Source organism: Helianthus annuus, chromosome 14, assembly GCF_002127325.2.
Source record: "Helianthus annuus cultivar XRQ/B chromosome 14, HanXRQr2.0-SUNRISE, whole genome shotgun sequence".
Classification (NCBI taxonomy): domain Eukaryota; kingdom Viridiplantae; phylum Streptophyta; class Magnoliopsida; order Asterales; family Asteraceae; genus Helianthus; species Helianthus annuus.
Window position 1 is genome coordinate 122382826 of NC_035446.2, and position 72089 is coordinate 122454914.

At 38.7% G+C, this 72089-nt stretch overlaps 3 protein-coding genes across 3 annotated transcripts; 1 reads left to right on the forward strand and 2 right to left on the reverse strand.

The window, feature by feature from the left end:
- Positions 1–8403: 8403 nt before the first annotated feature.
- LOC110909244 (mannitol dehydrogenase-like) lies at positions 8404–10159 on the reverse strand. The gene is made up of 5 exons (XM_022154281.2): positions 9982–10159; positions 9789–9902; positions 9137–9650; positions 8881–9034; positions 8404–8793 (listed from the first exon to the last, which is right to left on the reverse strand). The coding sequence occupies exons 1-5, from the start codon at positions 10077–10079 to the stop codon at positions 8591–8593; spliced, it is 1083 nt and encodes a 360-aa protein (XP_022009973.1). The 5' UTR covers positions 10080–10159; the 3' UTR covers positions 8404–8590.
- Positions 10160–33768: 23609 nt separating this feature from the next.
- LOC110907289 lies at positions 33769–58540 on the forward strand. The gene is made up of 2 exons (XM_022152289.1): positions 33769–33983; positions 56962–58540. The coding sequence occupies exons 1-2, from the start codon at positions 33769–33771 to the stop codon at positions 58538–58540; spliced, it is 1794 nt and encodes a 597-aa protein (XP_022007981.1).
- An 8515-nt stretch (positions 58541–67055) lies between these two features.
- Positions 67056–70507, reverse strand: LOC110909241 (mannitol dehydrogenase-like). Its single transcript, XM_022154279.2, has 5 exons — positions 70347–70507; positions 69895–70008; positions 67752–68265; positions 67504–67657; positions 67056–67414 (listed from the first exon to the last, which is right to left on the reverse strand). Exons 1-5 carry the CDS (start codon positions 70442–70444, stop codon positions 67200–67202), a joined length of 1095 nt encoding a protein of 364 aa, XP_022009971.1. The 5' UTR covers positions 70445–70507; the 3' UTR covers positions 67056–67199.
- Positions 70508–72089: the final 1582 nt, after the last annotated feature.

The following is a 72089-nucleotide window of genomic DNA, read 5'->3' on the forward strand; positions in this document are numbered from 1 at the left end:
TACCTTAACGTATCCCCTCGCCATGATTACATCTGATAAGTTGAGCTTAAGTGGACAACAATACCGATAATTGTTATAGGATGCTTATCTTAATGTTAACTAACTGAACAACAAGAGTGTTTTGGCATGACCGTACACTGATATGATTCTCTTACCCTCGAAACTCGCAAAAAGAATGTCTGTATATATTTATTTACTGCTTAACTTTTATTGTTTTTCTTTTAAACAGTTTCGTCGTTTGGTGCATATCAGCACGACATTAGCGGTGATGTCGTTTGATAACACTCAAAAGATTTTAAATTGTTGTCTTTTAATTTCAAAAATACCAAAAAGATTTTATGCGTGTTTTAATATAAACTTTATAAAAGCCAAAAAGATTTTATTTCTACTTTATTTTCGATCGTACGATGTTGGAGCTCTAGTCTTCGTTACCTGAAACCTGAGCGAAAACCGAATTGACTAAGTCTTCATAAACGGTAAAAATTTGCATATTTTGAAAGTTAAAGACTAAAATTGACAAATTTATTAAACTTTCAAACTGTCGGACGGTGTTTGATTACGACATGGTCATTCGTGTGTCATTTGGTTATACTAACTATTCCAAGCAGTTGTTCTCATTACGCGTTTAGATTTCTTGCATGTGCAGATTCTAAAGGCTAGGAGAACATGGTCGATATCAAGCTTTGGAATGAAGACACGACGAGAAGGCGCTCAAAAGATGAAGATGATCGAGTTGCCGCTGGCCATCCTCAACACCACAAGGATCTCACTTCATAAAGATCAAGTTATTCACGAGCATAACTCAAGGGGGAGCTTATGCTAAGGGGGAGTTTCTCAACACACTTCCTACATGATACGGGTAGTTTGTTGATACACTCTCTGCTTTCAAGGCGTGAAGACTTTGAAGATCCTCCGACAATGAAGACTTGAAAGGACATCAGAGTTTTGAGAACTCGAAGACCAAAGACCATCGAAGTTCGAGACGAGTCTACAACTATAGAAGATAAAGACAAAGCTACAGCCAAGGGGGAGTTTGTTGGTGCACTTGTGTCTGTACTTTGTCTGTATTCGGTCACGATGTAAACGATGTCCTGATTAGTGTTGTAAGTTGACCAAGTCAACCATCCTCCGGTTTGACTTGGACAACAGTTGGTAAATGTTGAAAGATGTTCTGTCTCGAAGGATAAGAGATCGAAGGATGATGTGGATCCTTCGATCTCATCGAAAGATATGCTTCGAATGATTAAACCTCGAAAGGTGATCTTTCGAGGTCCCTGCTGATCCTTCGAGTGACTTGTCATCGATAGATGATCCTTCGGAACAGAAGATGACCTTTCGAAAATTTTGATGATCCTTCGAAGTACTGTTTTGATCTGTCGAGGTTCCAACTTTATCTTTCGAAATATGAAGATGATAAGATCATCAAGAACACAGCGACTGTTAGTTTTCCAGATCTGACGAAAACTAACCCAAGACTTGAACAAAAACCCGGTTTTAAACAAGGTAAAGAGCCTTAGCTCTGATACCACTTGTAGGTCCCTTGTCGGAGGATGACGAACCTCAAACCTTGTTATACTAACTCACTAGCGAGTGCGGAATCCAAGCTAGCAAGCAAACCGGGAAGAAGCAAGTATAAACACAACACACAAGGATTCACCGATTAACACAACTTGTATTAATACAAATGAAGGTTTCGGTTACAAGCACAATGTTTACAAATCTAACTTGTAAACTCTCAAAGTGTGTGTGTGAGTTTTGGACAGAATGCTCTCAAAGCTCTCTATCTCTCGAGTGTGTGTGAATCTGTCTAAGTGTCTATCTATCTCATACACTGCATGGGTATTTATACCCAGCCCATGATGTCCAGTCCGAAGGATCCGATAGATGGTCCGAAGGATCATCTATCGATGACAAGTCACTCGAAGGATCAGCAGGGACCTCGAAAGATCACCTTTCGAGGTTTAATCATTCGAAGCATATCTTTCGATGAGATCGAAGGATCCACATCATCCTTCGATCTCTTATCCTTCGAGACAGAACATCTTTCAACATTTACCAACTGTTGTCCAAGTCAAACCGAAGGATGGTTGACTTGGTCAACTTACAACACTAATCAGGACATCGTTTACATCGTGACCGAATACAGACAAAGTACAGACACAAGTGCACCAACACGTAGAGCATTCTATAAAGTAGTCGTGGAATTGTCCAAGCGCTTTCTTAATACTCTTATCCAAATCCAGCTCCATTTCTTCATGAAGCCAACGATCCCATAACTACATTACATTCCAACTCAACGCACATCATTAGTAACCATAAATACTCGAACACTTTGATAACGTTCATGCATATGTCTTAAGCTTTGAACATTCATTCACACATACATTCACACTTACGTACTTATTATCATACATACATACATATATATATATATACACTTATATATATATACATGCGTACCTTCATACATGCCAATGTTCCTTCCTACGCACAATCAATTAATCACGAATATATACACAAGCTTCTTTTACATGTAGGTTTATGCCGGAATGTCACATTCACAACTTTACATAGTATAGACAATCTATGATTCAACCCACGGTGCCCTTTGGATTCCTATACACATATACTTATAAAATTTCCTACACTAACACGAAACAATCCGTTCATTCACTAACCGACAACCGAATCATACAAAACTTGTTCCTAATGGTCCGGGAAATGTTCCCCTTACATAATGACTAAAAATTCTTACCCAAGGTCTTAACCATAACGAATTTCATTACATTACGCAACATATGCACATAAAATTCGACCCGTTTAAACCCACCAATTTACTTTCGGCTTAAATACAACCTTGTTCAATAATGAGGCATTATTGGCTTTGTACTTCTGATTATTACATGTTCTTTCATGATGTTTCGTAAACATAAGTATTAAAATCTATTAAACCTACTAAAAAGTGAATCGAAATTCACTTACCTCGAGTACTCCAATAAGTGTATTTGTCACCTTGCCTTATCTTGACCCGTTATCCTCCTATGCTTGACCTCTCCTTGACATGTTCCTATTATCTCATTCCATTACATCCATTCAATAGTTAGTATACATAATCATACGCATCACTAATCACACTTCTATTCACGTGTCAATCGCTTAACGAGTTCAACATGTATCATAATACTACAATGCTAATCAATCTAACAATTTATCATTCCATCATCACAACAGTCATACATGAGCTTCTAGCATGCATAATTATGTATTTACCTACTAATAAGTATTAAAATCTATTAAACCTACTAAAAAGTGAATCGAAATTCACTTACCTCGAGTACTCCAATAAGTGTATTTGTCACCTTGCCTTATCTTGACCCGTTATCCTCCTATGCTTGACCTCTCCTTGACACGTTCCTATTATCTCATTCCATTACATCCATTCAATAGTTAGTATACATAATCATACGCATCACTAATCACACTTCTATTCACGTGTCAATCGCTTAACGAGTTCAACATGTATCATAATACTACAATGCTAATCAATCTAACAATTTATCATTCCATCATCACAACAGTCATACATGAGCTTCTAGCATGCATAATTATGTATTTAGATCATGTTCTTTATTCTTTCAAAATTCCATACTTAGAATGATAACCTTTTCTAAGTTAGGCAACTTGCTTCATATGTTAAACATTTCATACCATTTCTTAACACCTTGGTTTTTACACATCCATTCTACTATTTTCTATCAACAACCCGTTTCGACCCGTTGGTGCAATTATATGCATAAACTAGTTGGTAAGTGTTTTAGACACTTAAAACAATCAAATAACTTACTAATAATTTATTAAAATCAGTAGTTCATGATTCATACAAGTGTGCATAACAATACAACTATTTTTACTGAATATTTATACTAAAATTTGTGCAGCAACTTTCTGCGCAGCAGCTGTTCACGACACATTTTAACCCATTTATCTTCTGATTCAGTTCTTCATGTTCAAATATGAAATGATCTACACTCAGAGATCTTTCTAAGCATATAAAGATCGTAACAATCGGACATTCCTATGATTTTATATGATTTTTACAAAATCAGCACAGAAGCTGAAATGCTTCCAAACAGCTTGCTGTCAAAACGAATTTACTAACTTTTCATGCTGTTTTGACCCACTAAATCTCATAACCAGCCTCTTATGACCAAATATGAAATGTAATATGCGAAACAACCTTTTCAACGATATATCATATGCCTTAAACCGAGCTACGGTTGATTTTATACAAATTTTTCAAAACAGGTGCGCAACAATAATTACTTCCAATCAGCTTTGTAAATCTTTGGAATTATGAACTAAATCTCGACTTTAAATCATCAATTCATGTTCACAATTTATGCTAAGCATCATAAACATGTTAAAGACCATATGATACAATAATTCTCACAAATTCTTACATAGAACATGAACCACATTGAAACTACATATGCGTGAATGTATGTGTGCATTAGCTAATGATTCAAGCATTTCATCAAACGCTTGGTGTGCATACAACATTATAAACACATTGTACAAGCTCTTAATACATGAATTCAACCAATTCACATAATCATCTTCAACCATGACCAATTTCAACATGAATTCCAACCAACATACATTCAAACTTCAATTTCACATAAATTTCGCTAACATAAAATTATTAGATTCCACCATACAACTAGCACAAATGGGTTTCACTATAATTCTTCATTCTCATCAAATTCAAGCAAGATTCATATTCTACATGATGATACTAGTTCACCCATTGATTCACATAAGCAATCCCAACTTCACAATTTGCCACCCTAGCCATATGCATATTGTTCTAAATCGCCTATTAATCATAATATCATCAACATTTATCTAAATTGCAAGTAGAATTTCACAACTTTTTAACCATCTTTTAACATACAAGTGGGTTTTGCCTAATCCATGCTCATATTCAAAATTTAACATCTCTTGATGTTTTAGCAACCATAGCAACCATTATTCATACCAATTTTTGCATTACATACCCGAATTATACTAGACCCACAAAATCAAACATCACAAAATTGAAAATTTCGACTTACTTGATGTTGGGTATGCTTAGAGGATCATCATTCTTAGTTCATGCATTCAACTAGGCTTCAATTCCCCTTTCAATTTGAAGGTCTGCTCATGAATTAGGGTTTCACCCCTTTCTTTCTCCTCTCTGTTCGATCGTTCCACGCCCAGATATGGGTAGTTGGGTTTTTTTTTTTATTTTATATATAATCTTTCTATTTATTCAAAAACCACCCCTCATGTTTGTAACCTATTCATTATATAACTAGATTTCTTATCCTTATTTATTTTAACCAAACTTTTAACTAGGTTTAATAACCTAGTTATTCTGTTTCTTTTTTTTTAAACGTGCTAACATATTAACAACTAGATAATTTGAATTTTGGGGCGTTACAGATTCAAAAGAGTATTGCCCAGAGACCGATCAAGATTGAAGATGAGAAGACTCGACACTTAAGACTCGTCAACATCTGAGGGGGAGTCTCTTAGTGCATACATCTGTCGACTTCGTCTTGTATCGAGTCTTGTACTAGATTTGTTAGATCAGGGCACGTTGTACGAGAAAATAGGAGATTTAAGGGTTAATTAGATGTGATTTCGCTTGGGAAGGTAATTCCGCTTGAAATGACTTTGGTCACTTTCAAGCGAAATCAGTTATCATGTTATTCCGCTTGAACTGTTTCAAGCAGAATCAGACTTCTATAAATAGCCATCTCGAGCGAAATCATTAGTATCTTTGTGTAATTCCGGTACCGAAGTGCTGCCGAAGTGTCGTTTGATTGTAAACAATTCCTGATCAATATATAAGGCATATTAAAGTGAATTAAGTTGTTTTCCACATCTGTTTCTTAGTTTCCGCCTCTGAAACAGATTAGAACGCCTCTGATTGACTCGTTTCGGGTCCGTACACGATCCTACATGAAGAAAAAATTTATTCAACTTCTTTCTCAAAACAGTACAAGAGAATCAACTAGTCATCACAGATTGACTGGTGGACATAAACAACCAAAAAAGGTTAACAAAGAACAAGCAAACAGACTCACGAATGAACGTGTGAGGGAAAGAAGGCAAGAGCACAAGAGTATTCAAGAAGGAGCTGTGTGTGGCGATGTAAGCCAGGATCCCAAGGAGTCGCTTATATAATGCCGGATCAACACAAACCCTTAAGCCCACCGTAACATGGAGCAGCCCAACTGAGCCCAAAGCCAGCCAAGGAAACGGACCAAACCTCAATCAAAAAGAAGAAACAAAGGCAACGGTTAGAATGTAAAAAAGGAAAACATTTAAAATGAAAATATGTAAAAATATAGAATATTTTTAACATACATTAAATTGATATATGTTAAAAAGAATTTTTATTTAATACATACGCTTTGTGGCTAAATGCAAGAATATTGTTTCAAAATAAATTAATCAAATTTAAAATGATTGAGATTTAAGTGGTCCCAAATAAATGAATTTACCTATATATTAATAAGACAACTAAATGAACAGTAACACACATAGGGTTATGGTACTGGGTACTGGTATCAAATTTACCAAACCGGAAACATTTTCGGTACCGATTTGGTACCGACTTTTGACATTTTCGGTACCGGTTTTTACTCTGAAATACTAGTATCATACTGTTGCCGTACCAAGAATATTCGGTACCGGTACCCACTTTTGGGGATTTTCGGTACCGGGGTTTTCGGTGCCGAGCTCATCCCTAACATCACCTTTGAGCTAATGCCACGTAGCAACGCAAGTAATTGCACCGTTTAGATTGATTTTCATACATGTGGTAAGTAAATTGTATTTCGTTTGAATGAGGTTTTATATACACAACTTCTTTTGTTTTCTTTTTTGTCTTTTTCTATAATGAATGAATTGTAACATGTAAATTTAACTTGGATATTTAAATTATTAATGAGCAAATGGTATCAAATCCTGTAATCAAACCGGTATCGCATCGGTACCAAATTTACTATATCAAATCATTTTCGGTACCAAATTGGTACCCACCTTTTTGCGTTTTCAGAATCGTTACTTTCAGTTCGACACCGGTCTAGCACCATACCCGTATTTACTTATTTTTACCTTCAAATACCATACCGTTTAGTACCGAGCATTTTCGGTGCTGGTACCTAATTTCGATTATTTTCGGGATCTGTACTTTCGGTGCCATTACCGGTACCGAGCTCATCAACATTTTAACGTGGTAGAACGTGTGAGTTCTACTATTATATATTAGATTTTTTAAAATCGTTTTAGGACGGGGTAACTATCGTTACTACATCATTTTTATATATGTTTTGATATTTGGTATCCGATTGCCGTTGTCGGCACTTATTTTGCAGACATTGGATCCCCGCCGCAACGCGGGGTCGGAAAATCAACTAGTCACATTAAAAAACAAACTGAGAAGGGCATCACTTAGAAAAAAAAACACTATTTTTTCTTTTAAACTTATTTCCTTCAACGGTTTTTAAATAGGAATATTTAAAAATATAAAATTACATCATTTTAGCGAGTATTTTATTCTCTTTAATTTGAATAGACTATTGATAATTTTTTTATTAATTTAAAAAATAAAAATTTTCAAGCTAGGTGATTACATATTTTTGTATAACGTTTGGTGATATTTTGTATAACTATACATAATTTTCTACCAATATGTAATTGCGTGATATGCATTTTACTCTCATATATGTATAATGTTGCATGAATTTGTAACGTTACGTGATTATACTCTCATATATGTATAATGTTGCATGAATTTGTAACGTTACGTGATTATGTACAAGCACGTAATTAAGTACTTAACATATTATTTACATAGATGATTATACCTTGTCTTGACGGAGATGTGGTAGATTTTTATGGTTTCTTACACTTCACACTAACTATTTTAATCTCTTGTACATTAAATCCCCTAATCCAACAAAATTACTGCAAACAAGTATATGTGGAATAAAAACAAAGAAGAGTAATATGTATCACCAGAAGAATTAGCATATAGTTTTCTTCACTTTTTCTTCTTCATGCTGTAGTTGAAGGCAGAAGGATCCAAAACGATGAAATATATTCCCACTAATAATCCCCCTCCAGTAGCCGGTCGGATGCAAAGACTGGAATTAAAACAATGAAATAGGTGTCACGTTGAAATAGGTGTCGTACCGGTAGTCGACGGGACGTGTAGAATGCGAACGGTGTCAAGCCGAACTTTTTCCCATACAAAACGGTGTTGAATCGGGTTTTGAGAAACATACATAGCCGAGATGTTTTCACATGGGGTACATATATAATAGCAATAAAATAAAATTTAAATGCATAAAAATGAATAAAATTAAATTTAAATGCATAAAAATGGGATTTTGTTAGTTTGATACATATATTAACAATACCAAAAACAAATGCATACAAACGAAGCCTTAGGACTCTCACTTCCCTATAACATGCTCACAAATACTCAAAACTATAAAGACAAATACAACATTCAGCAAGAACTTCAAGAGTCAACCTATTCAGCCTTGATCGAGTTGGCTACATCGATCACAAATCGGTACCTCACATCCGATTTCAACAGCCTCTCCATGGCTGTGTTCACATAGTCTATCGGTATCAACTCTATATCGGCAGTTATCCCATGCTTTGCTGCAAAGTCAAGCATTTCTTGAGTCTCTTTAATTCCACCAATGTTACTACCCGCAACAAGCTTCCTTCCTGTTAAAGACCAAATGTAACACCATTTTAAATTAATTTCAACAGCTCGCAGAAAGCAAAACAGAATTTAATGGTCAAAATTGTTACCCATGATCAACGAAAATGCTGCTACTTCAAGTGGCTTCTCAGGTGCACCAACAAGAACAAGCTTTCCATGGGGTGTAAGTGCATTAAGCAACGGCGCAATTGGATGATTTGCGGACACTGTGTCGATGATGCCATCGAGTGTGCCTCTAGCAGCCTATTAACATGATCAAACAAAACACAAATTAAAATCCACAACACAGCAAATGAATCAAGAATCATATACCAATTACCAATATTCTTTAATATAGATTCTCACCTGCATTTGAAGTTCATCTTTACTGTTTACGAAGTGGTCAGCTTTAAGTCCCTCAATTGCTTCTTTCTCCTTAGCAGGGGAAGTACTAAAAACAGTAACTTCTGCCCCAAAAGCCTTAGCCATCTTCACAGCAACATGACCGAGCCCACCGAGCCCAACCACGCCCACTTTCGTACCAGGCTTGTCCAATCCAAAGTACTTGAGAGGGCTGTAAGTTGTGATCCCAGCACATAGCAACGGTGCACCAGAATCAAGTGGTAAGTTCTCCGGCCAACGGAGTACAAAATGCTCATCTGAAACCATGTGATCGGAGTATCCACCGTACGTCTGTGTGCCATCAAAGTTGGTGAAACCATAAGTTTGTACCTGCTTATCGCAATACTGTTCATAGTCAGAAGCACAACTTTGACATGATCTACATGATCCCACCAAGCACCCAACCCCAACTTTGTCTCCAATCTTGAAATTCTCCACTTTGCTTCCTACTTCTGTCACCACACCAACAATCTCATGCCTGTGTTGTACATTCGGAATACAATTCTAATCAACAAACGCTAACAATAAATATAAAGCTAAATAAATAATGGACCGACGTGTCACTGTTACAGTGTTAGATCGAAAACATAATTCCATTAAACAAGAGAAACTCTACCCTGGAGTAATCGGGTACTTGGTAAATCCCCATTCGTTTTTGACAACGTGAAGATCGGAATGACAGATTCCGCAGTAAAGAACTTTGAACCTCACATCTTTCTCTCCAGTAGCCCTGTAAACATACAACAAATAAGATAAGCAACATGAACTCGTAACTGTGAATAACATAACTATGAATGATAAAAGAATACCTTCTGGAGAAGGTGAGAGGGGAAAGTAATCCAGACGTGTCGCGGGCCGCATAACCATACGCCTTGATCGGATGCTCGGATTCCGGTGAGGTTGCCATTGTACGTGTAGCTGTGTACGTAGTTGTGTAAGTGTAGGTGTGTAGTTGTGTTGTAGAGGGTTGTGGATTGAAATGGTGGTAAGAGGGTGGGTATAAATAGGCCAAGGAAGGAGGAACCAACTACGTAAGCAATTGCATATGAGTGAATGCTGATGCCGCTTTTTCGGAGCATTCATATTATTCTATGCATTTTGGAGATGTGACAGGACGGTCAACGAATATGGATACTTTTTGTGATTGTAGAGTTGTCTAGACCAAATTTGCTGCTTCTCTCTTTTTCTAGAAATAACATGTGTTTCCTTCTAAATTTTCTAAAAAAGGGAACGATTATTATTGAAAACTTTGTTAAAATGTATTTAGAGTAAATTGTCATTTTAGTCGCTAAGTTTTGTCTAAATTTGTCATTTTAGTCTAAATAGTCTTTTTTTTTTCTTCTGGTTACCTAACTTTTCTCTTTTTTTCCATTTTGATCACATCTTTAACCAGGGGTATTTTGTGGATTTTCATTTTAAATGTTTTCAATTGTCATTTTGATCCAATTCCAAAAAATCAAAAAAATTCCAAAAAATCAAAAAAATTCCAAAAAGTTCTAAAAAATAATAAGAATTCTAAAAAAATCATAAAAATTCTAAAAAACAAACAAAAAATCCGTTTCGGCGCGAACCGTTTCGAACCCGAACTGTTTCGAGCTGAACCGTTTCAACCTGTACCGTTTCGACCCGAACCGTTTCGAGCTGAGCCGTTTCGACGCGAACCGTTTCGACCCGTACCGTTTCGACCCGAACCGTTTCGAGCTGAACCGTTTCAAACGGTACGGGTCGAAACGGTGCAGCTAGAAACGGTTCGGTTCGAAACGGTTCAGCTAGAAACGGTTCGGCTCGAAACGGTACGGGTCGAAACGGTTCAGCTCGAAACGGTACGGGTCGAAACGGTTCAGCTAGAAACGGTTCGGTTCGAAACGGTTCAGTTCGAAACGGTTTAGCTCGAAACGGTACTTGTCGAAATGGTTCAGCAAGAAACGGTTCGGTTCGAAACGGTTCAGCTCGAAACGGTTCAGCTCGAAACGGTACGGGTCGAAACGGTTCAGCTCGAAACGGTACGGGTCGAAACGGTTCGCGTCGAAACGGTTCAACCCGAAACGGTTCGGGTTCGAAACGTTTCGCGCCGAAACAGATTTTTTGTATTTTTTTAGAATTTTTTAGAATTTTTATGATTTTTTAAAATTTTTATTATTTTTTAGAATTTTTTGGAATTTTTTTGATTTTTTGGAATTTTTTTGATTTTTTGGAATTGGATCAAAATGGCAATTGAAAACATTTAAAATGAAAATCCCCAAAATACCCCTGGTTAAAGATGGAGTTTTTGGATGGAGTTAGTGTATGTGATCAAAATGGCAACAAAAGGGAAAAGTCAGAGACCTAGAGGCAAAAAAAAAACTATTTAGATTAAAATGGTAAATTTGGACAAAACTCAGGGACTAAAATGGCAATTTACTCATGTATTTAATTGTCTTAGTATTTATCGTATTATAAAAATAGTTTATTTTTAAAAATCTTTTTCATTATTGTATTATTGTTTTATAAAACTTTGAAATTGTAGAGTATTTCTAAGGGAAGAATTATTTCAAGTTGACTTATATCGAAAATTTTACTTTTTTATGAAGATTTATTTCAAGATAAGACTAATGAATTTAATTGTAATTAGTATTTACTAAAACATTAATGATAGTGTAAAAGGTTTATTTATTTCAATATAAGACTGATGAATTTAACATCTTTTCTTGTCGATTCTTGTAACTTTTTGAACGCCTTTTTTTAGCCTTGACAGGTAATGAAGGAGCTTTCACAAAAACAGACCATGATAGGTAAATACCATCCACAAGAAGAAAGCCTCGTCTATAATATCGCTCGTTAACATAGAATGGACAGATGGGTGCGGTACCATCCGTTACGGTTGGGAACAACGACGACGTGTGCAAAACATTGATGTCGTTGTTTGAACCTGGAACACCAAAATATGAATGGCAAAACCATAAATCATTCTACGTCACCGCTTCAAGTATGATTGTTGGTCTTTTAACGTCACCCCTAACATACGCCCCTCGCAACTCTCTTGGACAATTTCTTCACTCGATATGTGCACAATCGATGCTACCGAGCATCCCTGGAAAATGCCATCTAGCCTCATGTGCGACGTAAATACGTGAGATGTCGTGTCTCGTCGGTTTACGTAAAAACTCTTTACCAACAATTTAATGACCGCGTTACAAAAAAATTGCAGACATTCACGTGAAGTTCTGTCCGACATAGCTAGGTATTCATCAAATTGATCGGGAGGGTTACCTGTCGCTAGTTGGCGAATGGCGGACGTGCATTTTTGTATCGGCGTGAAACTTGGTTTGCCCCTCGCGTCGTAACCTTCTTGAAACCATTCTTTAGTTGCTTCGATGTCTCCAACAATCTTTAAAATAATTCTTTTGGTAAACGAAACCGATCTCTAAACATTTCGTCATTGTAGACCGGATTCTCCACAAAATAAACGTTCATTAACACGTCGTTGGCAAGTATACGATCACGATCCACCATTTTCTTCTTTGGGCGGTTCGAACTTGCTTCAAGTTCGTTATACACCGACAGTAAAAATTCAAGCGTCTCATTGTCGGAAGACGATTGGCTATCGCTATCGCTGTCAATCGGAAACGATAAAGATGTAGGAAAATCCATTTGTGAAATATGTAGAATGTGTGATATGTATTTGTGTTTTGGTGTGGGTGAAATGGTATAAAAATGTGAAGTATATATAGATTGTTTAAAGGTTTTGTTTATTAAACATAACGTTAAAAAATAAACGGTCAAAAACATCAAACGGTCGGATTTTTTGATTTTTCACACGTCATTAATATCACGCGTTTTATGTTTAACGCGTTGAAAATGACGGGTGGCAGCGGTGTGTTCTAATGTTTCACGCATGATGGGGTGGTATAATGGACCACCCCAGGTGCCCTTATTTTTTGAACGGAAACTATTATTGAAAAACGCTCGACCAACAATAAGCTAGACAAGGGCAAACAAAAACAATTATACATCAATGCATATTCAACTAAGCCAAGTCAAATCAACCTTTTTGGATCTAGTTCTAATCCGCAAAAAAAAACTGTAAGCTTTGATCTCTCCACATATGCCATCCACCTTCACCAAACCGGTGTTGAAAACTACATTGTTGCGCGATTTCCAAATGATCCAGCAAGCAACCATTATAATCGATTGAGCCATTCTCTTTCTTTGGTCTGAGCCACTCACAAACTTATGCACCTCAAAAAGATCTTACATCGTAAACGCTAAGATCGGGTTTATGCTGCACCACGTACTAACAATTTGCTAAACAACCGTAGCCACATAGCATTCAGAAAACAAGTGGGTCGCTGACTCAGTCACTAACTTGCACACTGGGCAGACCGACTACCCAATCAAAATACCACGCCTCGTAAGAACTTTAGTAGTGGGCATCCTGTTCCAAATTAATCTCCAACCAAAATGTTAACTTTCTTCGACACCCAAGAATTCCAATTCCAGCTTTTAAAGAGATTTCTAACTTGGTTCCGACTTGGATAAAAGAGATTTCATCGAGGCCACGGTGAATGTGCCAAAATTGCCTTTTTTTCTATCGCCAAGAATCCACCCTGCTCCTAAACCTCAGGTCTTTAACCAGATTTTCAAAGACTACAGTTTGATCAGAGATCTTGCTTTCCACCGTTTGGTTCTTCCATTCCCATATACAATCCATCAAACCGTCCCTTTCCTTCAATCTATCTGCCACCCAACAACGTTTCTTTGATTCTTGTGCGAATAAGGTTGGAAAAGTATCTTTTAAAAGCTGATTTCCAACCCACTTATCCAACCAAAAACGAATCTTGGCTCAGTCACCTAATTTTTCTTCAATAGCTTTGGCAATCAACACAGTGTTTAAACCAAAGCATTATCTAGATTTGCGATCACATACCACGTACCTGTCAAAGCTTTATTTAAGGGCAAAGCTGGCCAAGATCAAGGCGTACAATGAAGAGCTGAAATCAAATTTCTCCATAAGCTACTATCTTCCAACTTATACCGCCACCTGTATTTTCCGAGGAAATCTAAATCAAACACTTTGAGGGAACATAAACCCAATCCTCCATTTTTTAGGAACTATCACTTTATCCCACGCAACCCAACACATCTTTTTCTTATCCCCTGTTTCACCCCATAAAAAACGTCTTTGCCTGGCTTCTAACAATTCAATGACATTGACCGGAGCTTTGTATAGCGAGAAGTAATAAGTTGGAAGATTCTCCAACACCGCTTTCCCATGGAAAGAGAATTCACTTCCCACCCTGCCAAGCGGTTATCAAACATGTCTAAGACAGGATGCCAATTATTGATTCCACTCATTTGAGCGCCCACCTTCAAATCCAAATAAGCAAAAGAAAGGCTTTTGACTTTACAATGTATAATTTGGGCCATAAGATTACACTCTTTCACGGTTGTCCCCGCCCCAATTAAAGGAGATTTGTGGAAATTTATTTTCAACTCGTATAAAAGGTTGAAGCATCTAAGCAACCTAGCAAGAGCAAAAGCGTTAGTCAAGGACCATCCACAAATTATAAGAGCCTCATCTGTGAAGAGGAAATGCGAAATGTGAGGTCCACTGTTAGGTGTCGAAAAATCCCCCAAACAATCTATACTATCTATAATAACAGATTATGAGCTGATGTAAAACTGCCTATGTGTCAATTTCTAAGGTATGCCACATGTAATCGCTGATGTCATAATTCCTTTTTCAGTATTTAGATATGTATGTATAAATCTTTCCAAAAGTCACGAATGATTATTCAAAATCAACCACTGATGATTCAAAATCAAAATTATGGCTCCAAATTCAAAATTCAAAATTATGGCTCTAGATATATAACTTATCATCTTCTTCAATCAATTACCCTCTCTAATCAATTTCTCTCTCAACTCTCTCTCTCTCTCTAAAATTCACAGTCTTTTGAAAGATAAATCATTCGGTTCACAGTAGCAGGCCCCTCTTTTGAAAGATAAATCTTTCTTCTTTGGAAAGAATCTGGAATTATTTCAATTTCTTCTTCATATCGAAATCTTCTGCCCTAATTCTGTCTGCCGTCCTTCAGCCTTACGGAATCTTCATCACAAAGGTACAATTCCATCTCTTTGTTGAACGAGTTTTTTATTGAAATTACTAATTACTATGGTTGTGAGTAACAAGTTGATTGTTAATTTAGGTTATGGGGATTTCCGTGTCATCAGTATATATCTGTGGTAGAAGAAGAAAGAGTTTCAGGTATGAGAACCAACTTAAGAGTTATTAGTTATTAGTTATTATAAAGGAAGATATGTTCTTGCTTATAAAGGTGAAGTTAGAATTGATGACAACGTTATCGGAGAAAGGTCTGGTGGCAAGAAGAAAGACTTTCAGGTATGAGTTTCAGTTTTATATATAGATATATAGATCATTATAGTGTCGGTGTATAGGCGTAGAACGTAATGGTTATTAACGTTTTGGTTGAATTTTATAGGCGTAGAGCGGAAACTGCTGGAGAGGTGGAGGCTTGCAAGCGATGTAACTGTAAGAAATCCAAGTTTTTGAGGCTGTATGTAACTTTGTTGAAGAAGCAACCAGTGAGAGTGTTTTGGTGGAAAACTTGGAGGGGTCGGTGACGTTGTCAAGGTTGTCAGGAAATGCAAAGTGATAGCATTTCCTGACAACCCTCGACAATGTCACCGACCTCCTAATCTGAGCGTGACCCTCTGAAAATATAAATGTTTTGCAACTTCACCATGAATAGAGAAGAAAGAGACAGTTGGGTTTCTACCTCTAGTTGTGTTACAGCCGAATCAACGGGAAATTCAGCACCAGTAGTTGTTGATGCATGAATATGAAGATTGAATTTGTGAGGTTCAGTTAATAATCGACTGATTGAAATTATATTATTTATTGTATTCACCATTGTTAAACCAAAATGATTGAATTTGTGAGGTTCAGGAATATGAAGATTGAATTTGTGAGGTTCAGCAGCAGCAGTTGTTGAGAAAAGCGGTTTAGGTAAATTAAATGAAGATTGAATTTGTGAGGTTCAGTTAATTTAAGACTGATCCTTATGCTAATCTCAATGGAACTGTTAGCAGCGAAGAATCTTATTGGTGCTAATCTGAATGGAATGTTGGATCCTTATGCAATCATCACTTGTGGTTCAGAAAAGCGGTTTAGGTAATATATAGTATAAATTAAGTTTGTTGTGAAACATGTATTTGGCAAAGGTCTGTTTTATGTTTGAAACGTCTGTTTGTTGTGAACAGATGTTAGAATATCAAACAGATGTTTCAAACGACTGTTGGGTTAGACAGTGTTTTGTGTAGAAAATAGTGGTTGAAACCACTGTTGGGTTAAAATGGTGGTTGAAACCACTGTTGGGGTTAAAACGGTGGTTCAAACCACTGTTTTGTTCCAACGCCTGCTTGAAATATTGTTCGGTTAAAACGGAGATTTGAAACCATTGTTGGGTTAAAACAGTGGTTGGAACCACTGTTTGGATGTGTGTTGAAAGTGTTTGGATGTGTTGAAAGTGTGGAAGCGAAGGGTAATAAAGTGGTTTTGTGATTTGGTGGTTTCATATCAATGTAGTTCTTTCCATTTACGTTTTTTTCTATTTGTATGTAGTGAATTTGGCTGAATTTATGAAATGTTTTAAGTGCTTTTTTCGAAGAACCGAGACGAGAGGGTTTTTGAACTAAAGTATATGGATACATCAACACATCTCCTGCTAAGAATAAAGGCAGAATGAAATCATACCGGTGGATGGTTAAAAGGAGAAAAATTACGGATCTCACCTTAGATAGTTGGAACAATTTTGTAAAACTTGGATTTTGTACAGGCTTCTCTGTAGTTTGTTTGTTGTTTTTGTTCTATTTGGGGTGTATTTGTTCTTATGTTATGGCTAATATAGCAGTTATCAGATAGAAGCATTAGCTCAGGCAATTAAGGAGAACACTATAGTGTTCTTGGAGACGGGATCAGGCAAGACGTTGATCGCGATTATGCTTTTATGTCACTACGCTTATCTGCTGAAAAAATCCTCCTCGTGTATTGCTGTGTTCTTGGTAGTTGGTACCCACTGTTGTATTGGTCAAACAAGTATGTCGGTTGACTTAGTTATTTCTTGAACATGTTTTCAACATGTGGTTAAAGCATACTAATGGAAGCTTTGTTTGTCTTATTAGTAAGCGGAGTATGTGAGAAAGCACCTTGATTTGAAAGTGGAGGAGTATTGGGGTGAAAAAGGTGTTGATTTTTGGAATGCTGCTGATTGGAAGAAACAATGATATCAGAATCAGGTATGACAAGTCAACATTTGACTTTTTTGTTGACCGCATACAATCTCATCAGAATTTCGACTAATGATCAAATACGTAAAGTACCTCTGAGGCAGATAAATGCAGTCTTGAGTAATAAACTTTTATTGTGTTACTCTTTACCTTTGTTGTATCATGTAGTTTTTATTTTTCAATTTAAACTGAACACACGTATATGTTATACATCATTCTTACAGCTATTGGTCATGACCCCTGACATTTTAAGGAATGCATTGAGGCATAGATTCTTAACGTTGGATATTATCAAGGTGTTAATATTTGATGAATGCCACAACACAAAGAAAAATCATGCGTATGCTATCATCATGAGGGTATATTAATGAACGTAATTTTTAACGTTATTAATTTGTTTTAGTTGAGTTTAAAAATTGAAATAATATTTGTTCAAACCACTGCTTGAAACTACTGTTCGGTTAAAACGAAGGTTTGAAACCATTGTAAACAGTTTTTGAAACCACTATTTGGATGTGTGTTGAAAGTGTTTGGATGTGTTGAAAGTGTGGAAGCGAAGGGTAATAAAGTGGTTTTGTGATTTGGTGGTTTCATATCAACGTAGTTCTTTCCATTTACGTTTTTTCTATTTGTATGTAGTGAAATTGGCTGAATTTATGAAATGTTTTTAGAGCTTTATTGGAAGAACCGAGACGAGAGGGTTTTTGAACTAAAGTATATGGATACATCAACACATCTCCTGGAAAGTATAAAGGCAGAATGAAATCATACCGGTGGATGGTTAAAAGGAGAAAAATTGCGGATCTCACCTTAGATAGCTGGAACAATTTTGTAAAACTTGGATTTTGTATAGGCTTCTGTGTAGTTTGTTTGTTGCTTTTGTTCTATTTGGGGTGTATTTACTCTTATGTTATGGCTAATATAGCAGTTTTATATTAATTATGCAAAAGAACAATTTCATCAGCATTTCAATATTAAAGTTTTCAAATTAGAACAAGTTTTGTTTGGGCCAAATAAGACTGCTTTTAATGAAAGTTTGTGCGAATGTCAATTCATCAAATATTTGTTCACATGATAGTTTACATAGACAAAAACTTTTATCATTATGGTTATTATAATACTAATACATACTTTATTTAACATTATTTTAAAAAGATATAGAACTAAAGAGCACAATTTAAATGATATATTATAATCTGAATTTGATGCGCCTCTTTTGTACACACCTCTTTTGTTTGGATTGAACCCTATCAGAGGAACAGATAATAAGAGCCAAAACTGGTTCACATCAGTGGATTCATCATAAGCAGCTGTTTGCATTAGACTATCCCCTTGAAAGTGGTTATAACATCTGATGGCCCTCATCCATTGTTTGTATACTACTGTCCATTAAGTACTGCTTGTGTACAACAACTGCTGAAGACAAGGTGCTGCTACTTAATCTACTGTCCTAACTCAAGTGCTGCTAAAGAGCAAGCCCTGCTTGGAATCAAGCAGTGGCAAAAATCAATATGATGAACACACAAGAATCAAAACCAAAACACATTGAAAACCACTGATCCGATCAGTTCTTAATATGAGGAACCCAAATCATGGAATCAAACCAAAAATCAAAACCAAAACACATTCAAACCCACATTCAAACCCTCTATGTAACACCCCGTATTTTCGAATGTCAAAGTCAAAGTCAAAGTCCAAGTCAACTTTGACTTCTTTGACTGTTAATGTTTCTTTTTACTTTTTGTATTATGTGGAGTAAGTGTTGTCTAAATGAAATGATCGAATGTTTAATCAATGCGACCGATTTACGACTATGAATAGTAGGAAGTAACAATGCGATAAAGTTAATCAATCAATAATCAAGTTAATCGACTCATCAATCAAACTCGAGACTTGAATTATGCGAACTCTGGTGTTATTATACGTGTGTGTGTGTGCCTTATGTGTTACTTGTGCGTGTTTACTTATATGTTTGGTGTGGAATTCAAGCGAATCAATCGAAAATCGAAACGAAACTCGAAAAGCAATCAAACTCAATCGAAACCGACATCGAAACGTGAAATGTAGATGCTTGTATGTAGATATAGTGATTGGGACTAAAAGTAATTTGACTAGGAACTCTATCGTATTCGTATCATCGTCCATCGAAATCGAAACATCGAAAATCGTCGCGAAACGCTCAAAGTGGGTCGCGGATCAAACAGGAGGCATCCTGGTCGAACAGGCCAGCCGATCGGCTAGCATCTTCCTAGCCGATCGAGCAGCCCATTCGATCGGAGCTCCTGGCCGATCGGCTGCCACTTTCCTCTTTTGGAGCCTATAAATAGGGCTGTCATTGTCACACTTTCTATTTTTGGAAAGCTCTGACCGAACCAGCCTTCTTCTTCACCTATTCTCAGATTTCTCTCAACCCCGGTAAGTTTTCACTCTAATTCTTGTACGTTTTTTATCATTGCATGATTCTACACCTTTCTATCTTTCAAAACTCGATTTCAAACCGCGAAATCACCAAGATCTGAGTGTTCTTGGGTGATGTCATCATGGTGTTCTTGAAGAACACCAAACTTTGGCCTCATTCAACTATGAATAGCTTAGATCTGACCGGTTTCCACATGAACAAGCTAAGATTTGTAAGAATCTTAACATTTTTATAAATAATTTCCAACTTTCTTCAAACTTTTACACTCAAAACCTTAAAACCGGTAGAAACGAAGCGTGAACCGGCTGACTAATCATTCTAACAGTTGAGAGGTTCAAGATTCGGATTCTATACACAAGGTTCACCGACGATGGGTTAAACTCTAAACCGACTTTCCGAACCGTTCACCGGCCGGACTTGGGTGATTCCTGCCCGAGCCGAAGAAACGAGTAGGAACGGAGGATATCACAGTTCAACTCGTTATTAAACTACCTCGATATGACAACAAGTAATTAAACAGCCAAGAGTTAGACGAAAGGCCGACCAGGTCAGACTTGCTGGCCGAACGGCTAGGCTGTTCGAACAGCCCAGCCGATCGAACATGCCAACCGATCGACCGGGCCAGCCGATCGGCTAGCACATGGTGTCTCACTTTTCAAACTTCCTGAGGTATGGTATTGACGAAGTGATGTTCGATCGAGTATGCTACTCGATTGGTAAACATTACTCTTCGGATCATGAGATACTATGCTTCAACACTTAATTGATTTTACAACTCGTTCGTAGTAAAGAATGCCAGCCGATCGAACAGTCTGACCGATCGAGCGACATCCTGTTGAGAACCACTTCGAAAGTTCCCAGCCGATCGGTTAATCCGGCCGATCGAACAGACTGTTCGATCGATCGACCTGAAAGGTAAGAACACCTTAGTGCTCTCATATACTACAACGAAAACTTCAAAAGTTCAAATCCTCAAACACAAACACACCATAGGAAGAAACAATCCACTCGAATGGCCCAGCCGATCGAGCCTACCGGCCGATCGAACAGGACTGTTCAACGGACCTACCAGCCGATCGAACAGCCCGTCCGATCGAACCCGCCATTCGATCGACCAGCCCATTCGATCCATTCACACTTGTCTGTTTTTCCACGTTACTCATTGTTGTGCTATCAAACTATTCAGGCTGACCCTACTCTCAGCGCTCCCTTCAATCCATAATCAATCACTGTGAGTATACTCGATCCCTTTTTGCTTTTAGCACTTTTGGGTGTTACATACGTCGCTTATATCAAAACACGAACGATCACACTACTCAAACTATTGAACGCTAACCAATATGCATGTATTACGTGACTTAATGAATGCTTGTTGATTGTGTTTACACGTGGAATGTTGTCTACCTGCCTTAACGACATAGTACTATAGTTTGGACTCAGCACCCGTTTACATGGGGGTTGTTAAGGACAATTACTTGCATGGATTACGGTGGTAATCATGTATTGCGAACCGTCTCGGACGGTCAACCCGCAGTCATTGGTATCGATAGGTCCATGTCGATAATTAACATGCTTCGTTTTCCTCTGTGTACGTGTTGGTTATGCGTAAACTATTCAAACTCTACATGCTATTATCAAACTTGTATGCTCACCTTTACATTATATGTATTGACTTTATTTTAACGTATGTGACAGGTGTTTAGGATGCTTACTTGCTCTATCTGCTGTGAAATCGAGGCTAGGAAAGAGGCTAGAAACCAAGACAATTTATATTAACGTACTTAAATATGAGTTGTCGGAACATGTTTTGTTTGAAGGATATCTATGTCTGTAATAACTAAATTTATCTTATGGGTCACGGTATGGGACGTGATATTTAAACTATTCGGTAATAATAGTTGTTATGGAATTTCTTTGAACAATTTGTTTCGCTCAGTGCCATGCCCTGATGATTCCGCCATCGGTTGGGGTGTGACAGATTGGTATCAGAGCCATAACTATAGGGAATTAGGTTAGACACGACCTAGTCCGGGTCGCTGTCTTAGACACCTAGACTATAGTTAGGAACCAACAGACCCAGTTCATGTGCCTTATTCTGCAATTCTTCACTATCGCTGCACTCGAATTTTCAATTAAAGTCAGGCGATTCGGTCAGGAATAGGTGTGAAAACCGCAAACTCCCGACTAAATTGACTGACTTATGATGATTATATCCATTTACTCATGCTTATCATGACCTTTCAATAACATACGAGGAGAATTATACCAAATCAGGAGTGAAATCCCCATTTTGATGAAAATCCTCCTTAGGTTTTCTTAAAACAAGGAAGAAATTGCTAAGCCAAGGGGTGAAACCCTAACCTTGGTAGTTTGTTCTGGACTTTATTTATCTCACCAAGGCATTCGACGGACTCCAACGACCTGAACTCACAAGTATGACCTAAGGAATGTGTGTTGAATGCCCAAGAATCGAGGCAGAAACACGACCCTTAAGGTCGAAAGTGACGACAAGTCCACTGTGAATAGTCGGATTACTTTGGGCAGTCGATGTCTAGTAGCCGCAGACAATTTACCCCTCGATTTTATGTGTTTTGATTCTGAGAACCGCAGCCGCGTACTCTGATGACTCGTTGATTTTATGTGTTTATGTGTGCTTTCCCTGTTTTTGTGTTTATATTTTGGGATATTATTCGATTTTGCTATCATTTCAATCGACACACACGACTCGTACTGTTATTCTATCCCTATTCGATCTCCAGTTGCTGCAATCTAGACGATATTATGCTAAGCCATGCGACTAAGTTAGGCTATACTATACTGTGCTATTCGATATGCTAAACACGACCACTACATTCGAATAACTCGCAAAACTTAGAGGCAGTCAGGATACTGTATGTGCTACTAGGAGAATTACGTGACATTATGTGCCTCTGTGATTAAATGCGTATATGCCTTTTGTGACTAAGTGCTTCTGTGCTCTACTTGCTTATGTGCTTCTGTGGTTATGTGGATTCTGTGCTTTCGTGTCTATGAGATTACGTGATATGTGTTTCGACGTGATTCTAAGCTTTAGATAGTAGTAGACGTGTGAGGTGAGATTCGAATTCGTTGTGTTGAGTCCCATGACGATGTCTATTGCAGACCATGTCGTCGTCTGGATCCCGACACCACCTGACCCGTCAAGAAAAGAGAGACCGACGCCTCGCTGCTATCATCTCCAAGCAAGTGGCGAAAGCCGTGAGTGAGGTGTATGAAAATGCCAGCAAAACGTCTGAGGAATCCCGAGCTGAAAACCCTAAGGATTCAAGCAAGGCTGCTTTCAGCTTCAAGCAGTTCAAAGCATGCGGACCAAAAGAGTTCACTGGCGAAGATGGTCCTACAGCCATGTTTCACTGGTTCGACTCAGTCGAAGTCACTCTGCGCCAGAGCGGATGTCCTAAACATCTCCGCACTCTCAATGCTACCGGCGTCTTCCAGTCCCGTGCTCTAGACTGGTGGACGGCCAAACGAAACAAGCGTGGAAATGATGCAGCTTACGAGCTAACATGGGAGGAGTTGAAGGCAATTATGATCGACGAATTCTGCCCTCCTCATGAACGCCAAAAGCTGGAGGACGAGTTCTGGGTAATCAAGCAGAAGGATGGAGACAATGCTGCTCTGACTGCTCGCTTTAAACAGCTTAGCATCATCTGTCCCGATCAGGTCAAGACCCCAGATCAAACCATCAAGAAGTACATTCGAGCTCTACCCGACTGTGTAGCCGACTTTGTTCACGCCGCCAAGCCAACAACGATTGAAGAGACTTACCTACTCGCCGCTGAGATCAATGACAAGCGAGTGAAGTCTGGTTTTTGGGATAAGCAAACCAAGTCTCTGCACCAAGCCACCGCAGCACCCACCGACTCATCTGCTCAATCCTCCAAGTCATCAAGAAGAAAGAAGAAGAACAACAACAACAGCTCCAGCAACAAGAGCTGTGCTGCCGCAACAACTGCTACTCCTCTACAAGCTGTACCAGCTCAGCAGCAACAGCACCACCGCTCAGCTCCATTGATCAATGCACCGCTAGCAAAGCGTGCACACACAGGCCCTCACCCACTCTGCCCAACGTGTTCGTATCATCACCCGGTGGGTCTGGCCTGTCGTTTTTGCGCTCACTGCAACCTTTACGGTCATTTCACTGCGAACTGTCGCTATGGTCCCCGTCAAGCCCCAGTTCAAGCCACCGTCAACCAAGCTCTACTCCCTGCCCCGCAAGGCCAACAAACAGCTCAAGCACCAGCAGCCAATGCTCGAGTCTGCTTTGCATGTGGTGACCCTAACCACTTTGCAAACAGGTGCCCGAACAGGGTGGTTAAGCAAGAGCCCCAGCAGCAACAGCAACAACAACAGCCTCAGCAACAGCAGCAAGCAGCCCATGCCCGAACCTTCAACATCAATGCCCGTCAGGCTCGGGCGGATAATAACGTGGTTAATGGTACGTTCCTTGTGAATGGTATTTATGCATCATGTTTGTTTGATACTGGAGCCGATAACTGCTTTGTGTCGTTTGAATTCGAGAAGCTCCTTAGTCGTAAGCGCTCTTATCTGTCCTCGTCATTCGAAGTCGAAGTCGCTACGGGAAGAACTATTGCCGTTAATTCTGTACTCCATGATTGTACTCTCGAGCTCAACAATCACATCTTTCCAATCGATCTTATTCCGATGCAACTCGGAAGTTTTGATATCATAGTAGGCGTGGACTTTCTTCGTGAAAACCATGCTGAAGTTGTGTGCTTCGAAAAGATGATTCGATTCTCGCTCGCAAACGGTGATCTTCTATGTGTATACGGTGAAACAGCGTCGAAAGGTCTCAAGCTCATGTCGTGCGTTCAAGCCAGCAAGTATCTCCGCAAGGAATACCGAGCCTTCTTGGCCAACATTGTAGTAGCTGAGAAGGGAAAGAAAAAGAAAGTTGAAGTCGAAGATGTTCCAGTGGTCCGTGAGTTTCCTTAGGTGTTCCCTGAAGATCTCCCCGGACTACCGCCAAGTCGTGATATCGATTTTCGTATCGACCTCATTCCTGGAGCTAACCCCGTTGCCAAATCCCCTTAACGGCTCGCACCATCCGAAATGAGGGAACTCTCGAATCAACTCCAGGAATTACTCAAAAAAGGCTTTATTCGCCCAAGCACCTCTCCTTGGGGCGCGCCAGTCCTTTTCGTCAAAAAGAAGGATGGATCGTTCCAGATGTGCATCGACTATCGGGAATTGAATAAGCTAACCATCAAGAACCGATACCCCTTGCCCCGAATCGATGATTTGTTTGATCAGCTACAAGGTGCATCATGTTTCTCTAAGATCGATCTGCGTTCAGGATATCATCAGCTACGGATTCAAGAGGAAGACATTCCTAAAACCGCTTTTCGAACCCGCTATGGCAACTACGAATTTGTTGTTATGCCCTTTGGTCTAACCAACGCACCCGCGGTTTTTATGGACCTGATGAATCGCGTGTGTAAACCTTATCTTGACCGTTTCATCATCGTGTTCATCGACGATGTCTTGATTTATTCCAAAACGAAAGCCGAACACGCGCAACATCTATGTTTGGTTCTCGAGTTACTCCAGGGGAACCAACTCTATGCCAAGTTCTCCAAGTGTGAATTCTGGTTAGAAGAGGTTCAGTTTCTGGGTCATATCGTGAATAGTCAGGGTATCCATGTCGATCCCGCGAAGATTGAAGCTGTCAAAAGCTGGATTACGCCTAAGAACCCGTCAGAAGTTCGTTCTTTTCTCAGACTAGCGGGCTATTATCGACGATTCATTGAAGGATTCTCCAAGATCGCTGTGCCACTTACCGCTCTTACTCATAAGGACAAGCCTTTTGTGTGGGGAAACGCACAAGAGACTGCTTTTCAAACCCTCAAGCATATGCTATGCAACGCTCCGATTCTTTCGCTGCCCGACGGAAGCGACAACTTCATTGTCTATTGTGATGCTTCTAACCTTGGTCTCGGTTGTGTCCTCATGCAGCGAGACAAGGTTATAGCCTACGCATCTCGTCAGCTCAAGATCCACGAGAAGAACTATACAACCCATGACCTCGAGCTAGGCGCGGTTGTCTTTGCATTGAAGATTTGGCGACACTACCTGTATGGCACTAGGTGTACAATCTACACTGATCACAGGAGTTTACAACACATCTTTAATCAGATAGAGCTTAATATGCGTCAACGCCGATGGGTAGAACTTCTCAACGATTACGACTGTGAGATCCGTTATCACCCAGGCAAGGCGAATGTGGTTGCTGACGCACTCAGCAGAAAGAGTTACGTGCTCAGTACCCGAAACATCCAAGCCCAACACAAGCTCGAAACCCTTATCCGCGAAGCTCAACATGCTTTCTTTAACGAGCGTACATTGAAGAAAGAAAGGATCTATCACGATGGAGCTCAGTTGGTAAGCAAATCCGATGGGATATTCTATTATCTGGACCGAATTTGGATCCCTAAGCGGACCGAATTGCGAAAGATTATCATGAATGAAGCCCAAAAATCTTGGTATTCTATTCATCCCGGTGCAGATAAGATGTACCAGGACCTTCGCTATAATTACTGGTGGCCGGGCATGAAACGAGATATCGCCCTCTACGTTGGAAGTTGCTTAACTTGCGCAAGAGTCAAGGCTGAACATCAAAGACCTTCTGGCTTACTCGAACAACCGCCGATACCTATATGGAAGTGGGAGAGTATAGCTATGGATTTCATAACAAAACTCCTGCCCACGCCATCAGGTCACGACAGTATTTGGGTCATAGTCGATCGTCTAATGAAATCAGCCCACTTTTTGCCGATACGAGAAGACTATAAGGTGGAGCGACTAGCCCAAATCTACACCGACGAGATCATTTGTAATCATGGTACGCCTCGTGACATCATTTCAGATCGTGACGCTCAGTTGACTTCGCGATTGTGGGAAACGTTTCAAGCGGCCCTTGGTACGTCGCTTAATCTGAGTACTGCATTCCACCCTCAAACCGACGGACAGACTGAAAGAACGATCCGTACTCTTGAAGACATGCTCCGAGCGTGTGTCATAGATTTTGGTGGTAATTGGAACAAACACCTGCCATTGGTGGAATTCTCGTACAATAATAGCTATCATGCCAGCATTCAAATGGCACCTTTCGAGGCTTTGTATGGTAGAAGATGTCGATCGCCTATTGTGTGGCACGAGATCGGTCACTCGCAACTAACCGGTCCCGAGATTCTACAAGAAACGACTGACAAAATCCCCCAGATTCGAGACAACTTGGTGAAAGCTCGGAACAGACAGAAAAGTTACGCCGATAAAAGACGCAAGCCCCTTGAATTTGAAGTTGGTGACTACGTACTCCTAAAGGTATCCCCTTGGAAGGATGTAGTCAGATTCGGCAAGAAAGGGAAACTGGCGCCTCGATATGTGGGACCTTTTAGGATTCTGGAAAGGATCGAAAAAGTCGCCTACAGACTCGAACTACCGGAGGAACTCAGTAACGTCCACCCGACTTTCCACGTCTCTAACCTCCGAAAATGCCTTGCTGATCATGATCTAATCGTACCACTCGACGATCTTCAGGTCAACGAGACCTTGCACTTCGTGGAAAAGCCTGTCGAAATCATGGATCGCCAAACCAAGCAACTCAGGCGCTCACGCATCCCTATCGTGAAGGTCCGATGGGAGGGCAAACGAGGCGCGGAGTTCACTTAGGAACTCGAAAGCGACATGAAGGCCAAGTACCCGCAGTTGTTTAAATAAATAGATCTGAAGCATCAAATTGGTAAATCACGGCGTTGTGTAGCCTTCGACCTAATTTCAGGACGAAATTCCCTAAACAAGGGGAGGCTGTAACACCCCGTGTTTTCGAATGTCAAAATCAAAGTCAAAGTCCAAGTCAACTTTGACTTCTTTGACTGTTAACGTTTCTTTTTACTTTTTGTATTATGTGGAGTAAGTGTTGTCTAAATGAAATGATCGAATGTTTAATCAATGCGACCGATTTACGACTATGAATAGTAGGAAGTAACAATGCGATAAAGTTAATCAATCAATAATCAAGTTAATCGACTCATCAATCAAACTCGAGACTCGAATTATGCGAACTCTGGTGTTATTATACGTGTGTGTGTGCCTTATGTGTTACTTGTGCGTGTTTACTTATATGTTTGGTGTGGAATTCAAGCGAATCAATCGAAAATCGAATCGAAACTCGAAAAGCAATCAAACTCAATCGAAACCAACATCGAAACGTGAAATGTAGATGCTTGTATGTAGATATAGTGATTGGGACTGAAAGTAATTTGACTAGGAACTCTATCGTATTCGTATCATCTTCCATCGAAATCGAAACATCGAAAATCGTCGCGAAACGCTCAAAGTGGGTCGCGGATCGAACAGGAGGCATCCTGGTCGAACAGGCCAGCCGATCGGCTAGCATCTTCCTAGCCGATCGAGCAGCCCATTCGATCGGAGATCCTGGCCGATCGGCTGCCACTTTCCTCTTTTGGAGCCTATAAATAGGGCTGTCATTGTCACACTTTCTATTTTTGGAAAGATCTGACCGAACCAGCCTTCTTCTTCACCTATTCTCAGATTTCTCTTAACCCCGGTAAGTTTTCACTTTAATTCTTGTACGTTTTTTATCATTGCATGATTCTACACCTTTCTATCTTTCAAAACTCGATTTCTAAACGCGAAATCACCAAGATCTGAGTGTTCTTGGGTGATGTCATCATGGTGTTCTTGAAGAACACCAAACTTTGGCCTCATTCAACTATGAATAGCTTAGATCTGACCGGTTTCCACATGAACAAGCTAAGATTTGTAAGAATCTTAACATTTTTATAAATAATTTCCAACTTTCTTTAAACTTTTACACTCAAAACCATAAAACCGGTAGAAACGGAGCGTGAACCGGCTGACTAATCATTCTAACAGTTGAGAGGTTCAAGATTCGGATTCTATACACAAGGTTCACCGACGATGGGTTAAACTCTAAACCGACATTCCGAACCGTTCACCGACCGGACTTGGGTGATTCCTGCCCGAGCCGAAGAAACGAGTAGGAACGGAGGATATCACAATTCAACCCTCACCAAACCAGGTATCTGTACGAATTAATTAGTATTTAATTACTGCTCAATTACTGTGCTTGCTTACAGTGGTAAATAAACTTCTACATGATTTCTGAAATATGCATAACCATGCCTCATACTCTATTTGCTGTCACTCTATCATTTACATACAGAACTTTAGTGACAACCTTGATGCACAAAAGCACAGTAGCACAATGAACGGATAACCCAGTAAACGTGCTAACATAGCCAGCACCAGGCAGGCACTACCTCTAAGGCCTGTATGAGCCCGAGATAGTTTGCCACACTAGTAGAGAGTGTAGGGAAATGAGGGTTGTAGAACTGCGTCACTAGGTATAAGTTATAGTGACCGGATGTGCCTAAAACGTACTTTAAGTACAAAATTCAGCACTTTAAATAATAATTCAGCATTAAGCTACCTAATAAAGTGCCAAAACATGAGAAAAATATTACTAGACACTTTTCAATGTGTCGGGAATAAGTTGGGTCACAAAAAATAATATTAACGACACTTTAAAGCTTTGTTAAGCACTTTAACGGATCACTATCCAACCGAACAACCGGACTTTACCCGTAACATAAAAATATTGTCATCAACATTGTTTCTCTTTTTCTGAGCCAGTTAGGGTCCCCGAATACCCTAACACCCGTCACAACTTACTACATGCTAGTAACCAAGTTAACCTCCAACTTAACTTAACTATATCCTAACTACTTAGTTGAAATTGAGCTATGTACCCCCCCCCTAACGAGTTAGGTTCCCCAAGGGAACAAATACTTACAACTTTTGATTAAAATAATCTATATGCTTAATATCTAGGAGGCATAATTTCCAATGGGTAAATGTGGTGGAATGGACTATAAGATGAACCATTAGACTTCACATTTCAAACACTTCACCACACTTAACAAGTCATCTCTCCCTCCCTCCTCTCTTACCTTCGGCCGACCACACAAGCACCACCACCGCCACTTTTCGATCTTGATCAAGCTATTCCAAGTATATACAAGGGTTAAGGATTGCGTATAAGGAAGCTCGGTGCACTCGGATTGTGAAGGACCTCGCTACATTGCTTTTATCCACTCGTTTTTCGACTAGTTTCTTCCCTAGCCTTGAGCTAGTAGTAAGTGACTCTAAACGACTTCTTGATCTATTCTAAAGTGGTTAAAATAAACTTTGTCGGTTAAAAATCGTGAACATACAAGATTACATATGAAAAGTTTACAAAAGTGATAAATATGTTGGATAAAAGCTATGAAGTTGTGTAAAACTTGTAAGACTTGTTTTATTGTGATTATTTAGTGTTGATCTATGATTGTAGTAGCTCGGATCGTCATCTAACCCGGCTAAGTCATGTCCATGAAACATGACCTAGAGTATGTTTAAGTGTAAAAGGGGTTAAATGATGAACACTACTACACATTAAGCATGAACTTGTGTAAAGACAATATTTCTTATGAAATAGACTTGTAAACTAGTAGATCTACGGATATACAAGTGGTATTTTCAAAGGACCACGCGTCAAAGAAATCATGTTTTCTAAAACCGAGTTTTACATGAACAAGAGTGATTTTCGTAAACACACAAGTGTGTAGACACTTGTGTAACACAAAGTTTTGACAAAAGAACTATTTTTGTAAACATTGACAAGAAGTTGTAAAGATGTAACTTCTTTAAAAACGAGACTTTCAAGAAACCGGATTGATTTATAAAAAGGTCTACTAAAAATATGGAAAGATACTACATATTTTAGATAAAACCACAAGTTCATGTATTTTTGCGATTTATATCTATTTTAGTTTGATGGTTTGAATATTGTTTGTTAATGTTGGGAACAATGTTGATTTGAATTTTAAAAGAAAATGATACGCTTGAAAGCGTGGCCACCTCCAGTTACAGGGGGAACTCTGGCGAAATTTTTCCAAAAAGTCTAACACTTGGAAATATTTTTATCACAAGTGTTATAAACATTTTTCTTTTACTTGTTTTCAAAAATATAAATTTCGCCACGATTTTTATTACAAATATCTAAGTGTCGGAGGTGGGATTTTCACAAAATAAAAATTGCTAAAATATATATTTAGAATATATATTTTCGTAACAACACTTGTGTAAATTTTTGTGATTAATTTATGAACTACATAAATATTATTTTTAGAGTAAAAATAATATTACCAAATGTTAACAACTCCAAAATAATACGAACGCCTTCACAATAAATATTAAGTTACAACGGTATTATTAATACCACCCGATCTTTAAACATAACTCACGCATTTTTAGAAAATACTCATAAGTGTGTATTTTGACGAGTGTTATTTTGGGGAAAAATTATATGGAATAAATATAATATTTTTGGGAAAAATATTTATATTTTGGAAGTTGAGTATTTTAGACAAATGAAATAAAATATAATATTTTTGGGAAAGATATTTATATTTTGGAGATAGAATATTTTGGACAAAAGAATTAGAGTATATTTATTAAGTGGGACTTAATAATAAAGTCTTGGAATTATATAAACGCACATGTATTAAAACCCCCATCCTTGGAAAGGTATATATTTACCAAATAATTCCGAAGTGTAATTACGAAATAGTTGTCTAACTATTTCCCAAAGACTTAAACCCTTAAGCTAAGGCACGGCCGTCCGTCTAATAGAAATTAGTACGTGTAGGTCGTCGCACAGCAGGTTGACTGGGAAATACTTTTTAGAGACGCACTTCGGTGAGTTCATGTCCCCCTTTTCTCTTTACTGTTTTCAGTTTTCTAAACTGCGGGGGTGAAATACATGTTACTATAATTACAAGTACTTTTTACATGGTATGGATAGCGTAAGGAGGGTTATTACCTAGATCATGTGAATGGGTAGGCTATTATCGTAAGACCATTAATCCTTGTATAAGGACCGAGAGGCATGAGTGATAGATCTATCGGGTGTTGCGAGCCCCACACATGAGCCAGCGTGTGGCTGCATGTGGTGACTATGTCGTTCCGCCGGAAGGACCGGTATGAAATACGCGTTACAGGTTTGAGTGCTTCCTAGGCCATTTCACTTATTAATGTATTAGCTACACATTAATTGATCTATTTTTCCTTATTGCTACATACCAGGAATTTTCATACATACAGACATTTTACAAAGGTTTTACTTACTCACTTACACATGAACTCGCTCAACATTATTGTTGATTTTTCCAACTTACATGTATTTCAGGGAACTAAAGATCTGGCGCAGTATGTTACGTTTTCCCGCTGCATAAGGGTTATGAGGTCATCCAAGTTTAAGGGATGTGACTTTTTCCTGGACGAGTCACAGTTCTTAAACTGCGTTTATTTCGTATTGATGTTTGTGTCTTCCAAACAATGTTTTATGTATCAGGTTGTAGTTTCCGTTGCATGAGTCAACGCCTTAAGACAATGTTATGTTGCTTTTGTTTTAAAACTTAAATCAGTGGATGATCTTGCATGGTTTTATTTTCATATAGCTTTGTTATGATTAAGCTATGGTATTAAGAAGTCGCACCAAATTAACCACGCTTCCGCAAAGCTAGGGTGTGACAGCTTGGTATCAGAGCACTGATCATAGCGAACTAGGATTCTTTCTCGAGTCTAGACTATGATCCCTAGGGCTCTCACGAAAACATTTTTATACTGCATACCACTTAAGTCCAGATCCAAAACGTTTTTACAAACAAATGTTGAGCACATTTTATTTATTATTTAGTGGGACTAGGAAGAGCAGTCTGGGAGGCTGGAAGGCTAGTGGGACTAGGAAGAGCAGTCTGGGAGGCTGGGAGGCTAGTGGGACTAGGAAGAGCAGTCTGGGAGGCTGGAAGGCTAGTGGGACTAGGAAGAGCAGTCTGGGAGGCTGGGAGGCTAGTGGGACTAGGAAGATCAGTCTGGGAGGCTGGGAGGCTAGTGGGACTAGGAAAACTATTTGATTGCGTATTGGTGACTAAAATGTTTATTTGACTATGTGATTGATTATTTGTGCATATGCGTGTTTGTATTACAGACAACCTGCCTTCATCTGGCCTTGGAGAGTCGGACACCACAGACCCCATGCCCATAGTATCAGACGGCATAGTCTCATCAGAGCACGAGGTGTATACCTCAGATACTACCAGCACGGACAATGATGATTTCCAGCCATTTGCGCTGCCCAATGACGTGGCTGAGCCCGCTGATGGCCCTATCACTAGAGAGTTGCCGCTCGTGGTGATCCCTGCCCCTGTACCCCTTGCCGCTTACCCTATTGTTGATATGCCCCTTGACGTAGGCGCTGACGACGACGTCGACTTGTTTAATGAGGACCCACTCGAGGATGACATGGAGGGCGAGGCCCTTATTGCTGACAGTGATCTCCTACTTCTCGCTGATGCTCCTGCGGAGGAGCCACCCATCCATTCACCTGCCCCAGATTCCTTTGAGTTTGTATCATCTGCACCGTCACATGCGCTGGGAATGCAGCATCATTCGCACGACAGAACCCTGATATGGCATCATCCGCTGCACCTGTACCTGCCCCTAGCTTTGAGTTTGGTCATGACGTTGATGGCGATTCGGATCCTGTTTTCCCACCGGGCTTTGATCCCGATCATGGCATTGTGTTTATTCATGTTGGGTGTTTGTTTTTTTGCCAAAAGCACTTCAGAACCTCTTATGTCTGCCCCACGTAGACCACGCGCAAACGTTTGAGTCTGCAGTGTGTTTGTTTTCTGGAAGTGCTTTCATTAAAAAACGTCTTCAACACCTCTTCCTCAAGCAGATGTGGACTCACATCTTCAAGGCTCTTCAAGGGTTTCAAGGGTCTTCTTCTTCAGCTCTTCAAAACAAAATCCAAACCCTAGCAACTACTCCCAGCCGACACCTCCTCCGCCACCACCTCCACTTCCTCCGCCACCACAATACGCCGTCGTCTTCGGCGCCACCGTTCTCCGCCGGTACCGCCTCCACTTCCTCCGGTGATTTTCGTTGTGATTGGTTGGTTGTCGAAGCTTGTTGTTTGGTGATTTTCGCTGTGATTTCAGCACTCTGTGTATCTGGCCAGCTCTTTATTGGAGGATCAAAAATGGTTTTAATTTGAGATCAAGTTCTTCAATTTCTTGTAGCCCATGTGTCTCTGATTGCCCCCCCTCCTTTGTCACTTCTCAAGCTTGCTCCTGGTAATCAACCCATATGATTTCTTGAATTTTTATCTGGGTATATGATTTTGTGGTTGATTATACTGTGTTTGATGTTAGGGGGTTGGGCAATTAGGGTAAATTATAAAACTTTTCTTTCTTTTATATTGATTGATGCAAAATTCCCAATCTTAATATGATTTTCTTGATTTTCCTGCTCCATTAGGCTCTAATTAGTCTGGGGATTTTGTATGAAAATTGAGTTCTAGTTGAATAAAAGTATACATTTTTTTTCATTATTTGATCAGTATGAATTAGGATAAAGCCCATCTTCCCTTTTCAGCTCATTAATGTAGAAACTTACAATCTTGATCTGATTAATGTAGAAATATACAATCTTGATCTGATTTTCTTGATTTTCCTGTTTAAATAGGTGCTGTTTGTTTGAAATTAAGGTGATGTTTGCTTGAAATTAAGGTGCTGTTTGCATGAGGTGGTTAATTTGTGACTGTAATTTTGTAAAAAAACAAACAGTCTTCTTCTTGCAGACTGCAGAGGTTTGGTCCACCTCTTCAGCTGCAGATGTTTGCAGATGTGGTCCGCAGACTGCAGACGTTTTACCTCTGAAAAAACAAACAGCACCTTAGATCAGCCCATGAGGGACCCTGTTGACCCCATGTTTGCTGATCCCGCGGATTTTTGAGATGAAGTTTGACGATCCGGGGCCTACAGTGGCCCCGAGCCAGTAGTTGCTCCAGACCCCGTATACGAGCATGACCCTATTCATGCTGATGTACCCGTTGTTGATCCTTTGATTGATGATGTACCTATCGATGATCATCCTATTGTTGCTCCACTATTGGAGGATGAGCATGCTGTTGATGCTCATGTTGATGCCCCTCACATTGCTGATATTCCTGCTGATCCTGTTATTGCCCCTCTTCCTGACCTTGTGCCTGTACAGTTCGATCATGCGCCTTTTGCGACCCATGTTGATCCTCGATACGCGCACACCCGAAGTGAGTGGATAGACGAAAACAATGGTTACCCACCTTTCGAGTTTCCTGTGACACTCTCTTGTGGCTCCTGTTTCAGCCCCTGTTTCACTTCCTATGGAAGCACCTTTGTTCCCACACTCACCACTGATACTCACCACACCGTTACATGACCCGGAGCTTGCACTCGAGCCAGCTGCTACACCATTTAGGTCAGCTTGATGTTGCGCCTGCTGAACCTACACCTTTACGTGATCACGATCCTGTTTCTTTTTGGTCTGCCATACATTGCACCCCCTTATATCTACCTGCATCGGCCAATCTCCTCATTTGTGAGATGTTCGTTTTTACACCCGCAACCGCTGACATTGCTCCTTTCCCCTATGAAGACCAACGTCCGTTGCGCCAGATGCCTATAGCTTCCTCTCAGAATATAACCGCACCTCGGGGAGGTACTTCAGGTCAGCACCCGCATAACGATTCATCTGCTACAACGGTATATTCCCAACTGCACAGGTCGCACCATTTGCTACACTCACCTCTACAACGCCGGGCGAGCCACTTTGATGGATCTTATAACACGCTATACTGATTATAGACCTTGCCATCCCCTCTCATTATGGATGATATACACAGGATGAGTGTTCCTGTAACATAAACTACAGTTTAAGGATAGGAGTCGCAGAATGTTGGAGCTTGAGCTGACGCCACAATTGGCAACTTCAAATGCAAAACATTACATAATCATAAACATGATTTGAGTGTCTACATCACAAGACAGCATATTGTCTGGAAAGTTTATGCAAAATACCACGTTCTCCACCCTGCCTATCACCAGCATGCTTTGATCCGCCGCATACATCAAGACTCCTTTGTGCTCTTGACCTTTGTTCTTTCACCATTCCCGGGATTCTGATGTTCATTTCTAAACTATCGAGCGGCAGAGCAAATAATTACTTCAACGTATATACAAGCTAGAGGAGGGACTCACGCACGTTAACAGTATACTTTTCTTTCCTCCTCCACCTCAGTCACCAGTACAGTTGATTTCTGGATTAAGCGGATTGCATTACGCTTGGGTAAAGACGCTAATGATAAGCGGGGATTGCGGAGACTTTTGAGGATCACTTCTGACCACGTAATTATGATGCACTGATATACTTGTTGGACAAGGGTAGGGTGACCCTGTGTCCCTTCTGATGTGATACATTTTGGTAAGACACAGTGATTGTGGCCGGAGGATAATGAAAGCCCGATCATCTTTAAACACGCGACAATACTTATGACTAATGACTGACGAAAAATATCATCGCTATACTCTCACTAAGCACATTGATGATCTACATATTGTGTTATAACTATAATACCACATGTTTACTTGCTACGTTCCTATTTGCAAGCTGTGCTATAACTGTGATGATATGTGATTAATTGTTAAACAACTACGTATTTACGTAAAAGTAATATACCTCTGAGGTCTTATTCGTTAAATAGGGACTTGTATGCTCGTGTCCTTACTAAGACTCGACCTAACCGACTCTCTTCTAGGAAGATGTCGACTCGAGGGAACACCGATACCAACAACCCTCTGTCGACGACAGAGGCGGAATTTCAAGAACGCCTCTTACAGTTCATCGCACAATACGAGGCCTTTCGCTCCGGAAATAAACCACCCAACGGCTGCACCTACAAGCAGTTCTTGGGCTGCCAGCCCCTGCATTTCGACGGCACTGGGGTGCCGTAGCCTTCATGCGCTGGATTGAGAAGACGGATTCTGATTTGCGTGCGAGCAAATGCGCCCCAGAGGATCAGGTCACGCACATTTCTGGGCTGTTCCGAGATGGGGCCCTGTCATGGTGGAAACTTCAGGTTCAGACGATGGGCGAGGCTGCCGCATATGCCTTATCATGGGAAGAACTGAAAGAGCTAATGCATAAAAAGTACTGCTCAAGAACAGAAAGCCAGAAGGTGGAAACTGAGTTCTGGATCCTGAAGATGGAAGGTCCAAAAATAGCTGAGTACGTGGAGAAGTTCCAAGTTCTGTCGCGTATTGTTCCATACATGGTAGATCCAGAGTTTAAGAAGATTGAGCGTTTCATTTGGGGGTTGGCACCTCAAATCATGAGCATGGTGACGACATCAAAGCCTGCAACGATCGCTGAGGCCATCAATCTAAGTGTAGCCTTGACTGAAGAGGCAATCAGGATGAACAAATTTTCAACCTCTGAGGAGCAGAAGGAGACTCATGTAGAGTCATCTGGGGATAACAAGAGAAAGTTAGCAAATTTCAAACAGGGTACCCAAATGAGTAGCGACAACAAGGCCAAAAAGAGAAAAGGGTGCATGGGTAAACTACCTAAATGTGACAGGTGCCGACGCCATCATACTGGGCGATGGGAAGTGTGACAACTGTGGCAAAGTGGGACACAACAGGGAAATGTGTTGGCGTGAGACGAAGCGTGGAAAGAAAGGAAAAGGAAAAGATAAGGGATGTTACAACTGCGGGGATATGAGGCACTATAGGAAAGATTTCCCAAGGGAGATTAGACAAAATTATGGGAAAGATGTCTAACACCGGGCTAGGGAAGCACGCCAGGAATCCAAGCATGGATATCGGTACGTCCCATATTACTCAATGCTATGCATTTGCGCTACTTGAATACTGCTGTAACTTTTAGCTTCGTATCTCTAGAGTAAGAGTATACTTGGTTTAGAAGCAAGTAAGATAAATAACCCACACACGATAGTACTAGCTAACGGGAAGCTAGTGGAAGCAAACGAAGTAGGTGGAATTGGCAAGAGAGAACTTGGAGAGCGTAGGTTTACACTAGATCTATTGCCAGTTGAGTTGGGAAGCTGCAACGTGGTAACTGGGATGGGTTAGTTGCCAAGCGATCGAACAAAGATTGATGTTCGCAACCAAATGACGAACGAAGAAACGATTGGGACTCACGAAGCAGGATACACCTCCACAGATCACGAATTGTTTGAAGGCACGAAAGATGTTGTAGGAAGGATGTGTTGTTCTCCGGCTCATGTCGGGGACAAGGGAGCTGAAGAAACAAAACTCGAAGATACCCCCGTGATCGGAGAATATCCTGAAGTCTTCCTCGAAGACTAGCCAGAATTATCTCCTCAACGACAAGTTGAATTTCACATCGATTTAATTCCAGACGCAGCGTCTGCTGTTGATGCACTTTAGCGACATACACCTTCGGAGATGCAGGGATTGCCAGTGTAACCTCAGTGGTTGCTAGAGAAGGAAGATAACAGAACAAGACTCCCTGTTGGGTAACCCCATTTCTGCTCATCAAAAAGAAGGATGATGATTTTCAAGTAAACGTCAACTACCAGGAGCCGAACGAGCTAACCCACCAGAGTCAGTGACTCTTGCTAAGGATTAACGAACCTCTTACATAACTGACTATGAGGACCCAACCACTACTACACGACTGATCGACGATCGAACATCGTTAGCGGAGATAATTCAAGGAGTATACCAAGATGAAATTGTGGGACAATGACTGTGCTTAGACATAACCAAATGGAGCTTCCTACACAATGTATAAATCAGATCCACAAGGGATGTAGAATCCGGAGAAACTAGAAGCCTTACATCTAGGAACCATATCTGTCAACCCAATCAAACATCATTAACTTGACCAACTTGTCATTGCAGTTAACGAAATCGAAAGTACTTAAATTCTCTTCCATTGAAGTCTTCACTTTCACTTCTAACGAGTAGATATTTGCATCTCTACTCCCCTCAAGATAGTTGCATCACGTTGATTTCATTCACTGAGAGCGAACACACGCTTGCTTCGTATACTTGGTCACTTCTCTCTTTTGGTAGGAGCGCATCGCTCCATCACTTGAAAACTTATGTATAACCCATGCACTGTTTGCTACACATGCGGTTTCATTTCGAATAAACGCTTCATGAATGTTCAGATATTACGTCATCAAATCTAATTACTAGTTTGTGATTCGAATGACCTACATTTTTGTCATTGTTGACTCTTTTGTTATCAAGTCAACACACTCTTTGAAACTACCTTCTTTCAAGTTACATGTTTGCTATCATGTCAAGATTTCCTTGTTGATATGTACGTTTATTGTTTGGTTACGTTGAAACTAGGTTCGATTGCTTGAACATATCCAGTTAACATGTTTGATTTGAGACGCCATATGATGAATTGAGAGCATCATATTCTAATACTTGGGCACAGATCCTTTTGCTTCGAGTCATAGTAGACTTGTTTGATCTATGACTCCACCAAATCGTTGATTGACTTGACACCTTGCGGTGATACTTTCACAGAATTGAAGGTTGCGCTAATTTGATTACGCACCTCATACCCGTATTTAATTGTTTATTGACTCGCTCTAAATCCGTTTGCTTATCACGATTAAATCGGTCTCAACACAGTTGGGTGTTAAACAATGGTACATATATTCATTTCATAAGCACCATGTACCTCCTAACGATTCTTTCGTTATAAATCAAATGCCTTACAGTACTTAATACTTTTTCATCTTTGATCAAAACAGTGGCTCTTTGATGATTCCGTGTTCAACTGAAAACTTTATGACATTGTGTAAATCAATTCTCCAGGCTTGTTTCAGTACACTTTCATCTGATCTCAAACACGGTGAACTTGTTCAATCACCGCTATCACGGAATTATGTCATTACGACACCCTGTGGTGTCATTACAAACTTGTAGCTTGCGCTAATCATGGTTAACCGTTTCACGCGAAAACACATAAACTTTTGTTGACTTGTCATTTAAACATTCCTAATGCAACTACAAATCAAAGCAAGGGTACACCAGATTCGTTTGTATTCACTCAGCGTATTCTCGCATTTCAAAATGTTCAACACGCTGAACCTTACCACTCGTCTACTCAGGAGTTGACAGATCATTATACTATTTCAGTTGAGTTGATGATTTTTGAATTCATATAGAGGGTGCTATGTTTCGTGAAAACCTGTGTGCATATTGCGATCGATCGTTTGAGAGTCTTATTAGTCAAGGCTCCTCTTTGTGGAACCCCCTGCTAGCTGGGTTACATTAGGTTATACGTCAAGTACATCTTGTACCACTGACATCAACTACTATGCGCACACACCTTTTAACCCTAGAATTCGGGTTGATATATTCTTGGACCCACCAAGTGTGAGTAAGGTTTGATTCGGTTTGATGATTATCTACCTCGATGTTATTTATATATATACATGTGTGACGTGACCATGAGGAGTTAAGGTAGTACAAATTTCGGGGACGAAATTTCTTTAACGGGGGGAGAATATGACAACCCTCACCAAACCAGGTATCCGTACGAATTAATTAGTATTTAATTACTGCTCAATTACTGTGCTTGCTTACAGTGGTAAATAAACTTCTACATGATTTCTGAAATATGCATAACCATGCCTCATACTCTATTTGATGTCACTCTATCATTTACATACAGAACTTTAGTGACAACCTTGATGCACAAAAGCACAGTAACACAATGAACGGATAACCCAGTAAACGTGCTAACATAGCCAGCACAAGGCAGGCACTGCCTCTAAGGCCTGTATGAGCCCGAGACAGTTTGCTACACTAGTAGATAGTGTAGGGAAATGAGGGTTGTAGAACTGCGTCACTAGGTATAAGTTATAGTGACCGGATGTGCCTGAAACGTACTCTAAGTACAAAATTCAGCACTTTAAATAATAATTCAGTATTAAGCTACCTAATAAAGTGCCAAAACATGAGAAAAATATTACTAGACACTTTTCAAAGTGTCGGGAATAAGTTGGGTCACAAAAAAATGATATTAACGACACTTTAAAGCTTTGTTAAGCACTTTAACGGATCACTATCCAACCGAACAACCGGACTTTACGCGGAACATAAAAATATTGTCATCAACATTGTTTCTCTTTTTCTGAGCCAGTTAGGGTCCCCGAATACCCTAACACCCGTCACAACTTACTACATGCTAGTAACCAAGTTAACCTCCAACTTAACTTAACTATATCCTAACTACTTAGTTGAAATTGAGCTATGTACCCCCCCCCCTAACGAGTTCGGTTCCCTAAGGGAACAAATACTTACAACTTTTGATTAAAATAATCTATATGCTTAATATCTAGGAGGCATAATTTCCAATGGATAAATGTGGTGGAATGGACTATAAGATGAACCATTAGACTTCACATTTCAAACACTTCACCACACTTAACAAATCATCCCTCCCTCCCTCCTCTATTACCTTCGGCCGACCACACAAGCACCACCACCGCCACTTTTCGATCTTGATCAAGCTATTCCAAGTATATACAAGGGTTAAGGATTGCGTATAAGGAAGCTCTGTGCACTCGGATTGTGAAGGACCTCGCTACATTGCTTTTATCCACTCGTTTTTCGACTAGTTTCTTCCCTAGCCTTGAGCTAGTAGTAAGTGACTCTAAACGACTTCTTGATCTATTCTAAAGTGGTTAAAATAAACTTTGTCGGTTAAAAATCGTGAACATACAAGATTACATATGAAAAGTTTACAAAAGTGATAAATATGTTGGATAAAAGCTATGAAGTTGTGTAAAACTTGTAAGACTTGTTTTATTGTGATTATTTAGTGTTGATCTATGATTGTAGTAGCTCGGATCGTCATCTAACCCGGCTAAGTCATGTCCATGAAACATGACCTAGAGTATGTTTAAGTGTAAAAGGGGTTAAATGATGAACACTACTACACATTAAGCATGAACTTGTGTAAAGACAATATTTCTTATGAAATAGACTTGTAAACTAGTAGATCTACGGATCTACAAGTGGTATTTTCAAAGGACCAAGCGTCAAAGAAATCATGTTTTCTAAAACCGAGTTTTACATGAACAAGAGTGATTTTCGTAAATACACAAGTGTGTAGACACTTGTGTAACACAAAGTTTTGACAAAAGAACTATTTTTGTAAACATTGACAAGAAGTTGTAAAGATGTAACTTCTTTAAAAACGAGACTTTCAAGAAACCAGATTGATTTATAAAAAGGTCTACTAAAAATATGGAAAGATACTACATATTTTAGATAAAACCACAAGTTCATGTATTTTTGCGATTTATATCTATTTTAGTTTGATGGTTTGAATATTGTTTGTTAATGTTGGGAACAATGTTGATTTGAATTTTAAAAGAAAATAATACGCTTGAAAGCGTGGCCACCTCCAGTTACAGGGGGAACTTTGGCGAATTTTTTCCAAAAAGTCTAACACTTGGAAATATTTTTATCACAGGTGTTATAAACATTTTTCTTTTACTTGTTTTAAAAAATATAAATTTCGCCACGATTTTTATTACAAATTTCTAAGTGTCGGAGGTGGGATTTTCACAAAATAAAAATTGCTAAAATATCTATTTAGAATATATATTTTCGTAACAACACTTGTGTAAATTTTTGTGATTAATTTATGAACTACGTAAATATTATTTTTAGAGTAAAAATAATATTACCAAATGTTAACAACTCCAAAATAATACGAACGCCTTCACAATAAATATTAAGTTACAACGGTATTATTAATACCACCCGATCTTTAAACATAACTCACGCATTTTTAGAAAATACTCATAAGTGCGTATTTTGACGAGTGTTATTTTGGGGAAAAATTATATGGAATAAATATAATATTTTTGGGAAAAATATTTATATTTTGGAAGTAGCGTATTTTAGACAAATGAAATAAAATATAATATTTTGGGAAAGATATTTATATTTTGGAGATAGAATATTTTGGACAAAAGAAATAGAGTGTATTTATTAAGTGGGACTTAATAATAAAGTCTTGGAATTGTATAAACGCACATGTATTAAACCCCCATCCTTGGAAGGAATATATTTACCAAATAATTCCGAAGTGTAATTTCGAAATAGTTGTCTAACTATTTCCCAAAGACTTAAACCCTTAAGCTAAGGCACGGCCGTCCGTCTAATAGAAGTTAGTACGTGTAGGTCGTCGCACAGCAGGTTGACTGGGAAATACTTTTTAGAGACGCACTTCGGTGAGTTCATGTCCCCCTTTTCTCTTTACTGTTTTCAGTTTTCTAAACTGCGGGGGTGAAATACATGTTACTATGATTACAAGTACTTTTTACATGGTATGGATAGCGTAAGGAGGGTTATTACCTAGATCATGTGAATGGGTAGGCTATTATCGTAAGACCATTAATCCTTGTATAAGGACCGAGAGGCATGAGTGATAGATCTATCGGGTGTTGCGAGCCCCACACATGAGCCAGCGTGTGGCTGCATGTGGTGACTATGTCGTTCCGCCGGAAGGACCGGTATGAAATACGCGTTACAGGTTTGAGTGCTTCCTAGGCCATTTCACATATTAATGTATTAGCTACACATTAATTGATCTCTTTTTCCTTATTGCTACATACCAGGAATTTTCATACATACAGACATTTTACAAAGGTTTTACTTACTCACTTACACATGAACTCGCTCAACATTATTGTTGATTTTTCCAACTTACATGTATTTCAGGGAACTAAAGATCTGGCGCGGAATGTTACGTTTTCCCGCTGCATAAGGGTTATGAGGTCATCCAAGTTTAAGGGATGTGACTTTTTCCTGGACGAGTCACAGTTCTTAAACTGCGTTTATTTCGTATTGATGTTTGTGTCTTCCAAACAATGTTTTATGTATCAGGTTGTAGTTTCCGTTGCATGAGTCAACGCCTTAAGACAATGTTATGTTGCTTTTGTTTTAAAACTTAAATCAGTGGATGATCTTGCATGGTTTTATTTTCATATAGCTTTGTTATGATTAAGCTATGGTATTAAGAAGTCACACCAAATTAACCACGCTTCCGCAAAGCTAGGGTGTGACATAATTAAACAGCCAAGAGTTAGACGAAAGGCCGACCAGGTCAGACTTGCTGGCCGAACGGCTAGGCTGTTCGAACAGCCCAGCCGATCGGACATGCCAGCCGATCGACTGGGCCAGCCGATCGGCTAGCACATGGCGTCTCACTTTTCAAACTTCCTGAGGTATGGTATTGACGAAGTGATGTTCGATCGAGTATGCTACTCGATTAGTAAACATTACTCTTCGGATCATAAGATACTATGCTTCAACACTTGATTGATTTTACAACTCGTTCGTAGTAAAGAATGCCAGCCGATCGAACAATCTGTCCGATCGAGCGACATCCTGTTGAGAACCACTTCGAAAGTTCCCAGCCGATCGAACGGACCGTTCGATCGATCGACCTGAAAGGTAAGAACACCTTAGTGCTCTCATATACTACAACGAAAACTTCAAAAGTTCAAATCCTCAAACACAAACACACCATAGGAAGAAACAATCCACTCGAATGGCCCAGCCGATCGAGCCTACCGGCCGATCGAACAGGATTGTTCAACGGACCTACCAGCCGATCGAACAGCCCGTCCGATCGAACCCGCCGTTCGATCGACCAGCCCATTCGATCCATTCACACTTCTCTGTTTTTTCACGTTACTCATTGTTGTGCTATCAAACTATTCAGGTTGACCCTACTCTCAGCGCTCCCTTCAATCCATAATCAATCACTGTGAGTATACTCGATCCCTTTTTGCTTTTAGCACTTTTGGGTGTTACATACGTCGCTTATATCAAAACACGAACGATCACACTACTCAAACTATTGAACGCTAACCAATATGCATGTATTACGTGACTTAATGAATGCTTGTTGATTGTGTTTACACGTGGAATGCTGTCTACCTGCCTTAACGACATAGTACTATAGTTTGGACTCAGCACCCGTTTACACGGGGGTTGTTAAGGACAATTACTTGCATGGATTACGGTGGTAATCGTGTATTGCGAACCGTCTCGGACGGTCAACCCGCAGTCATTGGTATCGATAGGTCCATGTCGATAATTAACATGCTTCGTTTTCTGTCACGGCCCCCGTACCCGGTTTGACCCGATCCAGGAGCCGCGGGACAGAAAATCCCGTGGTATTTATTTTTACAGCGGAAGTCTTAACAGGATCGTTTTAAATTTGAAAAAAATGCCCGAGTATTATTTATTTACATTTTGGGATAAACCCCGTAAATATCATAATTTCATTATTTTACAAACATGTTTATTTATTTATTTGAGCCACCACTTCAAGCTTGATAGTGCTCCGTAGCACGTGTACTTAATTTATTAGGTCACCTGAAACATGTTGTAAAAAGGTTTTGTCAGCGGGGAAATACTGAGTGAATCATTCATTTTACTAAAACGACACATTAGTTATAATTTACAGCATAAGAGCGATTACTATGGCAGTATCTTATTTTATATCTGGCCTTGCCACCCGTGTGACGATGGTCATACCACTATTGGGTCCAGTCACCCAATGAGTGACGTTTTGTCACTGTTAGGTCTTATTAGCCTAACCACTGTTAGGGCTTATTGCCTAACCGTGAGAAAATTAGTAATGTGCACAATACCCCACTAGCCAGCGGTTAAGATAACCGCGACTTAATCCCTGTAATTATAACATTTTGAAAATAATTTGGAGTATTGTAAAACAGTTGATAAAAAGAGAATGACTCACATTGCAGATTTATCGAGCAAGATATAAGCCTACTGATTAGCCTTTATTATTCCTAATTTAACAATAATGCACACACACAAACGGGTTAGTAACTAATTCAGCAGTTACGTCAATTCACGAGATTAAACCCTCACATCGATTAACAAATGTGATACTTAATAATTCAATCGGATTCACAACGAATAACAGAGCATAGTCCGAATTCGAACAGTACTCAAATATTCGAGTCGAAATCACGACGAATAATCAAAGTAGAAGCTCAATTTGAGCAGCACTCGGACAATCGTTGGATAGTTATAATCGATCGGACGTTGAATCGTAATAGCGATCGAGTTATTACCCTGATTGTAGCAGCACCTCGTGAATTGTGTGTGTTATTGAACTGATTGTGATATAACTCTTCATACACAATGAATTTCTTCGTCGAAACAAGAACAGAAGGCAAGTCCCGATGTCTGCTATTTATACTAATTTTTGGGACTTGCTTACGGACCGTATGCCTGATCCCTTACGGTCCGTAAGCTAAGCAGTCTAATTATAGGCTGCCTAGGCTCGGGACTAGGCTTGCTGAATCAAAATTTCAGCCAATCAGATGCTAGCAACGAGTTATTTTGGATAACTATCAACTAGGGTTTGCCCCCCTTGAGTTTTAGGGGCCCTGATCCTGATTCCGATTGTTCTGAAAATTCTAGGGCTAATGCAGAATTACTTGGTTGTCTCAATTAGGGTTTTCTTATTGTCTAATTATTATCCTAATTATTGATTTTAGTGACAGTTGTTACATCCTCCCCATCTTAAGAAAAATCTTGTCCTCGAGATTTACTGGAATAAATGAGGTATATTTGCTTCATTTCTGATTCCAGTTCTCAGATATATTCTGGTCCTCTCTTCAAATTCTATTTGACCTTGATCAGTATTAGTCGCTTGTGTTTGACTTTTCTATCTTTGCTCTGTAGTGGTTTTTCTACAAACTTCAACTTTTCGTTTACCTCTACATCTTGAAGAGGTACTTCCAGGGATTCGTTGGATAAACATTTCTTGAGATTGGATATATGAAATACATCATGTACTCCAGCTAGCTCTTCTGGTAGTTGTAGACGATGGGCTATTGGTCCTACACGTTAAATTATAGGAATGGTTCTACGTACCTTGGACTTAGTTTTCCCTTCATACTGAATCTAATAACTCCTTTCCAAGGAGATACTTTTAATAGTATTTTGTTTTCAACTCGAACTCCAACGACTTTCGTCTAGTATTTGTATAACTTTTCCGGCGATCCTTAGCCGTTTTTAGCCTTTTCGTAGTGATACTTAAATATCACAGTCGTAATCACTTATGGATAAACTTTATGGCTCCTAATTCTAAATCTTGAGTGGTATAGCTTTCTTCATGCTTTTCCAATTTCCTTGATGCACACACAATTACCTTTTTGCGTTGCATTATCCTACCTCCAAATTTTAGATTTGAAGCATCACCATATACTTTTAAAATCTTCTGTTCCTTCTGGTAAGGCTAGGATTGGGACATTTGTTAAATTATACTTTAAGATTCTAATGGCTTTTTCTGGTTTAGATTCTTATTTAAACTTAATTGTTTTAGCTTAGTTAAGAATATATCTATCTGAGAAATGTCCTTAATAAACTACCTTTAGCATCTGGTTAAATCTACAAAATTCCTAATTTCCATTTAGGGATTGCGGAATTTTCCATTTAGTAATTTGCTGTTATCTTAGCAGAATCTAAGTGAATCTCTTCATGATTTACCATATGACCTAAAAATTGTACTTCCTGCAGCCAGAATTCACACTTTGAGAATTTGGCATAAAGCTTTTCTTTTCTTAACAAGGTTAAGAGTGCATGCAGGTGTTCACAATGTTCTTCCTGACTTTTGGAATAAATGAGTATATCGTCAATGAATACGATTACAAATTTATCCAAGTATGGGTTACAGATTCTATTCATCATGTCCAAAAATGCGGCTGGAGCATTTGTTAATCCGAAGGGCATGACTGTAAACTCATAATGACCATACCTAGTTTTGAAAGCAGTTTTGGGTATGTCCTCCTCTTGCACTTTCAGCTGGTGATATCCGGAGCACAAATCTATTTTAGAAAAAATACCTAGCTCCTTGCAATTGATCATAAAGATCATCAATCCTAGGTAACGGGTATTGATTCTTAATTGTAGCCTTATTCAATTCCCTAAAATCGATACACATTCTTATCGACCCATCTTTCTTTTTCACAAACAACACTGGTGCATCCCAAGGGGATGAACTAGGTTGTATAAATCCTTTGCTTAGTAATTCATCTAATTGCTTTTTCAATTCTAGCATTTTAGTAGGTGCTAATCGATAAGGTGCCTTAGCTATTGGTGTAGTACCTGGAATTAGATGAATTCTAAACTCTACTTCCCTATCCGGTGATAACCCAGGTAATTCTTCTAGAAAAACATCTGGGTATTCTGAAACTATAAGGATGTCCTGGAGTTCCTTACTTTTAGTGTTAATGATTACAGAAATCATATACACCATTTCTTGTTTCCTTGAATAACTAGCCAATTTCATTACTGAAATAAATTTTAATGGCTTCCGAGGTCTATTTCCTGTAATTAAGATTACTTCTCCCGTGGGGGTACGGATTTCTATGGAATTCTTATTACACAGGATTCGAGCATGGTTGGCAATTAACCAATCCATTCCTAACACCACATCGAATCCGGCTAAATTCATAGGTAACAGGTTTGCAGAAAACTTATGACCTAACAGTTTTATTTCTCCTTTTTGCACAACCTTGTCTATGTTGACAGAATTTCCATCTGCCGTTTTGACTATAAAAATCTGCCTAAGACTAGTTAAGGGTAACTTAAGGGTTTGGCAGAATTGAGTATTTATAAATACTTTGGTTTGCACTAGTGTTAAATAATATTTGTATAAACGTCATGAACTAAAAACGTACCAACTGTAATGTCAGGAATTAGTTCAGCTTCCTGAGTAGTTAATTGAAAAGCTCTTACGTTTTTCTTAGTAGTCCCTTCTGCAGGTTTCGTCTTTTCGTTTGCTGGGTTGCCTAATTTCGGGCAGTTTATTCTGAGATGTCCGGCTTCTCCACAATTGTAGCAGGTTATTGCCTTCTTTTTCCTGCAATCCTCTTCTCGATGTCCTGGAATTTTGCAGTAATTGCAGCATCCTTTGCATTTTCCAAAATGCTTTCCTTTGCAAGTATTGCAAAATGGGATAGTGGAAAATCGCCCGGTTTCTCTTTTTCTGAAATTGCTACTATTATCTATATGAAATTCTTGGGAAATTTTCTGGGCTAAATCCTTCTTTCTATTCTCTTCTCGAGTGCGTATCAGTCCGTCAGTTAGAGTGTTGGCTAACTCTACCGCATTGTCAATCGTGCGGGGTCTCGCAGCTTTGACAATGTCACGAATCTCACTAATCAAACCCCAGATATAGCGAGAGATAAGTACCGGTTCCGGCGAAGCCAAAGTAGGTACAATTCTGGCATACTCAAAGAATTTTGAAGTATACCCTCGACAATCTACATCCACCATTCGGTGACTTAAAAACTTATTTGCCATTTGTTCTTTCTCATATTCGGGACAGAATTTTCTTTCTATTAATTGCTTAAATTCTTCCCAACTCATGGCATAGGCCACGTCACTTCCTTTAGCTTATAATACTGTATTCCACCATTCCAACGCTTCTTCTTTGAAAAGGTGTGAAGCGTATATAACCTTATCTTCCTCAACACATTTACTTATTCTGATCACTGCCTCGGTTTTCTCTAACCAACGCAGTGCCACAGTTGCCCCTTCATTGCCTGCGAACTCTACAGGGTTACAAGCAAGGAACCCCTTGTAAGTGCAACCAGGCGTTGCAGCTTTCCTTTTCTTAGGGAGCGGAGCTTGTCGTGGTTCCTTATCATGATTAACATAATCATTGCCTCTGTTTACGCTATTACTGAAGTTATCTTCAGAAATACGTTTGCTAGGAATGATTTGCTGTGGTTCTATTGGATTTTTAACAGCAGCAATGATTGCTGGAATAGCGTTGGCTATCCCTTGAGCTATCATTGTTGGAATAGTGTTGGCTATTACTTGAGCAACGATATTCTCTATATCCTGCCTAGTCATATATTGATTCCCCGGTTGTTGTTCAGACTCATTAACTTCATTAACTGGTTCATTATTCACGTTTTCCATCTGATAACTAATTTATATATAAATAATTAGTTATAAAAATTTAATTCAAGGTCACAGATAAGTGCACATAATCACGAATGTACAAACAAAATTATGATTTTCCAAAATTTCATTTTATAGATTGTACCATGTTTCTATATACTCACGTTTTATTATTTATTTTACATATACTGATTTTACTATTATGATCACAGTTCCATAATTCCCTATCCTTTGTCAGATGATATTCTAGTAATGGTGTTCCCCCTCATCGTATTTCCAGGAGATCTATCCTCCAATCTATTGGATCCTATCCCCAATGTCCATTAGTTCTTTACCAATGCGAAGTTCAGCTGTATTCTCGTTACTTATTGGTGGATTTGGTAAAGGTTCTGAATTGAACTGAGGAAAAAGCTTATAGGGATTGTTTTGTAACTGTATTTCCTTAATCAACCATTCGTCTATTTGCGAGTGGATTGAAGGGTTTAGAATAGCTGGTTCTAAGTTCATTGGTAGTTGGGTTTCAAGAGAGCGATTAAAAATATTTTCATTAACAGGCTTAATAGTATTATAGCTTGCTATTATAAAATCTAACTCTTCCTGAGATGGTAACTTTTCAAATTGCCTAGAACTTTCCCCAATTTCTATTTCCTTGGGCTTGGGTTTCTCGAGAGGTAAAGCATCGAATTCTATAGGTTCCTCTATGTTTGGTATATATCTATTGAAATCTCTGGAAACCTCTACTCTTACTGGATAGAGATTTAAATTCTGAAGGGCCTCAGACAAGCTACTCATGCTGTATAGCAAAATACACATAATTACTAGGTTAAAATTTATAACAAAATTTTATAGAAATATTATTTCATGCTGGGTATCTACCAAAACTAATTTAAAACACACTAGGTTTTATTTGTAAATTTTATGATCTCCCGAATAAGATTTCTATACTGTAGATATTAAAAATACTAAAACTTACGTCAAATTATTTTTAAGAATTTGTATTACTTGCTACATTGACTAGCATATACAGATCTGTCCATGATTAGTCAGATAAAGCAGATAATCACAGAATAGCAATTAATAAATTTAGTATTTCCTAAATACTTAATTGGCTTAAATCAGTGGCTTGAACAGTGGCTCTGATACCACCTTTTTCTGTCATGGCCCCCGTACCCGGTTTGACCCGATCCAGGAGCCGCGGGACAGAAAATCCCGTGGTATTTATTTTTACAGTGGAAGTCTTAACAGGATCGTTTTAAATTTGAAAAAAATGTCCAAGTATTATTTATTTACATTTTGGGATAAACCCCGTAAATATCATAATTTCATTGTTTTACAAACATGTTTATTTATTTATTTGAGCCACCACTTCAAGCTTGATAGTGCTCCGTAGCACGTGTACTTAATTTAGTAGGTCACCTGAAACATGTTGTAAAAAGGTTTTGTCAGCGGGGAAATACTGAGTGAATCATTCATTTTACTAAAACGACACATTAGTTATAATTTACAGCATAAGAGCGATTACTATGGCAGTATCTTATTTTATATCTGGCCTTGCCACCCGTGTGACGACGGTCATACCACTATTGGGTCCAGTCACCCAATTAGTGACGTTTTGTCACTGTTAGGTCTTATTAGCCTAACCACTGTTAGGGCTTATTGCCTAACCGTGAGAAAATTAGTAATGTGCACAATACCCCACTAGCCAGCGGTTAAGATAACCACGACTTAATCCCTGTAATTATAACATTTTGAAAATAATTTGGAGTATTGTAAAACAGTTGATAAAAAGAGAATGACTCACATTGCAGATTTATCGAGCAAGATATAAGCCTACTGATTAGCCTTTATTATTCCTAATTTAACAATAATGCACACACACAAACGGGTTAGTAACTAATTCAGCAGTTACATCAATTCACGAGATTAAACCCTCACATCGATTAACAAGTGCGATACTTAATTATTCAATCGGATTCACAACGAATAACAGAGCATAGTCCGAATTCGAATAGTACTCAAATATTCGAGTCGAAATCACGACGAATAATCAAAGTAGAAGCTCAATTTGAGCAGCACTCGGACAATCGTTGGATAGTTATAATCGATCGGACGTTGAATCGTAATAGCGATCGAGTTATTACCCTGATTGTAGCAGCACCTCGTGAATTGTGTGTGTTATTGAACTGATTGTGATATAACTCTTCGTACACAACAAATTTCTTCGTCGAAACAAGAACAGAAGGCAAGTCCCGATGTCTGCTATTTATACTAATTTTTGGGACTTGCTTACGGACCGTATGCCTGATCCCTTACGGTCCGTAAGCTAAGCAGTCTAATTATAGGCTGCTTAGGCTCGGGACTAGGCTTGCTGAATCAAAATTTCAGCCAATCAGATGCTAGCAACGAGTTATTTTGGATAACTATCAACTAGGGTTTGCCCACCTTGAGTTTTAGGGGCCCTGATCCTGATTCTGATTGTTCTGAAAATTCTAGGGCTAATGCAGAATTACTTGGGTGTCTCAATTAGGGTTTTCTTATTGTCTAATTATTATCCTAATTATTGATTTTAGTGACAGTTGTTACATTTTCCTCTGTGTACGTGCTGGTTATGCGTAAACTATTCAAACTCTACATGCCTTATCAAACTTGTATGCTCACCTTTACATTATATGTATTGACTTTATTTTAACGTATGTGACAGGTGTTTAGGATGCTTACTTGCTCTATCTGCTGTGAAATCGAGGCTAGGAAAGAGTCTAGAAACCAAGACAATTTATATTTACGTACTTAAATCTGAGTTGTCGGAACATGTTTTGTTTGAAGGATATCTATGTCTGTAATAACTAAATTTATCTTATGGGTCACGGTATGGGACGTGATATTTAAACTATTCGGTAATAATAGTTGTTATGGAATTTCTTTGAACAATCTGTTTCGCTCAGTGCCATGCCCCGATGATTACGCCATCGGTTGGGGTGTGACACTCTGTTTTGATACCCTAACACATTCAAACCAAAAATCAAAACCAAAACACATTCAAACCAAAAATCAAAACCAAAACACATTCAAACCCACATTTAAACCCTCTGTTTTGATACCCTAACACATTCAAACCAAAAATCAAAACCAAAACACATTCAAATCCACATTCAAACCCTCTGTTTTGATACCCTAACACATTCAAACCCACAAGAATCAAAACCAAATCACATTCAAACCCTCTGTTTTGATACCCTAACACATTCAAACCAAACCCACATTCAAACCCACATTCAAACCCACAAGAATAAAAACTAAAACACATTCAAACCTACATTCAAACCCTCTGTTTTGATACCCTAAACCCACAAGAATCAAAACCAAAACAGATTCAAAACCTCTGTTTTGATGCATTTTGATACCCTAAACCCTAAACCCACAAGAATCAAAACCAAAATAGATTCATCGAATGGAACCCAAAATCATCGAATGGAACCCAAAATCATCGAATGGAACCCAAAATCAACCCTCTGTTTTATTCAAAATCAACCCAAAATCATCGAATAGAACCCAAAATCAACCCTCTGTTTTTTCACAATATAAAGACATTCAAATCATCGAATCAAACCAAAAATCAATATGAGGATGAAGATGAACCTGATCTGTTCGATGATGAAGATGTTCGATGAAGATGATGAAGATGATCTGTTGAAGATGATGATGATGATCTTGGGAGTTGGGAGAGGTATTGGGAGTTGGGAGAGCTGTTGATGATGATAATGAAACTGATTGTCTGCTATTAAGTGTAGATATTAAGGGTGGGGGGTATTATGGACTTTTCACAACTGTAAAATGGTAAAACTGACGGAACACTGACGGCAGGGGTTCATATTGTTATGAATTTATAAAGTCAGGGGCTCAAAAAACCAAAAATTTAATTTAGGGGCTCAGGTTGATGTTTGGGACATACCACAGTGACGCAAATTGCATTTTTCTCTAAATTAATTAGACAAGATTAAACTAAGATAATACTTATCTATAAAACATGGTCTAATATAGTATAAATAGGACTAAAGACCAAAATTTAAATGATATATTATAATCTGATGTAAATCTGCCTATGTTACGGGTATTAAGCGATAAGGGTATTAAGGAATATTAAGGGATAAGGGTATTAAGGACATTTCATACATGTCTTTAACAAATCTAATCCACATTTGATAGAAAGGTTTTAACTGGCCTACAAAATCTAATCCATTAGTAAGCTTAATTGAATCAAATATAAGGGGCTTTATTGAACTGTTTAATAACATTTGGTTATTTGAATTAGGTCAGGCTTTAATTATTAGACAATATAAAATTAGGTCATGCTTTCAGTTTAGACAAGAAATTTTGAGTTAGTTAGCTAATTTCTATATCAAACATGAACTAAATACAAACATTTAAATGATATATTATAATCTATTTCGATGGTTATTAAAACTACCTGTGTGGTCACACATACTGTCTTCAACATTACTTTATAAAGATATAGAAATAAAGACCAAAATTTAAATGATATATTATAATCTGTTTTTTAGTATTTGATTTCGATCATTACTAAACCTACCCGTGTGGTTACACGGGTACTATACCTAGTTCATTGATATGGCATGAATCTAATACTAATAAAAAAGTATAGATAATGCCACATGGCATTCTCATATTAAACAATAGGCTACTTAAAACCACATGTTATTCTCTCCTTCAATTCACATTTATTATTATTATTAATTATTTAATTAATTAATAGAAAACAATAAAAAACTTCTTAACAACTTAACACTAATAAAATATTTTATTGTTTACTTAGATATTAATTATTTAATTTTGACTTATGTAAAATATATAGTTAGTTATTAGTAACAATTCTACTCATAATAAACAATTTCATATAATATCAATGTGACAACACCTTCTTATTCTTTAAAAAAGGATTTCTTTGCAATAAATTATTATTTTATATTATAATAATAAAAAAGGTAAATAATAGGTTAATCTGATATTTAAAAACCGGTTTACTTCCATGCTTTGAAAACACTTTTAATGTTATTAACCCTGTGTAACAAACGCGTTTAAGGATATAAACTTCATACTAATTTTGATACAAGTCTATACTCACTGGATGTCCTAAATGGAGTCATAATTTTAGGCTTGTCAAACCACTGATAATTAACAAAGGTCAGTGTTCCAGTGACGTTATCAAAAAACATTCACTGTAAGAATAGTTTATGTAACGAACTCGACTACAGGTCATATCACTAGGTGACTAGGTTATTGAGGCACTTATTTTATCCTCCGGAAGCAATAATAACACTTGAACATTTATCCCTAGATTTCGTTTAATGCCGCCAAATAGAAAGATTTCATTTATATTGAAAAGAGATATATTCCTCTCGCCCAATGTTTTGCCATGACGATAAATAAAAGTATAGGACAATTTTTATGTAAAGTTGGTTTGTTTCTAAGAGAATTGGTTTTTACACATAACCAACTGTTGCATCATCTATGGTAAAGAATTCACTTATGTAAATTTACGAAGAAAATATAAAATTAAATAATTTACAAATTTATATAGAATTGTACTCAATGACTATTTATGAATTTTATATTATATTATTAAGTTATCTTTGTAAAGGAAGAAAGCTAAAATAAGCATTAACGTTAATTAAATCTATTTTATATCGATAAACATGACTATAAAATGAGTTAAAAAGAAAATAAATGAGTAGAAGATGAAATTGGGACTCTGTGAACTATTTTTTATCAACCATGTTTTTTCTTCTACCCTATATTACACCTTCTAAGGATTCCGTGGGCTACCACTAATTTAACTCAAAACACTAGTCTGGTGGGTAAAAGAGTCCATTTGGTTTATAAACCTCACATTAGATGCTCATACAACCGTTGTGGGACATGTCCCATAACTTCAATCGTATTAGTCCATAACAAAATGTGTGGTGGGTTTCAAAGGTTAAATCCCTACCCCTTGGTTTGATTATCTTTTATTATATCACCCGACCGAACCCGGACCGAGAAAAAATATTATATAACGATAGACGAACGACCCTTAAAAATTTTCGTCCCCCATAAAAAAAAATTCAGGTTCCTCACTCTTAAAAATCAATGCTAACTATTAAGTTTTGATTTCTAAATAAGACTATTTCCCATGTGAGTCACATTAATGCGATAACATTAGTTGATTGTTGATATTTAGGTTCAGTGTACCTTCATGGTTTCAGTTTTTTATTTCTTTAAAGGTGTTTGCATGTTAGTTTGTAAACATGTTTTAAGATAAAATAGAAGGATGTTCGTCCTCGGTTGTTTATCTTTCCTTAATAATGCAGGCCATGTACTCTTTAGAAAGAGTAAACTGCAATTTTACCCTCGGGGGTTTAATTCAATTGGTACTCTAACCCTCATCCCCCCTAACGAAATAATTGCAATTTTACCCTCCAACGTTTGTTGTTATATCGCAAGTTTACCCCCTGCCGTCAAATAAGTTAACAGATCTGTTAACTGGAATGTGAAATGACTATAACGCCCTTTCATATTACCCCTTGTGTTTTGTTCTACTCTGTAATATTACCCCATGCCACCACTGCCACTGCCATTCACCACCACAACCACCACTGCCACCTCCAGCCACCACCCTCCAAGCAGTAATGACCTCTCGATTTGTATCAACTCTCTTTCTCGATCCACCACCGGTCAAACTTCAACCCTGAAGATACATATCCGAAACCGGACATGGTCCTTGGGACGAACCGGACTCCACTGGGACGGACATCTGAAACATGTCCGTTCCACACCAAGCACCTCCGGGGACGAACCTCCATTCAAGTGCGTTTGAACGAATGACGTCATCTCAGTTGACTATTATAAATACCCCGCCAAGTACAAAGTCAAATACGATTTTCTGAACCTTCGTCCTTATTTTCTCTCTCTAATTTCTCTCTCTACCAATACTTATCCTCACGCCGGAGGGTGGTCGCAGAGGGGCCCTCCCATCTCTGCGACGAGCCTAACGGTTTTCTGTTTTGCAGGGCTGTTTCCCAAGTTTTTCCACAAGATCCAAACCCTCGTTTACAGGCTTCGGCCTTGACACGATTTTTTTGGTTCTTCAATTGGCGCCATCCGTGGGAAATTCAGTCATTAAACGGAAAGCTCGTCGCTCTTCACCGTTTTGTTTCAAAAGCTGCAGACCGCTCTATTCCTTTCATGAATGTGTTGAAAAAACGAACAGGAAAAGGCCAAATAGAGTGGACACCAGAAGCCGATTCGGCATTTCAGGAGTTAAAAGTCTGTCTCGGATCCTTGCCCACTTTAACCGCTCCAACTACCGGAGAAACTGTCACGGTGTATCTCTCCGCCTCCCACTTCGCAATAAGCGCAGTACTCGTAGTGCATCGGAATCAAGCACAAATCCCAGTCTATTATGTAAGCCGCATCTTGAAAGATTATGAAACTCGGTACCCAATGATTGAAAAGTTAGCACTCGCTTTGGTGCATGCCTCTAGGCGCCTCCGAAGATACTTCCAAGCTTTCAATATAGAAGTACAGACTGATCTTCAGATCCAACAAATTCTCAGAAAGCCCGAGGTCTCCGGACGTCTCACTAAGTGGGCAATAGAACTCAGTGCTTTCGATATCACCTATCGTACCAGAGGACCAGTGAAAGGCCAGGCAGTGGCAGATTTCCTCACAGAGGTCCCAACCGGAGAAAGCACTAAGGAAAAATCCGCCCTACCAAAGGTGTGGAACCTATATACGGATGGGGCCTCCAGTAAAGAAGGATCGGGGGCAGGTTTAATCCTAATAGATCCGGAAGGGATAGAGTATACTTACGCCTTACGTTTCGAATTTAAAACTTCAAACAATGAAGCAGAATACGAGGCTCTCCTTGCAGGTCTCCAAACCGCGGCCAAAGCCGGTGCAACTTCTGTACTAGCACATGTTGATTCATTATTGGTAGCCAATCAAGTCAGCGGAGAGTACGAAGCACGAGAGGATAACATGGTTCGGTACCTTCAGCAAGTTAACAGTTTAATCTCCTCTTTTGACTCTTGTAAGATAGTACACATTCCGCGGAGCAAAAACAAAAAGGCCGACGCCTTGAGCAAGCTTGCGTCCGTAGCATTTTGTCATTTGTCAAAAGAAGTTCTAGTCGAAACCCTGCAAACACCGGCCATCCAGCAGACGGAGTCTGTCATGTCAGTCTCCATGCTTGAAAACTCTTGGATGACTCCGATCGTGGATTATTTGAAAAAAGGGACGCTCCCAGAAGACAAAGCCCAGGCCCGGAAGCTAAAGGTAAAAGCGTTGCAGTATCAGATTCACGATGGGCAACTTTACCGTAAGACCTTCTTAGGTCCACTCTTGAAATGCTTAACACCGGAGGAAGCTAGTTACGTCATAAGAGAAATCCACTGGGGAATATGCGGCATCCACGCCGGACCGAGGATGGTCATAGCTAAAGTCATGAATGCCGGATATTTCTGGCCGGGTATGCATCAAAGCGCGGTTAATGAGCTCCAATCATGTGAAGACTGCCAGCGACACGCTCCCACTAGTCATCGAGCCAAAAACAATCTCGTTCCTGTAACATCGGCTTTGCCGTTCTAGAAATGGGGAATTGACATCGTGGGTCCTTTCCCTGTCTCCACCGGAGGAGTAAGGTTCCTGTTGGTTGCTATTGACTACTTCACGAAATGGGTCGAAGCCAAACCCCTCTGGACGATCACAGTTGACCAAGTGTTGAGGTTTTTCTGGGAAAACATAGTGTGCAGATACGAAATGCCGCTATGCATAGTCAGTGACAATGGCAAACAGTTTGCAGAGAAACCGTTCAAGGCATGGTGCGAAAAAATGCGTATTGAGCAAAATTTTGCTTCGGTCTCCCATCCCCAGGCCAACGGCCAAGTAGAGAGAGCCAACCGCAGCATTGTGGAAGGCATCAAAAAACGCTTGGGGAAGGAAGGCGTCTCATGGGCGGATGAACTCCCACACGTCCTATGGGCTCACCGAACAATGCCCAAAACGAGCAATAGAGAAAATCCTTTCAGCTTAACATACGGCACCGAAGCTGTCATTCCCGCTGAAGTAGGGATACCTACTCCCCGCATGCAACTAAGTCAAGAAGAAAACGAACAAGAGCTCCTTTTAAACCTGGATCTAGCCGAAGAAAGGAGAGAACTTGCGGCAATCCGAGAAGCGAAATATAAAAAAGAGTTGGAAAAACATTACAACTCAAAAGTGAAGGAGATCCGGTTTAAAGTCGGAGACTACGTCATGCGGAGCAATGAAGCAAGTTTAGTTGAAGGCACTGGAAAAATGGCCCCAAAGTGGGAAGGTCCCTACCTGATCAACACCGCAGGAAGGGACGGTGCATATACGCTCAAGAAAATGGATGGGACTCTAGTCCCGCGCACATGGAACAGAGCTCATCTAAAGAAGTGTTTTCTTTGAAAAAGTTTTTTACTTTAAAATAAGATTGTAATACGGAAGCTACAGCCTCCGTCACTTTTTCTATTTTCATGTAATGCGGATGGTTATGCCCGCACCGAACGAATTATGAATTCCAAAAAGGCCGTGCAAGGTTTTTACCCACGGATTGCATAAAATGTTTTTACTATGTCAAATCGGAGAAGTATAACTCCGAACAAGAAAGTAGAATAATAAAATTTCCTATTTTTTACAACGTTGCAACGAGCATAGTTTTCGGCCGAACTAGGGATGCTAACCCTAAAAGGGGAGGACGAACTGGGCTCGTTCGTACTTTTCCTTCACTTAAAAATTATCCTAACAAAATAAAACAAATCGGATCCGTACCTTATTAATGAACGTTCAAGAAAAAAGAAAAATGTAAAACACAAAACATGGACGCATGTATAAACAAGTGATTACATCAAAAATTACCGGATTTGCATAAACCGGAAGTCATAAAAACATTTACAAAGGATAATTGTTCAAACGTCAGTAAAAACATCATTACATTCACCCAAAGCAAAATATAAAATTTCCAAGGCGCATACCCCAATGAGTCGGGCATGTCCACCTTACTCGTTCGGAGAATCATCACTTGCAAAACGAAGAACTTTCTTGATCTCAGAAAGAGGTGCATCGCCAAGCTTCGGAAGATCCTCTATCACCAGGAATGTAAGAGTGTCAAAGCAAGCAATCGCCGTTTTAAGCTCCTCCGTAGCATTGCGATTCAATAACGAAACCTCTTTATAAGGGGTCTTCTTCTGCAGAGCATGGACATAACCAGCGTGAAGACCCGAGTTAAGGCCCACCGCACTCATCGCGTTATTAACTCCAGCCACTGCGGCAGTCATCTCCTTACCCTTGTGAATATTTTTCGCCAGAAGCTTGGCCCCCTCTGAAAGCATCCAGATTTTAGTCTCACGAAGATCGTCCACTTCAGCTTTTAAAGAAACATTCTCCGCTCCCATCTCCTCAATGCGGTCCTTTAAATCAGCTTCCCCTTATTTAAGCGCATCCCGCTCTAGAAAAAGTGTTAGAAAAATAGGAGAGATAAAAAACAATCAAAACCAGAAAGAGGACGTACCAGCCATCATGCTCTCATAAGCAAGACGAGCCTTATTAAGAGATTCCTCCATCTTCGCCAAAACTATCTTATGCTCGTCATCCTTTTGTTTCATCGATTCAGAGAACACCTTAAACTCCGAAGAAATTTTATCTCTGTCTTCCGCAGCGGCAGCAACGGCTGCTTGAGACGACTGGTTCTGAGCGATCAAAGAGTTAACCTTCTCTTGCTGAGTCTGAAGATCTTGGGTCAACCGAGTTATTTTCTTTTCCATCTCCGGGCTCCTCTGAGCTTTGCGCTTCAGTGAGCGAACTTCCTTCTCTAGATTCTCCCGGACTGATTCCGCTTCTACCCACCGACGGTAAAGCTCTGTCACAAAGATGTTTGACTGAGCTTGGTTAGTCAAAACCGCAGCTCCTAGGTCCGGATTCTTCATCTTCCGACTCCTGGCATGATCAATCGGAGTATTTATGTTAAAAAGCATAGTTCTGGCCACCAAGGTATCCATCACCGAGTCTTTGTTCCGGGTGTCCCAATCAGGAATAAATTTCTCTTCGGCAATTGCTGGGTCAATTTCCATATCATCCGAAAACAAATCTGCATATCGAAAAAAGGACATCAAGTCAGGTCCGAACCAAGATGAGGGAAGCGAAGACACTTGATCTTCCTCATCATCTATAAAACAGTCCGGACCCAAGGATGAGCCCAAACGCGTACCTGAAAAAGTCACCACCTTCGGCTCACTATGGGCTTTTCCCTTATCCGTATCCACCAGATTTCCCACTTCCATGCTCTCCACTTTGCTATCAGGAACAAAGCCACCTGAATAGGCGGGAGTCGGTTTATTACGAGCCAATGCGGCTTCCTCCCTGGAAAACTTACCTCCGGTAAGATGTTCGTCCAGTTCCTCCATTACGTTACCTTCAGAATGAGAACCTTTCTTTGTTTTCTTCAACTTTGGCGCTGGAAGAGGATCGGTGGAGCGTATTTGTATCGGTTCGTTTTTTCTCTTACGAGATCGAATCATCAGGTCCGCACCCAACTCAGTACCTTTACTTTTCAAAGAGGAAGGCCGAAATTGGAGCGCCTCGTCCAAACTGCGAATCTCCGGATCATCATCCACGTCATCAAGGATAAACTTTTTGCCTACTTGAGATCCAGATAAATCACCAGCATCCTTTGAAGATGTCGGAATAAAAGAGGCAGCTTTGGTAATAACTTGTTCGGTTGAACTTTGAGGGACAGAAGAAGTTGCTTCAGCAACAGGCGAACCAGTCACATTCGGATCCGTCAGTGGGCGGATCGGATGAGCCGAAGACACCACCTGCTTCATCAACGGGACATCCTCCGCACCTTGTTCCTCAAAGTCGAGATCAAAAACATCCATGTTCGGAACCTTTAGAGCATTAAGAAGAGACATCGCGACACCTGCATTCCCAAAACAAAAAGAGAGTTAGCAAAATAAATCAGTAATGGTGCTGAAGGGGATGTAAAGAGCCGAAACTTACGATCACGCTTTCGGCGAATAATCGGTCAATCCTTATCCCCTTGGGCCCAAGAAAAACTAACTCGACCTAACCAAAGAAAATGCTCGGGAAGAGGACGAATAGGAGATTGATGCTCAATCAGGGCACGGACTAGACTCTCATTAAAAACAAAGTCTTCGTCTAGATCGAAGGACATCGACTGGTCTTTAAAACGCCACCTCATGTCCTCCGGAAGACAGCGGTCGTCTAACCAGAAAAAATTGTCCTTCCAGTTTTTCAAACTAGACCGCTCATTAGAGGACGGGGAAGGGACATTCTTCCGATGTGCAAATGTGTACCAGTCTCCGGCCGTGATAAACTCATAAAAATATCGGAAAACGTTTAAGTCCGGTTTCTGATCGAGGGCCCGACAAGAAATTTCAAAATGGTTAATACGGCTAAGACCAAATGGGTTAACCTGACAAACATGAACCCTAAAAAATTGTAAAACCCTAATCAAGAAGCGAGAGAAAGGAACCCTATAGTTGGCAAAGTTACAGACACGAGTGTAAAAGGGAAACTTCCCTTGACGGAATGGATATATGGCCTCCGTTCTGGAAGGGAGGACCGGATGAAGGTCTAAGGGAATCCTATATTCTCTAATAAACTTGTCAAACTGACGTGGGGTAAGTACACTCACGCTATCCGCAAGATTATCCTTACCAGGAGCCATGTTTTAAAGATAAACAGAAAGGAACGCACCTTTCTCCGAAGAAGAAGAAGAAGAAGATAAAGAGGATCACAGTAGAGAGAGTAAGAAAGATAAGAAGGAAAAAGTGAAAATAGGTGAATTTATAGAAATTTTGAGTCGGTTAAGGGGGTGTCAAATCAAACCGTCACTTCAAGCGTGCTCCCACGAATTCCAACACAAGGATTCGTCACAGTTACGGACGGGTGACTGACGGACAAATCACACAAGTCACCCACGCCACATCACCGCCACTCAAAACACACCACGTCATTTACTTAAACCACTCCAGCAACGACACGTCATCCGCATAAGACAAAAGCTTAAAACTACAGTTTGCAAAGTCTCTACCAAGACTTAACAAACTAGGGGACTTGAAGATACATATCCGAAACCGGACATGGTCCTTGGGACGAACCAGACTCCACTGGGACGGACATCTGAAACATGTCCGTTCCACACCAAGCACCTCCGGAGACGAACCTCCATTCAAGTGCGTTTGGACGAATGACGTCATCTCAGTTGACTATTATAAATACCCCGCCAAGTACAAAGCCAAGTACGATTTTCTGAACCTTCGTCCTTATTTTCTCTCTCTAATTTCTCTCTCTACCAATACTTATCCTCACGCCGGAGGGTGGTCGTAGAGGGGCCCTCCCATCTCTGCGACGAGCCTAACGGTTTTCTGTTTTGCAGGGCTGTTTCCCAAGTTTTTCCACAAGATCCAAACCCTCGTTTACAGGCTTCGGCCTTGACACGATTTTTTGGTTCTTCAAACCCGCTATCAAAAGCTTCCGTTATTACTTCCGGACTTGAAGGTATACTAGCATTCCCTGTAATCTGAAATACAATATGAACTACCTTAAAGGAAAGAAAACAGAGTTGTACTAATGTACTATGATCACAAAAATATATACAAAAATGTTTTTTTAACCGTTAGAAAGTAATCACTACCAATAACCCCCAAACTGTATTCATAGCCATTAGTCTTTAAAACCCTAATCAGAATATTCAAAATTCGATGAGAAAAAACAAGAAGGGTGAAAGCCGTTCGACTCGAATAAACACAAATTTTGACAAAAAAGATGGGTTTAAAAAAAACATGGTTCAGGAAAACCGTCGAACACCTTGTGAGCAACTTCGAAAGATGATGAAACATCACCCATCACTCCAAATTCATATAGAAAAGCGGGAGATATAAACAAAATACTGGAATTTATCTTCAAAAACCATCTTCCCACCATCAAGAACTTGTTCAGGGTTCAGTTGCAGGACAACATTGGGGATCTTGATCTCTGGCCTCTTGTACCCACCTGGGAATAAGGTTCTTTAAGTGTTTTTATTGGTGTTTGAGGTGAAAGAACCGTTCTTTTCTATGCAGGTTATGATTGAACCGGTGGGACGGTGGTGGTGGTGGAGTTTGAAGAGTGGTGGTGGACGGTGGTGGAGGTGGTGGGGGTGGGGGTGGGTGAAGAGGGGTGGTGGCTTGAGGTGGTTGAGGGTGGTGGCTGGAGGTGGCAGTAGTGGTTGTGGTGGTGAATGGCGGTGGCAGTGGTGATAGGGGGTAATATTACAGAGTAGAACAAACACAGGGGTAATATGAAAGGGCATTATAGTCATTTCACATTTCAATTAACAGATATGTTAACTTATTTGACGGCATGAGGTAAACTTACGACATAACAACAAATGTTGGGAGGTAAAATTGCAATTATTTCGTTAAGGGAGGTCAGAGCGCTAATTAACCTAAATCTCAAGAGATAAAATTACAGTTTACTCCTTTAGAAACATATATTTTTTTATGATAATTTTGCAAACAAATTTATGTTGGTCGGTTAGTTGGAACGGTTTCTCGTTGTTGTCACCATCACATGGCTCCAAACAACCAACAAAAATATCAACAAAACTAAAAATGCATACACAAAAAGCTACAAGTAAACAAAAAAAAAGAGTTAAATGCCATTTTAGTCTCTGTGGTTTGGGCCATTTTATCAGTTTAGTCCAAAGGTTTCATTTTTAACATGTGGGTCCAAAAAGATTTCACAGTTGCCATTTTAGTCCACTGGGTTAACTTCATCCATTTTTTATGTTAACGAGAAGGCCAATTTGGTCATTTTGTATGTAGTTCTGTTAACTAAAAGGGCAATTCAGTCATATAAAATGACCGAATTAGCCTTCTCGTTAACAGAAAAAACGGATGAAGTTAACCCAGTGGACTAAAATAGCAACTGTGAAATCTTTTTGGACCCACAGGTTAAAAATGAAACCTTTGGACTAAACTGGCAAAATGGCCCAAACCACAGGGACTAAAATGGCGTTTAACTCAAAAAAAAAAAAAGCGGTGAAATGGTTACCGTGGGAAAAATGGACATATATAGCATCAAAAAAAGGGTATTGGATTTTAATAATCTCAAGTTTCACTAATTGGCCGGTAATAATTCCAACTTAAAAAATTGCCTACAACAGTCCCAACTTGTAAAATTTTGGCCACCAATGATCCTTGTCTAACTGGGTTATAACCTTGTTGGGCTGGTGACCTGCAACTTATTCCGGCGACCCGTTTTACCCCTGAAACCACCAAACGAGACCACCACCAATCATCTCCGACCTCCTGTAATCTTCTCCGCTTCTCAAAAGTTTAAAATTTCCACCATCTACGCAACTCCGGTGACCTGCAACTTATTTCGACAACCTTCTTTACCCCTGAAACCGCCAAAGGAGACCACCACTTGTCATCTCCAACCTCTAGTGACAAGGATCATTGGTGGCCAAAATCTTACAAGTTTGGACTGTTGTAGGCAATTTTTGAAGTTGGGATTATTACCGGCCAATCAGTGAAACTTGGGATTATTAAAATCCAATACCCCATCAAAAAAACATAAATACAAGAAGATAATCACATGTAAAGTTCATCCAAGGCGTAGGAAAGCCTAAACCATTAAGACTAAGCTAAGACAATCTATACCCTCCATAAAAGTTTTTAACCTTAATCTTAAATCTTCATCAACTCCTATCATGGCCCATCTCCTCACTTAGGTATAACAAATCATGTCTAATCTGCTTATCTGCTTATCGTCAGTTAATTTGGGTTTATCTCTACTCCCTCCCTCCATAGTGAGGGTTTTTACTGCTCTAACCGGCTCCATTGTCTACCTCCTCTTCATATGCATAAATTATCTCAATTTCTCATCCTTTATCTTATCTGATATACTAACTACTTTTAAGCTTTGCCCTAAAAACCTCATTTCCTATCTCGTCTAACCTCGTATATTCTTTCAAAATATATTCTTGGATTCATGGTTTCGGTTATTTGATAATTTTATGTAATGGATAACCGGTAGGCCTCTTGTTGAAGTAACATTAAACACTAATAAAATCAAAATTATAATATGTTGGAAATAATATTAGAACTCATTACATAATAGTTTTATAAAAAAACCAATCACACAAATTATCTTTACAAAATCACACCGAAATTATCTCACTACTGAAATAACATTAGACAATACTAGTTACCCCTTGAATGGAGTCGCTACTGAAATAACATTACACAATACTAGTTACCCTTTGAATGGAGGAAAGTGTTTGATAAGTGTATGAGAAATAAAGTCTTAACAATACAAATGGTACAATACATTTCTTTTTGAATGTCGAACGTCCACGCAGACAGCGCTGGTGACCCAGTCTGTAACCAATTTCAGAAGAAACCCACCACCCAAAGACATGTTACGGTAAAACCCCTGACTTGCGCATAACATTTTGTCACAAACGAAACTTCAATTGGCGACCTCCCTTAGAGAAAGTCATCTGAATACCGCTAGAGCACACTGCCCTTTTAGTAAATGGTGTACATGACTTCCTATATGTTTAGTATAGGAGCCAACAATGAAAACAGATATAACTGCATACATCCCGCTATAACAGAAAGTAAAACTAACTAAACTATATATATGCTCTAAAAGAGGGCTTTGGATTTTGAACATGAAACACTTTTGCAAAGGGTAACCTTTTAAATTATTAGATGAGTTCTAGTTATCCATTTATTTAATATATGGCAAGTTACATTTTTATTATTTTAGACATTGTCTTATTTAATCAATCAAACTGTATATATCTAACTTGTTATTATAACTTAAAATTAATCAAAATGTATATATCTAACTTGTTATTTATTATAACTTAAAAAATGCTAGCTATTGACTTGGCACCAGTCATCATCTTTCTTTGGGTGTTTGATACTCCGGTGGCCTACGGTGTTGATGGCGGTGCTTGTAGCACGGTGTTCATTAGGTTTGGTTTTAGGAATAAGCGTGTTTGATTTTTAAGCGAACGGAGGTGGCGTGCTGGTGGATGTGGTGGCCGTAACTGGTAGGTACATATAATAACAAGTTAAACTTTAATACATTATTATAAGAGAATATTGTATTAGACTATTAATAATACTCTTTAATTAACCAAAATAACCTTAACCTCAGACTCTCACTTTCTTATAAAAACATGCTCACAAATCCATAAAGAGCTTTATGAATCAACCTTTTCAGCCTTGATCGAGTTGGCTACATCGATGACAAATCGATACCTTACATCAGATTTTACCAGCCGCTCCATCGCTGTGTTCACATAGTCTATCGGGATAATCTCTATATCAGCAGTTATCCCATGCTTTGCTGCAAAATCAAGCATCTCTTGAGTCTCTTTGAGTCCACCAATGCTACTACCAGCAAGAGTCTTCCTCCCTGTTATACCCAAATTACACCATTTTAGCTAATTTCATCAGGTTGCAAAAGCTAAAAGCGAAACAGAATTCGCCAGTCAAAATTGTTACCCATGATCAAAGAAAACGCTGAAACATCAAGTGGTTTCTCTGGTAAACCAACAAGAACAAGCTTTCCATGGGGTGTAAGTGCATTAAGCAATGGTGCAATCGGATGATTTCCGGACACTGTATCGATGATGCCATCGAGTGTACCCCTAGCAGCCTATGATCATATAAAACCCAAATCAGTATCCAAAACATAGCAAACGAATCAAGAATCAATTACCAACCAACATTTCTTTTTACAAATATTCCACCTGCATCTGATGCTCATCTTTACTGTTTATGAAATGATCAGCTTTAAGTCCCTCAATTGCTTCTTTCTCCTTAGCAGGGGTGGTACTGAAAACAGTAACTTCTGCCCCGAAAGCCTTAGCCATCTTCACAGCAACATGACCGAGCCCACCGAGACCAACCACACCCACTTTCGTACCAGGCTTGTCCAATCCAAAGTACCTGAGAGGGCTGTAAGTTGTGATCCCAGCACATAGCAACGGCGCACCAGCATCAAGTGGCAAATTCTCCGGCCAACGGAGAACAAAATGCTCATCTGCAACCATGTGATCAGAGTACCCACCGTACGTCTGTGTACCATCGTAACTCGGGGTACCGTAAGTAGCCACATTCTTCGGGCAATACTGTTCATAGTCAGTAACACAACCTTGGCATGATCTGCATGATCCCACCAAGCATCCAACCCCAACTTTGTCCCCAATTTTGAATTTCTCCACTTTGCTTCCTACTTCTGTCACCACACCCACAATCTCATGCCTATGTTGTACAATCAGAACACAATTTTAATTAACAAAATTATGTCTATATAAATTATATTATATTATATTATATTATATTATATTATATTATATTATATTATATTATATTATATTATATTATATTATATTATATTATATTATATTATATTATATTATATTATATTATATTATATTATATTATTATATTATATTATATTATATTATATTATATTATATTATATATTATATTATATTATATTATATTATATTATATTATATTATATTATATTATATTATATTATATTATATTATATTATATTATATTATATTATATTATATTATATTATATTATATTATATTATATTATATTATATTATATTATATTATATTATATTATATTATATTATATTATATTATATTATATTATATTATATTATATTATATTATATTATATTATATTATATTATATTATATTATATTATATTATATTATATTATATTATATTATATTATATTATATTATATTATATTATATTATATTATATTATATTATATTATATTATATTATATTATATTATATTATATTATATTATATTATATTATATTATATTATATTATATTATATTATATTATATTATATTATATTATATTATATTATATTATATTATATTATATTATATTATATTATATTATATTATATTATATTATATTATATTATATTATATTATATTATATTATATTATATTATATTATATTATATTATATTATATTATATTATATTATATTATATTATATTATATTATATTATATTATATTATATTATATTATATTATATTATATTATATTATATTATATTATATTATATTATATTATATTATATTATATTATATTATATTATATTATATTATATTATATTATATTATATTATATTATATTATATTATATTATATTATATTATATTATATTATATTATATTATATTATATTATATTATATTATTATATTATATTATATTATATTATATTATATTATATTATATTATATTATATTATATTACTTTATAATCTATATAAATTATAAGAAAATGAATAATTATTTTTTTGTCCTTCAGTCTATTTCGTCATTTAGCGTAAACTTTCATTTGCAACTCATGTAGTTTAGTCGGTGTATTCTTTTCTTTTTACTTTAACAAAATTACTTTTCTACCCTTAAATAGTTTTTTTAACGAACACACTAATACGGTTTTTAGACATATTTTTTTTAGTTTAGTTTTTTTAACGAACGCGCCGATACTCTTTTAAATATATTTTTTTAACTTTTCTTTTTCTTTGCTATAACGAGCGCACCGAAACCGGCCGAGTTTCTATCGTTTTCTTTTTCGTTTACCTTTGTTATTTACTATATTGTTTTATCTTTTCTTATTATTTTGATATCATTTTATTTAATTTTACAAATTTATTTATTGATTGTCATGATATGTTATACGTTCTGAATTTACAACTGCGTCCCTGCGCAACGCACGGGTAACTACCACCTAGTTATATATTAAAGCTAACAAGTAATATAAATATAAATCATGGTCCGATGTCACTATTATAGAGTTAGATAAAAACATAATAATTCAATTAAACAATAAAAGAGAAACTCTACCCTGGAGTAATCGGGTACTTGGTAAATCCCCATTCGTTTTTGACAACGTGAAGATCGGAATGACAGATTCCGCAGTAAAGAACTTTGAACCTCACATCTTTCTCCCCAGTAGCCCTGTAAACATATGAGAATTGTGATCAACAACAGTACAGGTATAAAGGGGCCCGAACACAAGAAAATCAGGGGCCTCAATACCAGTGGCGGATCCGGATGGGGCACAAATTGGTCAGGTTAAAAGAAGGTGCGTCAAAACAAGTCGGGTTAAACCAATTCATATTTATTCACTTAATGATACTGTAAAATTATTCATAGTTATTTACTTTAATTATACCAGAATATAAATTTACACTACTGGCCAAAAAAAACGGGGCACCCCTGAAAAGCTTCGCCCATGATCAACAACATGAATTACATAAATCTGAATTACAGAACAATTAAAGAGGATATAATACCTTCTGGAGAAGGTGAGAGGGGAAAGTAATCCAGAAGTGTCACGAGCAGCATAACCATAGGCCTTGATCGGATGCTCGGATTCCGGTGAGGTGGTCATTTTGTGGTGGGGTGTGGATTGAAGTGGGGTTTGGGTGTGGGTATTAATAGGCCAACCATACGAGTGTGCTTTTATGGTGCATTTATATTGAAATCATCGACCCGTTGATTGGTGCTGGAATTGGGAGTTGATGTCAACCAACATTGATTACTTGGTTATTTATTTGTTTTTTTTTAACGGCAAATTTGGATCACTGACGGACCACTAGAGTATCATCGTGTCACCCGCAAAACCACCCGATTATATCCATCTCCACTAGGTATAATGCCTATACACCAATTCAGGAGTAAACCCAATAAATATGAGAAAACCCCCTTGTGAGAATCGAACCCAAGACCTATTGGTCCAAAGTCTTATCTCACCCCAAAATACTACTAGGCTATAAAGGGGGGCGTTATACAAGGGGCTCCATCATGTTAACGCCAAAAGTTAAAGGTTCAGGTGGAGCCCACTAGATTTAATCCAATGAAATCTTTTTTTTTTAAATTTGTTTAATAGGGGGCTCCATCCACACCATGCAAACTAAAGAGGGCTCCATCCACACCATGGATCCTACGTGTCGCTTACGTGGCCTGATAAAGCCCCTAGGGGGCTCCAACCACACCCTCCATCCTTAGAACATGTGTAGTCATAAAGTCTCTTTGGGGCGTTATGCGACAAGTTGCAAAATACGTAAGAGAGGGGCTTTATATCACAAGAGAAAAGGGTGTAGTGGTAAGGGGGTTATATAACCTAGGGCTGACAATTCTGACACGAACACGATAACACGACACGAACCTACACGAAGTTATCATGTTTCGTGTTTAACCTTACCAGGTTTCGTGTCTAAAACAGGTCGACACGCTAAGACCTTAATAGGTTTCGTGTCTAAACAGGTTAAAACCTGTTAAGACCCGTTAAGTACATGTTAATAATTAAAAATTAAAAAATTATTATATGTGGGTGTGTACATGGGGTCATCAGTCGTGGGACCTATGATGAATTATAAACAAACACACGCAGTTCTTCTTCCACAATCCAAACCCTAATTTTTAAATCTCTCTCACAAACACTACCATTCTCAATTCAGTTCACAGCTTCCCCAATTGGATTGTGTTCGTGTCTTAAACAGGTCGTATTCGTGTCTTAAACATGTCATATGATACGTTGGTAATTTTTTCGTGTCTTAACAGGTCGTTTCGTGTAACTTGTTTATTAACAGGTTCGTGTTCCTGTTTCGAAAATCTGACACGATAAGTCGATAAGGTTTCGTGTCGTGTTCGTGTTTACGTGTTTCGGGTTCGTGTCTCATCGTGTTCGTGTCTTAACAAATCGGGTTGACCCGTTATGCCAGTCCTAACTCCTAATATAATCCCTTCAATTTATACGTACATATGTATGTATATATATGCGTGTGAATGGAATTTATACATACATACATATGTATGTATATATATATATGTGTGTGAGTGGAGAAGGTTGGGCAACGGCGTGATGATTTTCACGTGGATTCAAAATTCAGACCCAATAGCGTCGGCCGTAGTGGTGTGCGACGGCGCTATGTTGCCTTTCCCCGCTATGTGGCGCCCCACACATTCGGCCTTAAAGATTTAAAGAGTTGTCTAACCCAAAACAACATGATGTTTCTTTTTATATGAATTACAGT

What these genes read in the sequence shown, in the direction of transcription:
- LOC110909244 (XM_022154281.2), bottom strand. Translation starts at nt 10,079, where the DNA reads ATGGCAACCTCACCGGAATCCGAGCATCCGATCAAGGCGTATGGTTAT. An exon ending in AAGTACCCGATTACTCCAGG is followed by an intron (nt 9,651 to 9,788) that starts GTAGAGTTTCTC and finishes TGTACAACACAG; the next exon opens with GCATGAGATTGTTGGTGTGG. An exon ending in AAGATGAACTTCAAATGCAG is followed by an intron (nt 9,035 to 9,136) that starts GTGAGAATCTAT and finishes TCATGTTAATAG; the next exon opens with GCTGCTAGAGGCACACTCGA.
- LOC110907289 (XM_022152289.1), top strand. Translation starts at nt 33,769, where the DNA reads ATGTGGACTCACATCTTCAAGGCTCTTCAAGGGTTTCAAGGGTCTTCT. An exon ending in GGTGATTTTCGTTGTGATTG is followed by an intron (nt 33,984 to 56,961) that starts GTTGGTTGTCGA and finishes TCTGTTTTGCAG; the next exon opens with GGCTGTTTCCCAAGTTTTTC.
- LOC110909241 (XM_022154279.2), bottom strand. Translation starts at nt 70,444, where the DNA reads ATGACCACCTCACCGGAATCCGAGCATCCGATCAAGGCCTATGGTTAT. An exon ending in AAGTACCCGATTACTCCAGG is followed by an intron (nt 68,266 to 69,894) that starts GTAGAGTTTCTC and finishes TGTACAACATAG; the next exon opens with GCATGAGATTGTGGGTGTGG. An exon ending in AGCGTTTTCTTTGATCATGG is followed by an intron (nt 67,415 to 67,503) that starts GTAACAATTTTG and finishes TGGGTATAACAG; the next exon opens with GGAGGAAGACTCTTGCTGGT.